This window comes from Dreissena polymorpha, chromosome 11 (assembly GCF_020536995.1).
Source record: "Dreissena polymorpha isolate Duluth1 chromosome 11, UMN_Dpol_1.0, whole genome shotgun sequence".
In the NCBI taxonomy this organism is placed as follows: Eukaryota; Metazoa; Mollusca; class Bivalvia; order Myida; family Dreissenidae; genus Dreissena; species Dreissena polymorpha.
In genome coordinates this window covers 21290118-21347068 of record NC_068365.1, presented here as the reverse complement: position 1 = coordinate 21347068, position 56951 = coordinate 21290118, and the positions used below count along the sequence as shown (strand labels likewise).

Genomic DNA, 56951 nt, shown 5'->3' with positions numbered 1-56951 from the left:
ATGGCAAATTTTCCAAATTGTTTTTAAGTTGCCTTTTTCTTTTTACGCCATTTGAAACTCGAGTTCAGTTACATTGCAGCAACAGCTTAATAATTCATGATATTGATACGAGGGTTGTAAATGGGTATAAGGCTAAGGAAGTTTGTCTTGCACAAGAACACTATTCTATGACCAGCTAAGTTGCAAATAAAACTCTGGTCTCTCAAATGAAAGTCTAACGCCTAGACCATGTGGCCAGACGGAGTGACGTTTAAACAGAGATAGAATTTATGATTCCATGATAAGACTTAGCTAATAAATATATCCCATACTGATCAATCATTCTGATCACATAGCATTATTACATGGAAAGTAGTTCTCACGCTAAATTTAATCAAACTGAGATGATACCTTTTCGTAGAGCCGAGATTGTTGGGACAAAGAGTTCCCGGGATGACATCTTTGGTGTGCTCTTAGCATCCACCTCGCTTGTAACTAAAACAAAATAAAATTTTACTATTATACTTATCTTAATAATGTTGATATGAAGAATAAAATAAATGGTCATAGGCTAAAGATCCTGGCACAATGTCTAATACTGACATTACACAGAGGTCATATAACTCTGGTGTGGCTCTTTACAAGAAAATAAGGAAATAGCTACCTTGATATCTCTACTAATTCTCACAATGTTAGCAGGGGCAACAACTTAAACATATAATATTACTTAATGGTTTAACGCCATTGTAAACACTATTACTGGGCAAAGAACTAGCACTATGCTAAGGAAAAATGTCTTGTTTTTGTTTTCAAAGCAGAATCCTCAAGAAAGCGTGAAGTACATGGGTATGGACACCTAGGAGGTCTCCTAAGGGAGATAATTCATCCTTTCATTAGTGCCAAAGCAACTTAACATTATCTGACGTTAAACAAACAAATGTTGTATTTATTTTTTCAAGATATAGTTACTAACTTAAGTTTTACAATTTGAAGCTTTATTTCAACAAAATGCCATCAACAGGCTAAATTTAAGATGTTGATTATAGGTATGAGATAAAAGGATATATTGCACTTATATTTGTTAACAATCGCTTCCTAGCATATAATAATTATCGTTACCATATCCTCCAGCAGATTTGTAAGAGGTCAGTTAAAATAATAAGGTTTACAAATAATAATATTCATATCTAAAACAAGTTGAGGTTACATTCCTACTATTACTAAACAGAAAAGCACCACAAAACAACAGATGTGAGTTGGTAATTATATAAACTTTGAGAAAACAGAGGCACCACAAACCACGAGAAAGTGGATTGCTTGATTGTATACATAGAAAATAAAAGCACCACAAACCAACAGAAAGAACAAAAGCACATTTAGTTATCTGCTTACCAGAAAAAGAAAACATAAGCTAGGCAGAGAATATCCAGATACCAGTAATAAGTGTTTTATATTCTAAGAAAAGGAATATTTTAACTTTCACGGTTCCTGACATTAAAAATGTGTCACCCGATTTGAGTAGACAACTACTATTTTCTTGATTTCGATGGAACAAACACTTTAACACAAGGCATGAAATGTCCCTCTCAATGCAGTCCTCTGAAGTTGCTTTCAGAGCACATGCACAAATGACAATATATCAAGAATGCAGAGATGCTTATTTCAAACAACGTAACATTTGGACTGGTAACAAAGTTATTGCTTTGATAAGTATCAATTACTTCGCTTGATCCGTATTCTATTATAACAAGAACCCTGACAATAATGTTGTAATATTCCTTTTCAAAAATATAAATGATTTACAGATGAGAACCTAGGTTAGAACACTGCACACATAGTGCTAGGTTAGAACACTGCACACATAGTGCTAGGTTAGAACCTTGCACACATAGTGCACAAACATATTTACAGAGCAAATAACGTAAAACATTCTTAACTAGTTGAATACATTAATTCTTTCCCTCGTGCATAAAATATATTCTAAGTGTACATTAAAAAATATATCATTCAGATAGGCCATCTTGCCTTTTTTATTTAAGATATCCCGTAAATAACAGGTGCACAAAAGATTTATGAAAGATGTATTAATGCCACAATCAAGAACTTTTTGTCACAGCATTTGCTTACTGCACAAGCTGATCCATACCTCTTTATAAAGTATTGGTCATTCAATGTACTAGGGAAAGGATTACTGATAACTAATGCTCTATGGAATAGTAGGAGTAAGTTATGTGTCATATAAGTAATCACCTTGATAAGCCGTCTTCCACATACAATGTCATACTTACGATCTCCTCAGTCCGCCGCAAGTGTGTAAAAACAAGTATATAGAAAAGAATGGTAAATTATGTTTTTAAATAGCAGTTTGTTGTGAAGAGTGTACCTTATGTGCATTCAAGTCACTTTGCAACAACTTAATGCTTAAAATACATGTACGAACAAATATATAAATATCAGGCATAATGTACATCTATTGAAGTGCACAATATTTACAGTTCATGATCTTATATACTATGAAAAAGAAAAATATATAGTTAACATCATGAAAAATAATACATGTCTGTCTGAAATACCAGTCTCAATCTGGTTTTTTATAATTAAAAGCAACATTAATTTTAGCTGGTTTACTTCTTGGTCACTGCAGTTATTTTTACTTTTTTAATATCCATACTTGTTTCACAAATATTTTCTTTTAATCTCTACAGATGTGTTTGGCAACGTTCATGTTTATCCATTTTAACTTTATACATGTTAAAGTAATGAAATTACATTTGTACCTGAAACCATCTTCTTTTGAACTTTCTGTGTAAGAAGAAGCAACTCATCATCGGACATATCTGGAGGAGAAGCCTGCAGTGCGGTTGACACACCTGCTAAAAATCAAAACTGAGATATCAACAAACATCTTAAATACCAGTCTCAATCTGGTTTGTTATTGAGGGCAACATTAAAGTTTTAGCTGTTTCACTTAAAGGTCACTGCATTTATTAATACTTTTTTAATATCAATAGTTGTTTTGCATGTTTTTTTAATCTCTATAGTAGTGTTTGGCAACATGCCTCTTTATCCTTTTTACTTAATACATAATAAGTAAAGAAAATACATTTATACCTGAAATCATCTTCTGTTCTGTTTACTGTGTAAGAAGAAGCAACTGTTCATCAGACATATCTGGAGGAGAAGCCTGCACTGCAGTTGACACACCTGCTAAAAATCAAAGCTGAGATATCAACAAACAGAAAGAGTATAAATCTTAAACTCTTAATCTTTCGCCTTAATCATATCAATGTATATATGTATGTATTATTGAAGCCGAATAAGTTCTAACCTAGTAAAAAAACATGGAGAAATGAGAATATACTTAACATTATAATTTGCATAGATCTTTTACTGTGGCTGAAACAATTTAGAGTGACAATTGGAAAGAAGGCATGGCTTACACCAGACTCATATTTCACTATTCTACTCTGTTTTTATACGGTTAATGAAAGAAGGGCAACTGATACTTTTTAAAAATATTTGTCAATATAATAAATAATTTGAGTTATGAACCCTTGACATACCTTTACTCTTTTTCTTTCGTATGACGAGTTCTCGACCTTCTTCAAAGAACTCAACATACTTTTTGAAGGCCATTTTGTTTACCCATCTGTTGTCGAATGGACAGGATTCTTTTGGATTAGCTAGGTCTCTCTCCATTCCTGCTACTATGTATCCAGCGTAGCCGGGAGAATTCTCCAAAATCCATTTGAATGTCATTCCCCTATAAAAGATGAAGAACTAAATATTGGCTAGGACAAGTGAGGATTATTCTTAATGGGGTTATTTTTCTAAATAGGACCCCCGAGTCCTCATTGATATAAAGACACAGAGCTCCAGATAAGGTTTTGTGAAATTCTTAACGTTATTACCAGAGTTTCAAAAATAATTCTTAACTCTGAAATTTTATTCTAAACGTTACTACTAAGTTTTGGAAAATAATTCTTAACTTTTCTAAATGACCTAAAAATAAATAATAATGGTTGTTTTCATGCAAAAATCAAAATAAACATACTAGCAACTTTATTTAAACGAGTTCAACAGTGTCTATTCAGTATTATAAAATTTTATTTTTCAAATACTGTCATATGCCCAAACTGTGCTTAGATTGCATGCCTTCGATGAATTTTTACATATTTCACAATTAAAACGGGCCTCCCCATCAATCTTTTCAACGATTAGCCACGGGCATTGTCCCTTCCACTCGTTTAATAATGTTTGTTTTTTTAAGTTTGGACCCGTCGTGTCACGTTTTTTTTAGCTTTTCCGACTGTGTCGGCAACTGAACATACAACATCGTATAAGATCTTTTCTATAATATCTTTCAACATAATAACATTCAACTTCGGCTCACATTTTGTATGTAATATGTTAAAAGTGTGTTTTTGCATGCTTTACTGTTTTATAGGAAGCTCTCCGGGCGCCGCCATCGTTTTTTGACAGATAGACTGTACACGCCGCTTTTATTGGAAAAAATGCACTTTGTTAGGCAAACCCGATAGCCATTCTATATAAGCAACGAAAAGATATGCGAAAAGAACTCATTAAAAATCGATACGAACCGATGTAAAAATAATATTCGTAACTTGATTTTGTAATTCTTTATGGTACGACAAGATTTTAAAATAAATACGTAACGGACTTGAAAATTATTCGTAATTACGAAAATACGACCCTTATCTGGAGCTCTGAGACACTTTGCAAGTTTGATAATAATCTGATCACAACTGTGATTTTTTTAAGTTTCCTATTTATACATATATGTAAAATAAGCCATATCCCTGTGAGACACTTTTACATATCAATTCAACATGATTTGAAAAAATTATACAGAGGATCACCTAAAGATTCCTCCTGGAAAATTGTGTACACTGGTGGTTTCAAAGAAGTTTTTAACAGAAAGTGAAAGGGTTAAGCATTTACTTCTATCAAAATATTTTGATGTATGTAATTCAAACCTGAATTGGCCGAATTGAATTTCAAAGCAGCCAAGAAGATGCTTCGAATTTGTAATGTCGCCCCCAGCATTCTTGACTACAGTCTCTGCCTGTAGTCAGACGGCAGCAGCTGACAGGGGTTCATCGCGGTCGTTCTCACGATGCTGACTCTTGATGATTTTCACCTCAGCAGAGTCATTCATTGAGAGGGACCCATTAGGACATCTTCGAAATGAAGGCTCCCAAGATGTCATGATCTGTAATAAATATCTTTTGTTAATGAATGCCTCTATTTAAGAACCCGTCTCTATCAGCAGATAATATAATTGCTCGAATCCAATCAAGTTTTTCAAATGGAAAAACAGAATTTCACACCTGTAGCTTATTGACATGTGTATACTATAACCCAAGTTTATTGCGGGTAGGCTTTTCTTGTGGTATTGCATTACAGCCACCCATGGCTATTGTAAACAATGAAATCTGTGTGACCCAATATTCAATACAAATTCTCTCAACGCCAGTATCACTCCATTCTTAATGTTGAAAAATTATGTAGTGCATAGTAGAACGGTAAATATCGGGGGGAAATCTTCGTAATTAATATTACCCATGACAGAATGATACACACGCTCATATTATCATGCATACAAATGACGTCGTCACTGACAATTCCAAGCGTCAAAATGGTTTCATTTTCAAGCGGCAAAACCCGATTTGCACAATAAACATAATAAAAGGTTTTTAACTTCGTGCAAAGACAAAGTAGGTCAAAATTGAAAAGTAAAACAAAGCAACGGGCGTTGGTAAAATAACGTCAAAAACGTCACACTTACCACGTGTCAAAAATCCGAATAAACAAGAATCTGAATACACAACAAATTAACAGTTAACAATAAAAACACTTCAGCATTAACTTTAAACTATCGATCAACACATCGATATCGTCCATCCGCCATTTTTATTTACAGCCAATTGTGGTAGATCCCTGCAATCCCATTGGTCAGAACCTTTCGAATTGTGGTAGCGTTACGTTCAACGATTGGTCAGCATAACCACAATTCAACCACAATTGATATGAGCTGATTTGCTATGGGGAGCGCCACTCTGCTGTTGTTACTATATTTACTTAAGGATTTCCGCTTTACTGCCATGGAACAAAAAACTTAAGTGTATCCATCTACGTTTGAATTTGAGACATAAACAGTGAGCAAAGGTAATGCTAGAATTATATATTGAGGGGAATTAGCTCAAGTGGTAGAGCGCTCGCATAGCATTTGAGAGGTACAGAGATCGATACCCTGATTCTCCATTCTTTTCATCAGCAATCGGACCACGTCTCTGTTTCTTCACTAAACACTTACACATCTGCTTACCAAAGATAACATTGTCATGCTTTGAATATGGCCGGGTTTGATGTGAACACTTTGTCAGGTTTTCCTTTTTTTCACTTCAATAAATACAAACTAGCTTAACGTACTACCTTGTTCATGGTTGTACTTACAAATTAGCGCCTAGACTCTCAGTCCTAGACTCTAGGTTTCCTATAACAAGGTTAGAATTTATAATTATATGTTTCTTATTTGATAACAATTTAACAAGCGCCTGTTCTGAAAAGCTCAACGTTGAACTTACAAAAAATGTAAACATGTATTGCATGCCATGTCGAACAACCAGTCACGAATTCGATCGTTTATATGACAACGGCTTTCAATATTTGTAACAAGCAAGCACCTCCGATCTGCATAGCTATGATAAAACGGCCACTTGTCCAATCATGTTTAGCCATTTCGATGTTTCAGACTTTAATAGGCCGGTAGCCTTTCAAAGATTACACTATTATACGCGTGAAGACAGAACTTACGCGACTCACGGTTCACTGTCATTCGTCCTTCATTATCAAGGCTACCCTCCAGTTCACAGTATACCGCCAATTGTCAATGTCTCATAATAAAGTCGCTTACCGAGTTAAACTGTGACTTTGGGCCAGTGTCCATACACACAATTGGTTTGTTCAAATACATTGTCGTTTTGTTTAGAGATTGATTGTTATGGAAGCAGCGGTTGAAGGTCATAATCTGAGTTATTGGCCCAGCTTGCTTCCACGGTGCCACTCTGATGTTGTTACGATGTATACTGAAGAATTTGCTATTTACTGCCATGGAAAAAAAAACAGTTAAATGTTATTCAGCTACGTTTGCATTTAAGTCATAAACAGTGTCCAAAAGCAGCACTATAATTATCTCATTAGGGGAATTAGCTCAAGTGGTAGAGCGCTCGCTTAGCATGTGAGAGGTACAGGGATCGATACCCTGATTCTCCATTCATTTAAACCGCTAGTCAAACACCATGTTTTATGTAACACTTTCGTGCAGAATTATATTCGAATCATGATTTTGCTGGTTCTATCTATAAACAGTCAAAATTAGAACTAGTTGGAACGGAGTCTTGTACTTTTAAGACTTTGAAAAACTTCAAAACAAAATATCTAGCAGAGCGAGGTTTCGATCCTCGGAGCTCTGGGTTATGGGCCATAATAATCGACATGGCAGTAACGGTCGCGAAGATTCCCAAAATAGATCATCGCAATCTACGTCTTCTAAAAATAACAACATATCCATGAGTGGGTCAGGGCACTGTGTAAATGTAGGCGGCATATGTGCTGACCAAGGTCAACCGAACAGTGGTATAAAGTAGGACATCGCCGAGAAGGCCAATCTACGCTGTGCGTTACTGAATATTCAGGGTCTGTCTACGCGTAGATCAAACAAACTCCACTCTCAAGAACTTAATGACATTTTTCGCTGTCATGATATTGTTTTATTAACTGAAACATGGGCAAATGAGTTTTCGGAACTTGATTTCGTTGGATTTGAGTATTTTAAACTTAACAGAACCGAAAATTTGAAAACAAGTAAACGTGCGTCAGGTGGTATTTTTGTATACATTAGAAATGGCTATGTAAACAAAAATACTTTAGTTTTTCAATCTCATGATGATATTATTTGTATAAAAATTGAGTCATCGAAAGTCAATCTAACTAATGATTTGTATATATGTCTGTGCTATGTGGTACCCGAGAGTAGCTCCCGCGAAGCCTTACTTGAATCGCATACATTAGATCGATTATTAGAGTTCATTATAGATCTTGATTCCAAAAATGTCAATGCTTTTAATTTAAGTGTTTGTGGTGACATGAATGCACATACGTCTAATCTACAAGATTTTGTCCAGCACGAAGATTGTAAACACATCGATTTTTTACCTGATGATTATATACCTGATGATTGTAAATTGCGCTGTTCTAAAGATATTGGGCGTTTAAATAGTAACGGAATGTGTCTATTGGATTTGTGTAAACAAACCGGTCTTCGTCTTTTAAACGGTAGAGTCGGCAGCGATGTAGAGGGTCATTATACGTATGTTGGCAAATCAGGCTCCAGCGTAGTTGATTATGTTTTAGCAACACCAATGTTATTTGAATATATTAGTACATTTAGTGTCCATAAACCGGATATTTTATCCGACCATTGTTTGTTAGATTTTTCTTTGACGTTTAATGCAAATAGTCGAACTGATATAAATTGCAGCAATAAAACGGATCATACATGTTCTTCTGTTTGGAAATATGAACATAAAGATACATATAATGAACTTTTATCGTCTGAAGCATTTACTGGCAAATTGAATGCATGGGTTAATGATTTAAATACATGTAGTACAGCAAATGACATTGATACATGCATAGGGCAATTCAGTGATTCTTTTGACGCATTAATCTCTCCTCTATTTAAACGGAAAATGAAAGTACAGAGTCAGTTAACTAATGTGTATACTAACAAAGATTGGTTTAACGCGAAACGTGCAGAAAAGAGAAACAACTTTTACAGATTTTTAAACATGTTTAGGAATGATAAAACCGATGAAAATAAACGTAACTTTATAGATACCAGAACGCAATTTAAAAAGTGTCTAAGAAAATCGAAACTTGATCATGATCGTGGGCAAACTTAAAAGCTATTAGAGGCTAAATTTAAAAATGCTAAATTATACTGGAAATTGTTAAAACAATCTACAGTGTCAGATAAATCCAATATAACAATAAAATAGATGCATTTAAACAATACTTTCAGAGCATTAACAACCCAGACAACACATTTTTTACTCCAGATGAAGATGTTATACATTTAAAAAAAAATGAAAATGATGAATTTAAAATAATGTTTGAAGAATTAAATGTTCCTATATCTACCCATGAAATTAATACGGCTCTTCAACACACTTCTTCTGGCAAGAGTGCTTGACCCGATATGTTTCTAAACGAATTTTTTATTCATGGTAAAGACGTTCTTATGCCGTTTCTTTATTCCCTTTTCAATAAGATTTTTTCATTAGGGTGCTTTCCGGCATCATGGACTGAGGGTAACGTAATACCGCTACATAAAAAGGGTAGTTTAAATGATGTTAATAACTTCAGAGGTGTCACATTGTTAAGTACTCTCGGTAAACTTTTCACAAAAATTTTTAATAACAGATTGTCCGATTGGGCCAAAGATTATTATGTATATGTTGAAGCGCAGGCGGGTTTTCAATCGCATATGAGTACAGTCGATAATATATTTGTTTTACACGGTTTATTAACGCATGTTTTAAATCAAGGCAAACAGTTATATTGTGCTTTTATAGATTTCACCAAAGCATTTGATTATGTTGTAAGAGACAATTTATGGTACAAGCTAATTAAACTAGGCATACGTGGTAATATTCTCGATGTAATGAAATCAATGTATAACTCCATCAAATCAAAAGTTAAATATAGTAACACCTTAAGTGATAGCTTTGAATGCATGCTAGGGGTCAGGCAAGGTGAGTGTTTGTCGCCATTTTTATTTTCCATGTATCTAAACGACATAGAACAGGAATTTCACATGAATGGGTTAAATGGAATAGATAATAACTGTTTTAAAATGTTTCTACTGCTTTACGCGGATGATATAATTATTTTTGCTAATAATGCAGATGAACTCCAAAGGGGTCTATATTTATTACATGAATATTGCAACACATGGAAGCTAGTAGTAAATACAGATAAGTCTAAAATAATGATATTTCGCAAAGGCGGTCGCAATTCAAACATTTCTTTTCGTTATAACAACAAAACTATAGACATCGTCAACCGTTTTAATTATCTCGGTGTTGTTTTTACGTCTGGCGGGTCATTTTACGACGCCACAAACACACTAGCTGGACAAGCACTTAAAGCAATGTTTAAACTGAAAAAGTATTTATACAAATTTACGGAAATTCCAGTAGATAACAAACTTGAGCTTTTCGATAAACTTATAACCCCAATATTGAATTACGGTAGCTAGGTATGGGGCTTTTTTAAGGCTTTACCAATTGAAAGGGTTCATATGCAATTTTGTAAACAATTATTGGGTGTAAAAAAATGCACACAAAATGATTTTGTATATGGTGAGGTTCGACGTATTAATTATCAATCCAGAAGATAATTAAATATTATTAAATACTGGGTAAAACTTTTAAGAACTCCAGACAACAAATTTATTAAGAAAATATATTTAACTCTTTTAAATGATAGCATCGTCTATCCTTCAAAGAAAAATTGTTGTACACTATTAAAAGATTTGTTAAGTAATTTGGGATTTTATGACGCTTGGCTTCTCCAAGATGTTGGTAATGTAAACATTTTTATATCTGCCTTAAGACAACGGCTGAGCGAAACATTTATCCAAAACTGAAATAATAGGCTTGAAAACTCCAACAGATCTAACTTATATAAACACATTGCAATATTTCGTTTTCAACCGTACCTAAATTATTGTCAAATAAGTAAATTTCGAATAAGTTTTTCTAAATTACGGCTGGCATCACATAGGCTGCACATTGAAAGCGGCAGATGGGCACGACCCACTCCTATTCCACTAGAACAAAGAAAATGTACCGTATGTAATAAAATTGAAGATGAGTTTCATTTTGTACTTGAGTGCATTTTATACTCAGAACTAAGAAAACAATACATTCCATCATATTTTCGTCACAGACCAAATATGCATAAATTTGTAGCACTTATTACTTCAGAAAAAATAAATTGGTAATTAAAAAATTGTGCATTTACATTTTTAACGCTTTTCAAGTTCGTACAAACAACACATATGTAATGTCAAACTAGTTCATTATAAGATTACAAATATTGTGTTTTATTTTATGAAAGTGTCAATTAAGCAACGAATATTCATGTGTACTTTCCCCTATGTTTTTAATATTTATAATTATGTAAAATTCATATAACTTTTTGTTACGATTTATCATTTTCAAAATATTATCGGTTATGATCCATTTGTGTTAAGTGCGATATCACACTCATACGCAATGTATATCAAACTCTCACAATAAACTGTTTATTTTGTTTTATTTTTCTTTGACGCTCATAATTGTTTGATTTCAAGACAGCTGCCCTTTGTATAAGAAAGGAATATTTAATGTTCTTTTCGATCATTATTATAATTTTGTTATCATTTATTTAAACATTTTCAAGCCTTATGGCTCTCTATTTTTCGATCTCGAATAGGTAGCCAAGACAAGGCGTAAGAAAAAATTATAGTTTCAGTTACGTCAATATGAAAGTTATATTCATTATTGTTTAGGTTTCATAACTACTTATTGTTTTCCTTTTTCGAATAAGTAGTCGAGTCTATGCTAGTATTTAATAGTAACTTTTTGTACATTGTTTAATAGAGCTTTTGTAACAATAGATATGTATAATACATAAAATGATATATCATGCTTGTATTACTCTAATGTGTAATTAGAAAGAATCATAGTTATTTGTATTTTGTTTTCACAAATTACATTGCATTATTATCATTATTATAATTATTACGTTTGCTTTTTGTAGTTTGAGGTATGTTTTAATCAACAATTTTGAGTTGCATGTTATGTAAATTTACATGATATACCTTGCACCATTTTAGTAGAAAATATGTGTTATTATTATTATTATTATTATTATTATTATTATTATTATTATTATTATTATTATTATTATTATCATTACTATTATTATTATTTTTATTGTTATTTTTATCATTACTATTATTATTATAATTATTATTTGTATTAGTATTAGTATTGGTATTATTAATATTATTATTATTATTATTATTATTATTAATGTTTTTAGTATTATTAGTATTAATATAACTCGTAGTAGTATTTATATTTGAACTGTCATACATTTATTTCCTTACATATTGCACATTTGTAAACACTGTATGCATAATCATTGTCCACTTGGGCTGTTATTGGCCTTCTGGATCCGATACGAAATAAACAAACAAAATAAAGTCGCTTACCTCCGAGTTAAACTGTGACTGTGGGCCAGTGTCCATACATACATTTTGTTTGTTCAAATACATCGTCGTTTTATTTAGAGGTTATAGCATTGCACACCATTAATATAAAGTATAATGTAACCTATGGAAAAAACGTAAAAACGCCGATAATATATTATTTGCAAATATTTTCGTTATTGTGATACGCTTCTTCAATATTAATAGATAGTTAACTTCATTAAACTCTATAAGCTATATATATACAGAGCTAACTTGTGCGTTTGTATTTTTATTTTAGTTGAAAGACTAAACTCTGTACATTACGAAAATTGATTCCAAAATTGCGCATATTTTGATATCAGCGAAAACAACTATTTGTTGATAAAATCTCAAAACATCAATTGTTGACCAAGAATACAGGTTTTGCAATTTGCTAATTAAAAAATAAAGTATAACTATGTTATACTGCCATTATAAACTGTCTAAAATATGCTAGGTAATTATTTAAAAAAGACACTTAAACAGCAATATTTCTAACACAAACGTTATTGATCTGTTTGTTAAATTATTGACATTTAACCCTAAATGTCAGGTGATTCAGTAGAATATTTAAAATAATAATATACTTTTGGTTGCACTTATATATGTGTATATTAAGTAATTCGTATTTATTTAAAAATTAGCTTGTTCTGTCGCTTGAATGAGTCCTCAATAGCATGAACTATATGTTAAATATTACACTAAATATACCTTAAATAAATATTATCTGACTATATTATCAGTTGTTATAGAACTGTTAAGTATCTAGGTATGGTCAACTTAAATACCAACGACAGAGTAACATTACCTTATGCTGGAAGCAATGAGTATTATTTATATTTCATGTGTATATATTATTAATATGTATGTATTACATGCGCACACAAAAGCTTTTAGATGCGCTCGCGATATTTATCATATGCGCACGAATGGCTTTTACGAACGCAAGCGATAAGTGTTTCTTGTGCTAGCAAAAGCTTGATTGATACCTATTTTATGCCCATTACCTATTCCATGAACACGCGATATATATTACGTGCACACGTCACGCCGACATTTTACTTGCGCGCGCGATACTACGTTACTATGCAATACGATATTACGTTATAGATATCGCGTGCACGCGTATAATCTTTCGAGAGCGCACGCTACGCAATATGGTGCACACAAATAAATAACAACTATCGTCTATACAGCCAACTATCATGCTTCGGATAATTATAACTTATGTACAGGATTAAAAGTCTAATATTGAAACGCACTCTTATCAACCTCACACTGACAATGTGTTTAATGAACTCCAATGTCAAAGCCTATGTATAGTATTCAATCAAATGAGCGATGCATTTTACGGCAGATTATTTTTTATCATACTGATACCATTGTTATATCAGGTCGATAGTTTCTATTGACGCTTCACGCATATGAATGTGTTGAAATTAAATTGTAGTCTGGAGAAGTTCAAACAATAAATACTGGAGTTGCACATTCCACTTGCGGATCTTATAGGGGCTACACATTCCACCAGCGGATCTTATAGGGGCCAACGTGGCACACAAATACATAAATATGATAAAATATAAATATGCTGTTCTCTTTGCCCGATCCGTTCGCTAGGCTGCGTAAAATCTTTATTTACGTTAATTAAATAAATCCGTCCTCGCGGTTCTAGTGTCTACATCTGGAGTATAAAGAACACATGTGCTACTTGTAACGATCTTAGATTACGCTAATAAAGAATAAACCAGCCTTGCTTTTTCTTATTTAAGATCGAATTAAGATATAAAAGCAAAGTCACAAAAATGGCTTTAAATTAGGCCCTAAAATTGAGCTAGCGAGCGAAATTAAAAAGATATTGTGTGTGGTTTCCATTTTCAGTATGATCAAACGCAAAGAGACCTGGCCCGTAGCCAGAGCTTTGTAAAGGGGGTGCGAATTTTCCCATCAACGAATGTTATTGAGCAACAAAGTTGCGAAGCGGGTCGTGGGGGAGGGGGTGTCCCCCTCCTGCAATCGGGGGGTTTGGAGGTCCTCCCCCTAGACAATTTTGAAAATGAAAAGTAAAATCCTGCATTCTAGTGGCTTTTTATCTGTATTAAGAGACTTAAGTTATAGAGCATTTTTATATGAAAATTCAATTTCATTGACTATACTCAGTGACTGATCGACATGAATATGATATAACATACATGTATTCCCCACTGCCGTTTTCCAATAACCACCTTTTTCGATCAGGCACGGAAACACATTATTTTATACCCGAAGCTAGTATGCGCGCACACACTTTGTTTACATATGCAACAAAACATTGATATAGTATTAAATCAACAATAAGAACGGTATACAATATAATTATTTATTCGAATCTTGAAAAAAGAATGTGTATATTACCATTCCAAAATTCTACCATTCCTAAATCAAGCAAATTAAAAGGAAATATTTGACTTTTTTTTCAAAACAACTGTTTGTCTGCTGCTATGGATAGTACCGGTGGCCTAGCATTGCTCTAAACGTGCTAATAGTATATTGTACATCAAACACTGATTAACAAAACTGATTCTTCTGTATTATCCAAAATCAAACCAGCAATGCGTTTAATATTAAGAAATATGCAATACTGTCAATTAGTGTTAAAGATAACGGTTTCGTCGGCATTTTGATGCTGGTGGCATTAAGAATTCATCTGCATCGGCCCCTAGCTCCCAAACGATCTGATACCATAATTTGCCTTACAGCAAAGCATGCTCACAAGTTCTGCACGGAACTTCGAGCCACTGAACACGTAGATGGCAAAATTGAAGATGGAATTGAAGAAGCTGACCAGATATGCAACAGAGTAAAAGAACTTAAAGTACTGGGCATCGTACAAGGCCGTGTCTGGATCAACTGACGCGAGCGCAAAGTTCTTCTCCCTCTGGTAGGGGAGGTACACCATACCGACTGACACCGGTGTAACCGTGACGAGGAAAAGAACGCACAGGGCAATCATTAAAATGGACAATGAACGCGTATCGCGCACCTGACCGGAAATATTCATCCGCTGATGTCTTGAACGGGAGCGCGCGAGCTGCACTACGACGATGACGTTGCCAATTAGTAGCAGCGGGAACGGCGCGCCGAAAAGTAAAGTCTTTCCATATGTAAACAGATATGTCAAATAGATCTTGGTATCCCTCCGAGGACGGTTGGCAATTCGCGCCCTCGTATCCATTCACATCAAATATAACCAGAATTATTATATTAATTCCGAACACGACTAAAACAATGGTGACGATGATCAAACTAGCGTTTCGTGGGGAACAGCCCAGTTTCACTTTATGCGGGAACAGCACGCAAGCTGTTCTCTCAAGTGTGGCAGTGTATAATGCTCCCACTCTGGCAGAAGTGCGCAAAACAACACGAGCGTATCTGAAAGCGCCAGAGCAAACAGGAACACCGCCGTTGACTTCATCTTCTTCTGACGAAGCAGCACGAAAATAGTCATAACGTTTCCGATCGTTCCAATAGAAATAAGAATCGGTGGGATCACCCTCCAGAACAGCATCCTCGTGTTTTTATAGTAACCGACCGGCGGAAACTTCCATTCGAAAAAGTTTGATGACGTCGCGTTGAACGTTTCCTGTTCTGTAACGTTTATCAATGTCAGATTACTTGACAACTTTGTAGTTGCATCCATAGTCTCTTAAGTTTCGATTTTTTCGTTAAAACTCCTTTACTTGAACAAGTATTATAAATATGGGCGTTCATCAACAGTAACTACTTCCAGAACGTACGGGACTTTGAAAAACAAACATGTAACATGCATTAATCATTTGTTACCACACTTGAAACTACGTACTACATCTCGTACTGGTTATACGTCATCATTTGTAATCATTTATGGAACGTACATAACTCTACACTATATGTCGCGGTGAAGCATTCGTTAAACACTAAACATTTACAAACCTATGTAAACTAAAAGCTTTTTGTTAGCGTCTCTCCCTTTACAAAATGTTAATTAATAAATCGTTCCTGCATGATTCAGTTCGAAGTCATACATTCGTTATGTTACGTTATAAATCGTTGTGTCTTTAATTCCATCAGAATTAAAAAAATTGTACATGTATCAGATCGATCCCATTTAAATTAATCCCTGTTCTGTAACGTTTATCAATGTCAGATTACTAGCAAACTTTTTAGTTGCATCCAAAGTTTCCCAAGTTTCGATTTTTTTGTTAAAACACCTTTACTTGAACAAGTATTATAAATCTATTTTTATTGCGCCATTTTTCCTTTTCGGTCTGTCACCTACGTTATTTAATCTCTGATCTGAGGGGACTCCTCTGAACAAGTACTGTTGATTTTTCATAAATTCTCAGCAGATATCGGATCTGGTTCTGTCTAGATAATTCTTTTAGGTGTAATTTGCCTGATTGCTGTGTCATCTATGTTTAGGTTATTAATCTAGTCGGGGAAGAATTAATCATCTCATACTGTTTTGTTTGTGTTCAAAAGTTTAAAAGGGCCTTTTCACATTTTGGTAAATTGACAAAATTAAAAAAAAACAACGTGTTTCAGATTCGCAAATTTACGTTGTAGTCATGATTTTTGTGAGGAAACGGTAGTACTGAACATTTACCATATTCTAAAAAAGCCATTATATGCATCTTTTGACGATTTAAAACCCCGAAAATTATGAAGTGTTGCAACGCGAAACGACTGAATAATTTAGAGAGTTCTGTTGCTGTCGTTACTTTTTGTAATACTACGAGGATTGCTTATATAAAGTATCAAATACATCACGCATCGCATGAGCACGGATGGCACAGTGGTCTAAGCGATAGACTTTTATTCCAGGGGTCAGTGTTTCGAGCCCAGTTCAGGGTTGTTGTTTTTTTTCTCTTTGTTTCATTTTATTCTTGTTTTTTTACTGGATCTTTTTAGATCCAATTTTAGCAGTTATCAATATAAAGCATTTAATGACAAACTTCAATACATGCCAAAATCTGTGGAAAGGCCCTTTTAAAACAAAACATACTACAGGACCTTTTTTATATTGTTAAATAAATTCGGCTTGGAATGCTCTTTAAGAAAAGGTATGGTTATGAGGGTATCTACGCGCAAAAGTTTTACTTCACTTTATGTTAAAGCTATTGCTTTTACATTGAATTTTATAAGGAAATATTTTAGTACATTGTGATCTACAAGAGTCGAAATGCTAATTGCCATATGATGATGGCATCGGTTCCGGTTCCGATTTATATAAAACCCGTTTTTGTAAGAGCGTCAGTGTTGTTGTTCTTCTTCTTCTTGTTGTTCTTGTGTATGTGGTTGACATCTGTTAAGACTGCCGATTCTTTATATTTTTTGTTTCGATGTTGCTAAACCTGCTGTCTGACAGCAGATTCTTGAAGCTGTTATTGGGTTGTTTTTGTTGCTGTGATGATGATGGCGGTCGCTTGGTTGTTGTGTGTTCTTTTTCTTCTGGGATTTATAAACTACCAGTAATGCCCATTCTTGGTCTCAGGGGACCCAGAATAAGAATCAGATAGTAAGTCGGCCCTTTTTCGTTAAGGGGTGTTGCGAAGTGTCGGTGATTTTTTCCCAATGATATATATTTTTGACAATGTGTCTGCGAATAATACATACACATACAATATGAACAAGAAACCGTCGGAGACGGGTGATGCTCCCCAAAGGTTTTTTTGTCACACTATTGCACTATATATTCAGATAAAAGGAAACGCCTTGAGGTGCATAACTTTGGACAAAATATGTAACACGATTGATGGTTTAGCAACTTAAAAATTTCAAAGGGCCATAACTCTCTAAATAAATCATCTAACTAGAACCCACTAATAACATGCGCATCTCCTCAAGGTAGTTAAGCTTCCCATAAAGCTTCATTGTATTCCAGTCAGTAGTTTGGGAGAAATAGCCCGGACAAGAATTGCACTATATGTACAGTTTATAGAAAAATTCAAAGGGCCATAACTCTGTGAAAAATCATCCGACCATAACCGGCTTATAATGTGCACAACTCCTGTTGGTAGTGAAGATTCCCATAAAGTTTCATTGAATATCCGTAAAAAGTTGCTGAGAAATAGCTCGAACAAGAATTTCACTATATGTTCAATGGAAATTTTCAAAGGGCCATAACTCTGTGAAAAATCATCCGACGAAAACCGGCTGATAATATGCACATCTCCTCTTGGTAGTGAAGCTTCTCATAAAGTTTCATTGAATTCCAGTCATTAGTTGCTGAGAAATAGCCCGGACAAGAATTGCACTATATGTACAGTAAATGGAAAATTTCAAAGGACCATAACTCTGTGAAAAATCATCCGACCAAAACTGGCTGATAATATGCACATCTCCTTTTGGTAGTGAAACTTCCCATACAGTTTCATTTAATTCCGGCCATTAGTTGCTGAGAAAAAGCCCGGACAAAAATTGCACTATATGTACAGTTAATGGAGAATTTCAAAGGGCCATAACTCTGGTAGTGAAGCTTCCCATAAAGTTTCATTGAATTCCAGTCATTAGTTGCTGAGAAATAGCCCGGACAAGAATTGTGCACGGACGGACTCACGGACGGACGAAGCGGCGACTATATGCTCCACCCAAAAATTTCGGAGGAGCATAAACATGAAATAGAAACATAGGATCACCGGCGTTGTTTGGATTTTATTTCCAATATTGCAACAGACACTTTTGCTTTATAACTGCTAAATTTCTTCTTATTAAAAAAACTGAACATAATCACGAAAACTGACACATGTTGGTAGATTTTAAGCTTTAGTACACTAATGTATCTTAAATGAGAAATACACATTACACACACGGCGATGTAATTTTAATTGTTTAGTTTTGTTGTTGTTGTTTTGTAAAATATAATACCGTCAAAAACTATGATATATATTCAAAATGTGTGTTAATTGGTTCCCGAAAATTTGCATATGAGTAGGCGGAATTGTAATATTTTGTAAAGTACGACTTGAGGATAGTGCTTATTCTTTAATTATTATGCCTAAAAGGAATAAAACACGTAGATGTGTTGATAAAGAGTATTTTGTCATCAAAGCGATATTTGTTACATGAATGTCGATCTTGTGTATTTATTGCTTTTGTCCTTGCAGCGTTATTTTATCAACTTAATTGGTCATTAATGAACTTCAATCCATTATCTCGGTCTATTTTGTCAGAGATCTATTAATTGTTGTTGATACATCTTCGGTCTTCTTTTCTAACATAGACTGACGAATTGTTTATTACAGTGTTTTTTTATCTAAGGGAATAAATTAAAGAACTAATCCAACATTTCACTTGCGGTTAATGAACTTTACCGATGAGCTAAGATTGTTCGGTTTTGCTAATATTATATTAAAGAGACTTTTACACAGATCGTCGAAATGCCACTTTTTCAACATTTCATCACAGATTCAAAAAAATAAAATAACAGAACATTAAAATATCAGGGAGTTAAATAGCACTAATGACGTAGACTATAACTGAAAATACTGTTTCGTTTATGAGTTATCATCATTTGACATTATGAAAATTATAAAGCGTTACAAACGCGAAATTATTTAGTGATATGGAGTGCTTCTGTTTATTTTTTCGTTATATTTTGTGAAAATACATGGATCGCCTACATACAAACAGTATCAAAGTTAACGTATTATTTAAAGGGGCATTTTAACGTTTATGTAAATTGACAAAATTTAAAACAATTGTTTCATTTGGCAAATTTTCGTTGTAGTTATGATATTTGTAAGGAAATAGTAAAACGTAACATTTACCATGCTCTAAAATATCCATGATATGCATCTTTTGACGATCACAAAACCTGAAAATTATCAAGCGTTGCAACGCGAAACGATTGTGAAATATGGAGAGTTCTGTTGTTTTCGTTTTATTTTGTGATACTACGAGCATTGCTTATATTAAGTACAAATACACCACTCAGTGTATGAGCACGGAGGGCCGAGTGGTCTAAGCGATATAATTTTACTCCAGGGGTCAGTAGTTCTAGCCCAGTTGATGGTTACTTTTATTCTTTTTTAATTTTATTCTAGTTTGTCAACGCGAGATTTTTAGATCGAATGTTTACATTTATCAATATAAAGCATTTAATGACAAACTTCAGTCCATGCCAAAAGCTCTGAAAAGGCCCCTTTCAGCGTCCGGATATTTAAGTTGTAGGCGATAGCTTTTAATACCTCGTACACAGCTGGCATACTCACATTGGACCAATCTCCACGCAGAGTTGTCGTCCCATGCTCTCACATACAATCTCTGTCATCACAAGAAAATCCTTCCAGATCTGGATGGTTTTTTAAGTATTATTTAATGAAAAGTAGTATAATTTTCTTTTATATTATTAAAATAGTTTATAAATTTAGATTCATAATTAAAAATAAATTACATTAATTAAAAAAAAGTAAAAATAACAACGGGAAAATTATTGTACCACTTGGCTAGGATATCATTACGTAGTTGGTTAACAAGGAATGAATTTGATCGAGCTATGCTGGTTCCAGTCAAATCTCTTCCCGGAGGTTGACATTGGACTCACCTGTAAATTTTTACGACATAATTAAAATATAGCACACCGTTCCGTGGCGCAGTCTGACAATTTCAAGTTACTTCTTTCAAATTAATGACGGGGCTGTATAGAACACAAATACAAAGAGAAAAAAAGCTGAAGATCAGTAGTAAGTTAGAACAGTCTTTTCAAGAAAAAGGTCAATTTGAAGCATTCCATACCTGAAAATATATGAGAATTAGTAACATTATTTGGTATGTTATTGTCAACAAGCAAGAGTGACTTTGTCTACGTAAATAGGCCCACACACATGTTGAACAATCTATTGATTAAATATTGTATTCTCCGTTTTAGTTCAAATGATGGTAAGGGTGGTAAGTGTGAACGGATCTTTTTCGACGTCTTTGTACTTTTAATTTCGCTATGCACATCTATAATAAACAAATCATTACAAAACATATAATCAATGCAAGTGTGTGTGTGTGTACAGTTTAGCTGTTGCGTGTTACATAGGTATACTGTTCTAATGATTCGGTACCAAAGCAGTCGACGCTTACTTATAAAATCTTGGTTCCGTAAGATAAATAATTCGCTGTTAACACTATTAAACTGCTTTGAACACTACAAAACTACTGTGAACACTACGAAACTCATTTGAACAATATGAAACTGCTGTAAACAATAGGAAACTGCTGTGAACACTACGTAACTACTTTGAACAAAACGAAACTGCTTTGAACAATATGAAACTGCAATAAACAATACAAAACTGCTGTGAACACCACAAAACTGCTGTGAACACTACGAAACTGCTGTAAACACTACTTAACTGCTGTGAACAATACGAAACTGTTGTGAACAACACAAAACTGTTGTGAACAATACGGAACTGCTGTGAACAATACAAAAATGGTGTGAACACTACAAAACTGCAATGAAACCTACGAAACTGCTGTGAAAACTACGAAACTGCTGTGAAAACTACGAAACTGCCGTGTTCACCACGCAATTACTGTGAACACTACGGAACTGCTGTGAAACACTACGAAACTGCTGTGAACACTACGAAACTGCTGTGAACACTACGAAACTGATGTGAACACTATGAAACAACCGATGTGAACACTACAAAACTGCAATACACGGCGACGATATGCGACATTGCGAAATCTGGAGTGTAATCATGTGCAGATGTCGCGAATTCTCAACAACAATATAAACTAACCTAGCTTTGAGAAATATCGATATTTATTAAAACAGTAAAATAATATTTATTTATATGTATTGTTGCAATTGAGCGTATTATTACGTTGTATAATCATGACTATTTACTGTGTAAACACTGTTCGCCTAATTTATCCACTTGGGCTTTTGGCCTTCTGGATATTATGTTCAAATAAACTTGTAAAACTTGTATGTTATATACACTTAGATATACAAAACGAAAAAGCATCATATAGATTCAAATAATCAAATGTTTGTAATACTTTTCTACAAACACAACTATTCAATTCACATATATAGATGCTAGATAATCTTTGATAAACCTTTTATAAGATTAAATATGTCAACAACAAAAGCATTCAGTATCAGATTACGTAAAATATACATTGATGCACTATCTATTGGGGCAGCAAACCGGTTGTTTGAAATTTGGGAATTAATGACCAAATATTACAAAAAACAAAAACATTAAGATCAATATGAAGCCTCAACAAAGATAACGTCTGACGTTATGTGTTGCCTCATCCACCAGTAACCGTAATCATACGTTGGAGGGACACTATTATATTGGGATACTTTGATTCTCGACTTATCATGATTTATTACGAGTATCAATCGAAGGCTATTTTCATAAAGTGTGTCTGTATTTATAACAAAAATTATAAGCATCTGTTTAAAGCTCTGTTTCGTTCCAAATAGATAACACGACAATCGTTAGGATGTTTGTTTTTTTACACCAAGGACGAACCTGGTCCCTGAGCTAGTTCCCGTATCAGTTTTAGTTTGATCCGTTTTTGTTGTTTCGGTTTCATTTGTAGTAGGAAACCCTACAAGAAATAAGTATAATGATACAGGATATGCATTGAGTGTAATATAATTTTATTTCTTCATGTTGTCGTAGCCCTTCGAACAGATGCCATTCTTTGTGACAAAATTGAGTATCTGCACAATGACTAATACTTGCAGAGTAAGATATACATAACTGTTGGGCTTTTAAATGTAAGATGATATTTTCTGATTGCGATGAAAATATATTCTTCGGTAATTGTTTGCATTGGAATTGCGCAAATTTGTGTTTTTGCACAAAAGTAATAATTTGTGTTTTTGCGCAAATTTCATAATTTGTGTTACAGAACACCATTTGGATAAGTTTGTTGGAAGGAATCATCTGTGTGTATGTGCATTCACACATAACATCGCGTGAGCATTTGGCTTCGTCGCAGCCTGTAGTCACTTCGTTTGGTTGTGTTAGCATCGAGACGGATGGAAATATAAATTCCCTTGTATTGACGGAGACCGGAGTGTTGCCATTTCAGGAAAGCCGAAATTTCTACCCTATTTCCAAGAATCTTTTCTGGTTCATGTATTGAATCGTTATTTTTTATATCATTGAATATAATGCATTTCGTGAGAGATATAGGTGATTCATATTGGTAGGGAAAGTTCAACATAGTATAATTTATATCGGTACAGTTGACATCACTTGCTCTGAGTGGAAATAACTCTGTCGCAGCATTGTAATCAACAATTTCTAGAATGACTTCTGCGGCGTGGTATTTTTCGTGGCTGGCTCGAGTTTCAATAGTTTCTGCAACAAACATATACTGCCTTTTGCTAGGTTTATTGGGGCTCATCTACATAATATCATATCTTTCACCAGGGTGGATGATAAGCGATTGAAATTCTCGTCGTTATATGTCGTAGGCGTCTGATCCACGAAAAATAAATGTCTGTCCTTCGATGAATACTTGCATTGGATATATGGTCATGGCAACTATAATCCGGAAGCAATAAGTCACCCGGACGTTGTTTGAAAACGAGCAAACGGGCTGTCATTGTGATTATATGCCGTTTACCAGTAACGACATTTTCCATTATAAGACCTGATTGAAACTCAAACCTAGAAAATCCAGCTCTATTCACGGTATATTTTGTATTTATAACTTGCCTTGTTGTAAAATCAAATAGTGCTGTCAGCATTCTTTATAGGCCGTTTCAGGATCCATCAAATGGTTCCAGTCCTGTAACAGTACAACGATTTGGTGTAAGACAATTATCACAGGATTCATTCTTGGATAGACTATGAATGCAGCGTAAAGGCCCATGCTTCATTGATCCTCAATATAAGCGTGGTACATGCTAGTTCCTGGTGGATAAGCTTTAAAAACATGGTCAAACGATTGACCGGGTAAAATTGGGCATTGTGATATGAAAGCTTCTCCGTCCATCCACGTTGTACCTTTCTGATGAACTCCATGTAAATGAACCGTAACGCTGTCGGTGTGTAGCTTAATAACGATTTTAACTTGTTCAGCGTGTTTGGTCGACATATTTTTCAATTCTGGGCCCTGGAAACTGTCCATTAATCGTTATCGTTATTACTAATTTGGAACTTGCACCATCAGCGGTGTCAACCTCTCTTGTTTCCACGGAGCCCAATTTACGGCTTGTTGTGAACTCTATAGCTCACCGTTTTACAGACAGCGGCAGCAGAGGTGGCATGTGGCTGCACATCAAACTTGGCCCCAAAAGACCATGCACACAACACCGAATGTAACCTTGTAAAGCTAAATTAACCTGAAAATGCATTTATGACTTGCAGACGATATAACTTTTTACAATGAATTTACATACTTAATCATTTGGTCTTAAACTTCAATACGTACATGTAAATTTCAAATAAATCTTACATGTACAATTAATTACATATATTTAAAAAAAGAGTAAAAATAACAACGGGAAAATTATCGTACCACTTCGCTTAGATATCATCACGTAGTTGGTTAAGATTGCATGGATTTGATCGAGCTATGCTGGTTCCAGTCAAATCTCTTCCCGGAGGTTGACATTTGACTCACATGTAAACTTCTACAACATAATTAAAATAGAGCACACCGTTCCGTGACGCAGTCTGACAATTTCAAGTTACTACTTTTCGAATTGATGACGGGTCCTTAAGAGAACACTAATACAAAGAGAAAAAAGCTGAAGAGAAGTTGTAAGTGGGAACAGTCTTTTCAAGAAAAAGGTCATTTTGAACATGGATATGATCAATTCTTTCCACCGCGTATAAATACTTCATCATCAGAATCCTATGCTGCGCACTCGGGCAGGAACGGATTATTCGAGCGCCCGCAGATGATCATGCCCTCGATAACGCGTGTTATCCCTATAATGCTTTGTCTTTTATGGATTGACAAATTATCCTGAAAATTATGTGACACTTTCCATGTATGATATCCACAGCTATATAAAACGAAAAACACCACATACTAAGTCAGTTTTAAAAGATCATATCAATAAAAAGTTACCCACTTATAAATGTAGTAAAATATCCTATTTTGTTCTCTTTTGATGTTGACGAAATGATCTTAACACTGGTTTCACGTCCGAAAAGCAAACATATCTCAGCCTACACGCAAACTATTTTTGCTTCATTCATTTCGGATATCGCTCTGTAAGTTTCATGTTTACAATATGTACTGGACTGCAATGTGTTACTATCATGTCGGATCAAAATGCAATGCTGGGTGTTTACGGTCACCAGCCCGATACATTTAGTGGCCGCGGTTTTGCACATATGTGCATGATTTCTTGTAATACTTTTATGCAGCTGGAACATTTTCTTCCAATATAGTTCCATGTATGTAATTGTTTACGTCATGCAAACAATAAGGTAATGTATTGGTGAACGGTTTCAATGATAGCAGGTTATAATCAGAATAATGTTTTCATTCACAGGAACAAGTAATTATTTTATTTAGCCTACACAAAGGCATTGTCATTGTAAGTTAAATGGATCGACGAGAAAGCATAGTGTTTGTTAATACAGCTGTGACAATTTTAACCGCAACAATGTTTTACTGGCCTAACTTTGGTTTATTTTTGTTAGGGTTTATTGTTTCTTTTATGTTATAGATTAAGTGTCCTTATTACAAGAAACTGTCCGAGTAACACCAATTTATTAGGCAGTATGTAAGCGAGCGCTTTTTATCAGAATAGTCAGATCTTCTCCCGACCTGGTCGAGTTAACATCTCAGTTCGCATTAAAAGGTAATTACAAAAATTATGTGACTAACAAAACATTTGGGACATTTTGCACACATACACCGGCAATCTCCTTCTAGCGACGTAAGAGCATTTTTTTAGTATTCCTATCCATCAGTGGCTCGGGTCGCTAATTAAGAAATAGAAAACCTCACTGAGGGCCCTACGGCAGAATAGTGACCAGCCAGGCAGCCCCAAAAAGTATATGGACCGAAGCCGAAGGCCCAGTTTTGTCAGAACGCGACTCAATGTTACACTCGAAAGCAGAGACTTCTGCAGCTGATAAAGTTAGTTCAAATGTAAGAAAAGACCATTTCACCTCAACGTAATAGAGTACTATTGAGATTTTCTCCCTTGATTGTTAACTCCGAGACACATGATTTTAAAATAATTTATAGCCATTCTATTTTACTCCTAAAGTGTGTTTTGTAAAGACAAAGTCACCAAGCAGACGCGGCTGCTGTCTATGAACAAAATGTCTCTAATTAATATGATCATCAATGAACATAAGTATAATTATATGAGCCGCGTTCCGAGAAAACTGGGCTTAATGCACGTGCGTAAAGTGTCGTCCCAGATTAGCCTGTGCAGTCACCACAGGCTTTTCAGCGACGACACTTTCCGCTTTATTACTTTTTTCGTTTAACTGAAGTCTCTTTTTAGCAAAAATCCAATTAATGCGTAAAGTGTCGTCCCTGATTAGCATGTGCGGACTGCACAGGCTAATCTGGGACGACACTTTTCGCACAAGCAGTATGCCCAGTTTTCTCAGAATGTGACTCATAGTATTACTGCTTGAACACAGTCAATCTAATTTGACGACGCTTTGCATAATGGAACTAAGTACCAGCTTTACGAATGCCATACAAACATTGCATGGAGAACTAACGTATGTAAACATTAGAATGTGTTTAAATCATGAACTACCGGTAATATATATTGGAGAGAAACATATAAAGGGTAAACCTTGATCAGTTAAATGTCTCCGATGCTATATATACTTCTACTTTATCAATAAATTAGGAATAAATTAGGAAATTGATCCGAATCTTCAATTTAATGCAAATCAAAAAATACAGTAATGCACAGTGAAACATTAATGGTCGTGTAATTCTTCTAAATACAAATAACTCTTGATTATATCCGGAACAGGTAGAATTTGCAGGTGGTGGTAAAACTGTCGCCCAAGATGATGTCGAATCCACTTACGACATAGTTGTTTCAAAGTCTGCGCACCAGTTCCAAAATCGGACCAATGGTAAAACTCTTCCACTGACAACAGCCAATCTGAATACGCGTTACTTTGTAAAATTTCTCTTACGTGAGAATGATCATATCCAGTTAAAATAAAGAATTTTATGACATCAAACATATTATTGTGAAACGCTAAACGAGCTGGGCAGTCGTCTGATGTAGAAGTGGCACCGCATTGGAAAGTGTCGACGTGACTGTAGGCTTTTAATAGCAACCTTACTACGTTCACTTTATTATTGTGTATGGCATACCACAGCGGTGTTCTTTTATAGACATCGCACGCGTTTATGTCCGCGCCTCCAAACACCAGCGCATTAATACATTCGGTGTGACCTTTAAAAGACAGGATATGTAACGCAGTCTTTTTAACAGAGTTATTCGGAATATTCACATCACATTTAGCTTCTACCAAGGCCTTCACAACGACATCGAATCCTTCAGATGCCGCCATTAATATAGGTGTTATATTGTCATTATCCCTTACATCCGGGTCCGCCCCAGCGTCCAAGAGCACTTGGAACCCACGAGCTTTGTGGCAGGCGTAATGCAACGCTGTCAAGCCATGTTTGTTTGCGGCATTTATATTACAACCGGCTTGAAGCAGACTTCTCATTGCCCCGTAATGACCGTAAATAGCACTTAGCACTATTGGTGTATTACCTTCAGCATCCTTGACATTTACTGAGGCATCGTATTCCAGTAGCAAGTTTACGCACTTTTCAAAGCCTTGTTGTACCGCGATATGAAGCGGATAGCTGTTTAGTCCGCCTTTGTTTTCCGCAGAACACCCGGATGAGAGAAGCAGCCGCACAACTTCCGGTTTGTTGTGTTTGATGGCGGTTGTAAGAGGTGTGTAGTTGGCGTTGCTGACGAAGTTGATTTCCGCTCCAGCGCCTATCAGGCACTGACAACATTCTGTGGTACCTGAAATCAATATTGTTTCTGAAGTTATTAATGCATTGGGCTGTCACGATTAACCGGTAAACCGGTATATCGCGGTGCATGTCGTTAAAAAAAATCGCACCTCGGTACGGCGTTGCCGCACCGGTTTTTTTAATCTAATTATTATTTTATGAACACAGAGGTTTAATACATTTTTTAATAAAAGTATCAGTTTGGAACTGTAGAAAGAGTGTTTTCGATCGAGATTATGACTACTTCTATCAAGTTTATTAGGTTGTGTTGATTCCCTTTTGACAGGTTATAGTCAGACAATGATTGATTTTATTCATAATAGATTCTAGTCATACCATAATATCAGTGTTGTCAGATTATGAGTTTAACGAAGTTGTGAAACATGTTATTTTGCTGTTTTCTTCACAGATACATTCAGTAAAATATCGCCGTTGTCGTATCACTATATATAGCGGTACGCTCACGGCGTATCGTGACAGCCCTATGCATACATATTACACTTTGCGCTAACGACTACAGTACACAGTAAATAATATCCACTGTATGTACAATTATCCTAAATTTAAACAAGGTAGTTTTGGCTATAGATATATTAGCGAAGTGCATCAATGCGAAAAGTCATGTAACGCAACACATAAGCGTCCCATAATAATCATGACATAAACATGATTCGAAACGCTAGATATTAAAACAATAACACGAGTAAAGAAATGAAATGTATGGCAGCATAAAGTCCTCCATGAATGACAAGTTACCTGTCGTCCATAGCATACGATGATACAAACGTAGAGCAATTGATACTACACAGGCACTCAACGAAAACACAATGTTAGCATAACTGCGGGAAAACTGGGTTTATTGCATGTGCGTAAAGTAGCCTGTGCAGTCTTCACGGGCTTATGAGGGACGAAACTTTCCATCAAGACTAAATTTTCGTATAGAGGAGACTTCCTTTAAACAAATGTCATTCATGCGGGAAATTATTTAGTCCCTACTAGTCTGTTCGGACTGCAATTAACGACACTTGATGCACATGCAGTAGTTCCTGTTTTCCCCCAAACAAGGCATATTTCTCTGGATACCTAGTTTAGCTGCCTGTATAAGCCCCAGATTGAGGTGTTTCGTGCCGAGCGTTGGAATGAGCTGCTTTAGCTTCCAGACGTTGCCTTCTGTGATGCAATCTATAGCACTGAAATAGTACATAAATAGAAGTGCAATCATGATACATCGACTTTATCCGGAATCCTCCGTAAGATAGATTAATCTACAATGTAGGTACATCGACTATCTTCGGAATCCACCGTAAGATAGATAGTGATTCATGCAATAATCGGCTGCAGATCTAGAGTGAAAGAAATGATGTAACTCGCAATTGATAAGTACACATATACAACATAGCAGAATATTTTTTTCGAATTATGCCTATACAACTTATCTTAAAGCAATTATACACATGTCACGAATATGTAAATGCGAATGCATATAATAACAAATAAATATTTTTTTCTCGTGGAATAAAATATGGGCATATAATAAGCAGATAATAGTAAAAATGTGGGATAGTCATTCTTTATTTGCTTTCATTTAACTGGAGCGTCTTTCAGCCATTGATAACTTATGTTAACATAATAAATGTAATTTGAGTATGAAATGAAGATAAAGGAAGTGTATCGCACAACACAACAAACACGAACATATGAGTCGCGTTCTGAGAAAACTGGGCCTAATGCATGTGCGTAAAGTGGCAGTCCGCACAGGCTAATCAGGTACGACACTTTGCGCCTAAACTTGATTTTCGTTAAGAAGGGACTTCCTTGAAACTAAAAAAAACGTAAAAGCGGAAAGTGTCGTCCCAGATTAGCCTGTGCGTACCGCACAGTCTAATCTGGGACGACACTTGACGCACATGCATTAAGCCCAGTTTTCTCAGAACACGACTCATATTATATGGGTGTGGGGACAGTACAGCCTAGGTCGCTATTGGCAAAGTCACTGACGACCCGACACGAAGCGAATTCATACGTCATTGTAATTATCAAAGCCGTATCATTATTTATTTTCAAAATTCGATAAATGAATACTACATTTTCTGAGAGAGAAAAATCAGAATGTTTCATTAACATTTACAGAACTTTACGGAGAAAAAATGCATTTAACTATTAACGCAGGATGTTGCACTGCCACTTTATCTTGTAGATTAAATACATCCACATATTTGTATTCTTATTAAAGCTAACTACGTTATGTGTCGGTATAATAATTAATCGGTTCTATATGATTTCCTAGTGTCAGTTTAGTAAAACATGAACCGCAACTCACTTATGATGAGTATCCTTTTCAAATTTAGCGATGACTCTTCTAAACAACCCTACAAAGCATTAATTAGATAGAGTCCGTATATAATACATTAAATACAGTATACAACACGGTTGTTGCTGCATGATAATCTTCTATATCAAGTGATTCTTAAAACTTCCATCCATAATATCTACTATAATGTTTATTTTACACAAGCATCGAAAAAACATAGCGCATTTCAAAAGAATGCCATATGTATTGCCCCGAATTCATTATGGATCTGATGGGTTAAAAGTTCCTGAAATAATCAAAATTAGCTGTATACACTTTCCACTATAGGCACTCTAGAAAATAAATTACTGCCTTAACTTTAAATTAGAATGTGTACTTCTTCTACAAATCATATAAAGAACTACACAATACACAATAAAGCATCTATAGACACACCTACCTCGACATTGCACAAATATGCCTCTGCCGGGATCACATATAAGCATGTGCTTTCAAGTACGTTGTTGTAGATATAAAGCGAGAAACTCTGCACTGTACAATGAATACCACCGTCAATCTGTTGGCGATTTACAGGTAAGTAGATTATATGTACGAACGTATTGGAAATCATCATGATGAGTTGCCTTCGTTGCGCGTGCACGCAAATGTACGCATAGGTAAAAGTATTGCGTTACTTCGAAAGTCACAACACTAGAAACGGCGTTTACAGTGATCCCTCGGAATAGATGAGATTCTAGCAATCGAATATGTTATGAAATTAATACGCGCTTGCAAAATACTATGAGTGTTTTCTCTTATTAGATTTGATCTTTAAAAGACTGGAAAAAGGTTGCTCTTCTTCAAATTAAGCAAAGATTTTCAGAAAAAAGGTTTTATATTTACATTGTGTACATGCTTTTCAGTAATTATCCGGCTGTCATGACACAACAAACCTGAATTGAACATGATAATACACTTTTACAAATATATTTGAGCCTTGTTCTGAGAAAACTGGGCTCAATGCATGTGCGTTAATGTCGTCCCAGATTAGTCGGTGCAGTCCGCACAGGTTAATCAGGGACGACCCTTTCCGCTTTTATTGTATTTTTCGTTTCACGGAAGTCCCTCCTTACCGAAAATCAAGTTTAGGCGGAAAGTGTCGTCCCTGATTAGCCTGTGCGGACTGCACAGGCTAATGTGGGACGACACTTTACGCACATGCATTATGCACAGTTTTATCAGGACACGACTCATTTGAAAAGAAACTGCTCTTAGTTTTAAAGGTAAGATAGCTAACACGACACTCGGACACGAAACGTATACAGCGAGAGTTTCATGTCAGATAAACAAAAATGTATAGGCTCCAAGACAACGACACGCTTAGTATTAACATAGCTATAATTTTTTAATGTAATGAATATCAAATAATTAATTCTTTAACTACTGTTTTCAATTAGTGTAATATATAATGCATGTACATTGAGGCTATAAAAGATTACCTTTAAAAGCATATACATGTATTGTGGCTTCTTCACGAGATGCCTTACGAAGTTCATTAGCAAGAGATTTAGCAGATACTTCTATTTACTTCCTTTCCTCGTCCCTCCGAAAGTTTAAAGTATTTAATTATACTTCCAGCTGTTTAATTATAAACCACCTTATAAAGTCCAGTTTGAATATACAGGAACATTTTATTAAATAAGTTAATATTTGAATAAAAGATAGTTGACAAAACAATGTTCAAATCGAGTTTAATACAATCATAAATCTTCTGTTAATAATTGATATGTAATCTAAATGATACATGCTTTATTAAATTTTCTACAATATCCGCTTGTCTAAATCATACAAGATAAAACTGCCTTGCATTAATTTTTAATTGATAAGTTCAATAGAACACTAGGATCGACGTTACGTATTTATATAAAATACGCATAACAGAAAACAAGCAACATAAAAAAATCACTTCATCAAATTAATATTCGTAGCATGGAGTCTACTTGGTTAGTTCGTTGAACTACATATGTTATTAACTAGAAAAATAGACAAGTTTTGATTGAGTTCTCCATCGCTTTGAAAAAAGATATATAAAACGATTCAAACGTTCAAAAAATATTCGTAGAGAGTGACACCATGGAAACAAATGGCACAATATCACACACGTTGAAAATAGTAATGCCATGTAAAACAAACTGATCAAAATGACTGATGATTATCTATAACTTAATTAGTAACTATGCAATTATTTAATAAAACAATAACATATATAACACAATTTTACTTTTAGACAGTAAGTTAATTACTTTTAAGTTACGGAGTACAAGAAATTCCAACACATCTTTACAAGCTATCTAACATTGGTTGAAATGGGTTGTGTTGCATTATCATTTGCAACAAAACAACGTTGAGGAACTCGTTAACCACAATACAATTATTTTTTTAACGTTTTTTGTGAACTTAAGAACAATATTTTAAATGGTTATAGAAAAAAGACAAATACATCGAAACAAAACGCAAACAACAAAGACATAATAAAAAAGAATGACAATGCAATTACGTTTAACAATAACGTGGCGAAAAGGATACCTAACAAATAAGCCCACATATCTAAAATGAATAGTTATATGAATACATGCACAAATTTACATCAGTAATAATTGACGTTAAATATGCAAAAGTCCTGCATTATTATGCTTGTTATCGGTGCATGTTTTAGCTAGATGAATTACAAACAAATTAGCAATTGGATTTAAAGCAGAAATCAGTGCATATAATTGTAGATACGTTAATAAAACTGTCAAAAAGGTAGCGATCAGCTAAGATTAAGCGAATAATTACAATAATTATAATACAGTAAAAAGACCTAAAGCATCGAATTAATGCAGTTGTTGATCAGCAACTAACAATTTATGCAACAACGCACAAGCACGGCTTCGACTCGCGCTTTCAAAAATCGTTGGATTTGGTGGCTCAAGGTGATGTTTTAGTAGCATCTGCAACATAACTTTGTGTCAAATGTTAAGCCCCAATCAAACAAAAACGCAACAAGTAAAAATACAATTTAAAAAAATGCTTATCTGGTGATGGTTCAAGAGTACTTAACGTTCCCACAAAGCGCGCAGTAAGATGGACTCAGTTCAAACCAGGCGCATTCGAAAATTAAAGAAATTAAATGCATTTCTTACAAACATAATAGTTTGAAGTGTTGGTTTCGTTCATCAAAACTGTCTGTCCTTACAAATGCCTCAAATTATTTTCGATGAACTAACAGCTTTAAAGAATTTTTAAGAACTATAAAATTCATGATAAAACAAATTATGTCTTCTGGAATTGAAACACGATTTGTAATAAACTCTTTGCATGTTTTTTATTCGATTGACAATAATCGCCTTGTCTAAAAAGACATTTGATATGAATAATTCATTTAACCTAATGAATGCATCCTTTCATTGCATTATGTATTCTGAATCGATATCGATAAATCATCATAGATTGTATTCTATTATTTTCAGTAACAATTGATATTTTTGTGGTCTCAGAATTGTATTTTGACAATGAAAATTTATAAAATGTTTGAATTTTATTTCAGATATGACATATATAACCTATGTATATTGTTCCCTTAATCACACAACTTTATTTCATCTATGACAATAAGTACTTATGTGTAGTGTGCTAGAATATCATTCCAGTTTCATAACCATTTGATAGCATGTCCTTGTTCTCAACACATCACTTTGGTATTCTGTAAATATCAGATCTTCATGTCGGCTATCAAAATGAAAACCTTTTTGAATTTGTTTTTACAAAACGTCTAGTCAGAAATTCCATAACAACTTTTGAATTGTGTATCTGACTGCATTCTCTTATAATATACCAAGTGAAACATTTGTATCGTGTCGTTTGTCTTCATTATAATAATACAATCAGTTTTGCATTGTGAACTTTTCAGTTATACAACAATAAGCCCGTCGCTGAATCATATGTGAGTCTACTGCAGATAGTCGTGTGTTATCTTAGTACGAAGGCTATTTTAACATAAAAATACGTTAAATGGAAACACGATTTAAAAGCGTCTCTGCAAATATGCTTTTGCGACCTTTGCTTTGCCAGCAAAAAAAAACACATGCACATAGAAACAAATATTAGTATGCGTGTTAAGCATATAATATTTAGAAGAAATTGCAGTATATGTGACCAAAGTAATAACTCTTTCTTTTTAAATGTCACCGTCAACAGTGCCTGTTAAACTACTCATATTTTTCTAACTCCTTATTCAGTGGTATGCTAAAAAGAAGACCTGGCATTTGTCCAACAAATACATCTAATTCGCCTGAGTCTACGAACTTGAAAACCACTCCCGTCTTAGATTCGACAAATCGGCTGCCATTTATGCCAAAGAATGTGCCCGGCCCTTCGATTGAAACACAGATCGTATATGTTTGTTTTGCGAGAATAATCACGGGCGTGCGAAAATAAATATCGTACAATTTCGGTTTCTTGCATTCAGATTCAAACGCGAATTTCTCACGAAGAATGTTCGCCTGTTGAGATAAAGAAACTTCGACTGTGCCATTGTATGATCCTATGGCTCTGTACGTACCAAAGAGCTGTATACCATTCAGGATAACGCACTCAGAACACGTAAAACTTACTTCCTCTGCATACTTCAACTCGAGCGGCCCAGTGATATATTTAAATCTTTGGATACTATGCAAACCGACATATTTACTTCCTTGAAAGTGGTGCGTCTGTCGCAGCTGACGAAACTCTGATTCTGAAATTACAGGAATTGTTTCATATGAACATGTCGAAACAATGGGCAAACACGCCTTGGGGATATTTTGAACCGATGCAGATCTTTTGTTGATCTTTCTTGGCAAATACGTCGGGTCAATGCTATGAACAGGCGCAGAGGTAGATTTATGACAGGTAAGAACTGAAGTATCTGTTGTTGGGAGTGCTTCTGATCGCTTTTTGCTGCTAAACTTCTTCGGCACCCGATGTAGTAATCCGTTGGACATGTCGTTTAAACCTTCAAGTTCTATCTTTGTGAGCATGGTATATGGGAGATTATTTCTATTTAAAACTTTGATGTCTATTAAGGGAAATCTCACTTGATAAAAAACAGGACCGAGTAGGGCTCGCAGATTTCGTGCAGTCTTTTCGATTCCTTTCCTGCGTGCTTCGCATTCTGACCAGAAATATACAGCTTTTAAAATGTCAAGTTCCTCCACGGGTAGTGCATCAGATTTTATGATTGCTTCAACGGTCTCTTGGCTAAGAAGACCAAACTCGACATCATTTAAGGCCTCGGGTCTTTGAAAAATAGTTCGAACCAAGATATCAAACGAATCTTTGTTTGCGTATTTGCAAATTATATCCAGCTGGGCGATTGTAAGTTTGCAATTTAAGTTATCGATTGTGCTGGCATATTGATACCCTATTTGTTCTTCAAGTTGGAACCGTCTTGCTGTTGAAAGTACTCTAGCAACATCGTCAAACGCGAAAGATCGCACTTTACCGGTGTACATATACCTGTAATAGTCCGACGTAATGAACGTATTATTGAGCATTTTATGTAACTAATTAAGTATTGCGAGTACTAAATAATGAAATGATTATCATGTTTAGAGAATTCCAGTAAGTAGCAAGTTTGTACTTATAATACATGTAACATTATTATATATTGAGTTTTATATACCATTTTTATGATACAAATTTGTATAAGGTTAAATATACAGTATAGCGGAACAATTAAACGCTACCTTAGAACTTCCAGCAGTGCTGGCGAGTCAATTCGCTCTAACCGCACGATCTTAACACGATTCTGGTGTTGTGAATCGAGCATTTTTGCGAATAGTGGAGACTTTTCTACAAGAACTGACGAGTGTGCAACCAACATCTCTTCTGGTGAATTAAAGGTAATAATTGTATCTACCCCATCCGCCTGTGTCAAATTTTTTAAGCAAAATGACCCATCGGTCATCAATCTCTGAAAAAAAAACAAAAAAACATGTATATTCATTTACAGTATTTAATCTGAATTGTGCTATTTGGCTTAATGAACGACGGTGTTTGTGGTATGGTATTACTGTTGTTATTGTTGTTGTGGTGGTGGTTACCGTGATGGTGGTTGTTCTGGCGGTGATAGTTGCTGTTAGTCAGTTAGTATTTAAGCTGTAATATTGTATTTTATTCCAATATTTGCAGATACAAATGGATATTGAGATTATTACACATTCGTATTTCTTTGCCTAAAGTTTTTCTTCATAATGTAAGTGTATTATTTTCTAAAATTGCGCGGTAATTGTAACGTTAGGAATATGTCATTTCACCCGTTTACAGTGAATTTTATTTAGTGCATAAATTCTGGAAAATTAACAAAACAACAACCGACATTACATATAAAGTAGAGATATTTGTCTGTACATTTTTACACATCAGACAATTAAAATATCGTGATTTGTATCGTCATGAATATATATCAAAATGAATTACTAGTAGTGTATATTAAGGTTTTGAATCCGGTATATTTGAAAGCAATTTCATAGTCATATAAAAATTGGAAATATAACTGCAGCAAAACATAATAAATGTGAATCACTGATATTTTTCCCTAGATCACTTCACCAAGAAACCAAGAAAAGTCAATTAATAGACACGCAGCCAACTCACCTGCCCGAATGGTCCGTCGGTTTCTTCCGTCATATAAGCGAGTCTCTCTTCCTCCGTGTCATACTCCCAGGCACTGGCGTCCCCTGCACTAGACGGTGTAGCCGGGCGACTCGGCTCACTCGGGTCATCGTTCCGGGGTTCCACTCTTCTTCTGCGTTGCAGGTTCAAATACCATATTCTCTGCTTTTTGATCTCTGATATTGGGGTTGGGGCGAAATGCCATCTACGTGTTGGTTTATTTGACCCCCCTAGCAATGATCCCCATACCTCTCGGCGACCTTGTTTGCGTCTCTCTTCGTCTTGATAGTGTACATCTTCCTCAGGATAAATATTGTGCTCATCAGCATCAGTAGCTGATGCCGACCGGCTACTTGTTTTGACGACTCCTTTTTTGTTGTGTGGACTATATAAGGCACAGTCCTGTAGCAGTCTTCTTATTAATTCAACATCGTATATTTTTGAAACTGGTTTTGGTAGCCTGTCTGAATTTATCTTGCTAATAAGAGTCCTTTTTTGTTGTATGTTATTTTCCACATTATCAACCGTTTCCATTTTTTGACAGAATCGATTTTCAAATAGTCGAAAATAATATAGTATGTATAGCATTGATTTCAACAGCCGAATGTATTTCTTTTACCACATATTATTTAGCGATTATTCTAATTCACATCGACAACACCTGTGATCAACTGAGCAGCTAACCGTCCATAGAATGTTTGCTTTCACCAAGCGACGTCTGATGTGATCACACGTAATCAATTGATATGGTTGAATAATTTATGATATAGGCACGCTTCTCTTGCTTTTGTTTTTACGTCCAATCAAAATAAAATGTGAAAATTGTTAAAATTATTAAAAGTAAAAAGCAATAGTTAAGAAAACATTGTTTTATTAATGTATGCGGCAGAATAAAATAATCCATTTCTCGAAATCGCCATGACTCCGTGGTCTAAAGTTACGTTTTAGCAATGCAATACCTCGATATTTTCATCAGAACATGTCAGTTCTGCATTAACATGCAAATGGCCTTTATCGCAGATATCTCTTTGACTAAGGTAATCGTCATCAGACCAGGCGTTTTTTTGTCGACAAACCATATTATAAACTATCCAGGGGAACATTAATTTAAGTGGAATTTTCGCCATTTGATGGTTCATATATACCTTAATCATGCGTGTGAAAGTTAAGTCCCACACTTGAAATTTCACGCGGTATTTACTTTTTCTTATATAGGTTTTATAATGGTCTTAAATGGGTCTAATGTGGGTTCTAAATGATGATGTCAATGTGTTTGTTCGTCTTATGTTTTTAATATCATGCAAATCCTCATGCGGAATTACAGAAGGGGCATATACAACAATAACGTAATCGTGCGTGTGAAAGATACGTTACCTGACTTCAAATTTTAATAGGGATTTACTTTTATCTCATATGGGTTTTATAATGGTCTTAAATGGGTCTTATGTCGGCTCTACTTGATGATTGCCATTGTGTTTATACGTCTTATGTTTTTTTACATTATGCGAGTCCTCATGCAGAATTAAACAACGGGCTAACTACAATAATTATTATACAGAAAAACCATTATTTTGATGCATCAAATTATTTGAAACTAAATATAATACATTGTTCAATTAAACACGAAATGTGTATAAAGCGAATTGGTTACAAAATATGCTTCATACTGGTGCACAACATAATAAAGAGTATTTGAGTCGTGTTTTGAGAAAACTGGGCATAATGAATGTGCGTAAAGTGTCGTCCCAGATTAGCCTGTGCAGTCCGGACAGGCTAATATGGGACGACACTTTACGCCTAAATTGGATTTTTGCTAAGAAGAGACTTCATTTAAACGAAACAGCGTAGACATGATGCATGATGCATGATGTGGCGTCTCATCTGGGTTTACGCTGTTTGCTGAAAGGAATTTATGTAAGAAATATTATAAATATAGAAATAAATATACTAGACATCCCTAATTTTGGAAATAAATTGATCCAATTTAGAAGGATGGAAGAGTCCACTAGGCATAAATGGGTTAAACAGTATGCCTTTCGGGATACCTAGAGCAACACATGATAAACAGTCACCTGTCGTTTCACCTTAAAAATGCTAAATATGACCATGTCTGCTTTAGAACTCGATCGATCAATAGTCTCGATATCATTAATATGACGTGATGTATGAGCTGACATGTGTTTGCCTTTCCCATGACAGACATTACTGGAAAGAATCTTTAAACGGAAATTAAACATGGCAGCGAATACTTTACTTAACTTACCAGACAGATCATTGCAGAAAGTTTTTAACTCTATTCGACATGTTTAAGTTAGTTTTTCTATATTTTACATGAAATATTTATTAGGTTTGGTTGTGGGTTTACCGTGTGGTCAATATGCCATTATATCTTGCCAATCAAATCATGGTAGAAACCATGTTAAATTATATTGCCACTTGCAAGTGAAACAAAACGTTTAAGTTGACCCATTTATGCCTAGCGTATAGAAAAAAGGCCTTGGCAAACAGCGTAGACCCAGATGAGACGCCGCATCATGCGCTGTTTGCTTAAAGGAATTTTTGTACGAAATATTCTAAATATAGAAATAAATATACTAGACATCCCTAATTTTGGAAATAAATTGATCCAATTTAGAAGGATGGGAGAGTCCACTAGGCATAAATGGGTTAAATATAAGACCACAAGTTAGTTTACAGTCCAATCTTCCTTTCGAAATGACATTCGTAAATAGTATGAATAAAGTTAAAACGCCGTTTTAACTTGCTACCAGCCGAGTTTGTTTCATTGAAAGATTTAAACAAAAGTCTAGTGCATCCTTTTACCCTGCTTTTACCATTCATAAAATTATCGATTGGAGAACATTACGTAAGACCAGCATTTGTTCATAAAAAGATTTAATTGCTACGTTGTAAGCCCCGTTGGTTGAATATTGTGCTTCTATTTGTGCAAAACAAATAAATTAACCATGCAGTTTTGCGCTGAAACTTAAAACAGCAATTTCCACATTGATTTTATAAGATTTTAGTTCATTTTAGTATTTTGCAATATCGATTCTCTACATCGCAGATAAAAGCTTATTTTGAAATTAACGGCGGTGCAAATACGTGATAATGCTCAAATATGTGCTATCGAGCAACAGTTTTAACAAATTATTCAAATATCACCGCTTCGGTGTCTTATTATGCACATTTACATTGGAGACGCTGACACAATATTTAAGTGTTCGTATACACCCGACCGATTACACTTATTATATCCGCCAAAATTATAATGTCCCCGATCAATCATACAATTTTTACCCTGCCCACATTTGAGGTTATCAAGTGTGTCTGCATCACTTAGTCATCCGCAAGTAACGCCCACTTCGCACTAATTGTTGTAGGAATTTCATTAAAAAGTAAACAAAAACCAACAGAGCCAAAGGTTAAACAATAATTATTGAATGTGGGATGATTTCAATTGTTCTGTCATTTTCCACACGATCACGTTAAACAATTTTTAAAAAGCAGTCTTAACAGTTAAATATAAAAAAGTATTTGCATGTTGAAATGCGTACTCTTGAGGTTTAACAGCAAATGTACAAAATCTCATGAAATAGGTTGATGAGTAAAATTAGAATCTCTAAGTATATTGAATATTACACACACGAAAAAAATAAAAAATAATATCATTTGAACACATTTAATCTATGAGCAAACGTGATAGAGAGGAAAGTGTTGCTTGTCCCGAGATAAACATAAAATAAATCAAATTACGTCATGTAATCTATTAATCCAAGCAGCAATGTGCACTTTTCATGGGCGGTTGGATATTTACATCATGAGATAAAGTAATGACTTTGAATGATATTGAGCCTTGTTCTGAGAAAACTGGGCTTATCGCATATGCGTTAAGTGTCGTCTCAGATTAGCCTGTGCAGTCCGCACAGGCTAATCAGGGACGACACTTTAACGCATATGTATTATGTCCAGTTTTCTCAGAACGCGACTCTATTGATTGGAAGGCATTTTGAATGCGAACTCTTCCCCGAACGACCGTTGGAACAAAAAGTTTTGTAATATTACTTATTAGTAGTAAGTGTACCATGTGGTTGAATGTGGTTACGATTATTTTATAATTGATATATTCGTGAGTTATAAAAAGAGAATTAAAAGGTTTCGATTTGATTTAAGTCAGTTCGATGTTTATTAAAGCCAGCATTCGATGTAATTACACAACTGATCAAACATTTAACGTGTAATTTCCACGTGATTATGTACGACAAAATTGCATTAGCATAGAAACTGCGTGGCTAAAAAGGAAAACCTCGCTCCAACTCGTCTGCAATGTAAAGTGTCGTTAAAAGCTTTTTATTAATATTCTTTTGAATCCATTCACTAGGTGTAATAATTGTATGCATACATGCATTGATTTGGAAAACATTGCGTGCAGATATGAGTCGCGTTCTGAAAAAAACTTGGCATGATGCATGTGCGTAAAGTGTCGTCCCAGATTAGCCTGTGCAGTCCGCACAGGCTAATCAGGAACGACCCTTTCCGCCTTAATTGAATTTTTGCTAAGAAGAGACTTCATTTAAACGAAAAATGTCATAAAAGCGGAAAGTGTCGTCCCTAGTTAGCCTGTGCGGACTGCACACGCTATCTGGGATGACACTTTACGCACATGCATTAAGCCCAGTTTTCTCAGAACACGACTCAAATAATTAGTTCATAAAAAGAAGCGTTCGGATATTTATAATGAGACAGAGAAAGTTACCATGCCCTCGATTATAAAGTAGTGCTGATCCATTATTAATAACAAACATTCCTGTGACATCACCGCAAACAGTTAAGTTCGGTCAAGTGTTTAATAAGGTTTTGCCTTCATGAACATTATTACTGGAGTCGTTTTGACCAACACTCATAAGTCAATTAAAATAAAACAACAAATGTCTATATAAGTGAAAACGCATAGAGTTTTTCAAATAATGTTTTGATGAGAAAGTGTTGCCTATTTAAGATTATTTTTTAAATACATACTACATTTATCATTTTTATCTTCATGAAATATTAATATTTGGCATATAATACAAGTTGTTGTTTTTTTTTACTAACACAACACTTATTTCATAAAATGACGCCTTTCTAAGCAGACGATGATTACATTGTTGACAAAATTGTATGATATTATATATCCACTGCTAGCATCATAGTATAGCCGAAAGAAAAGCGAAAAGGACTGTGTCATTCAACTTTGTTTTTTTTCGGAAGAGCAAACTAATCAGCTTCAATAAGTATGTCAAATATGTCAAGGCTATGCTGAAACTGTCGTGTGTTTTATAGGGTTTACATTAATATAAAAAGCAAGACATTGTTTTAAATGGCATCCGTGTTGTGGGAGAGTTTGATTTTATTGCTTACGCGACACAATGGATCTGCAAATAGAAGGGCTAATCTGAAAATGACACTTAATACATTGCAATTCGAATCAATCCTTGTACCAAATTAATCGCAATTACCGTAAGTCATTTGCATTTTTAAAACAGCTGTCAAATGGAATATTATATTCTCATGGACAGTCTGAAAAAAAAAATCGAACGCGTTTTACTGTTTTATGTTTTAGATACATGTAATGCCTTGACTTGCGTGTTAAGTTACTGGTACCATGATAGTAACAAAGCAACGGAACACTGTTATATGTACATAGGCATGTGATCTGCCTGCTGTCTTTGTTCGACGTCTCATGGGAGCGGGTAGTCTTTCCTTGGTCGTCTGGAACGGGCGAGTGCTTGAGAAGAGGATCGACCTATCTCACTGAAACCTGCGCTAGGCTTGCCCTTGGTACTCGCGATCCAGTGGGACATATTGTATAGTAGGGTCGTATGTTTGTGTGTGTAAACAGTTGGTATTTATAATACTGTCAGTCTCTGTTCCCCGTGCGTGTGTACATAACTTTGTGTTAAAATATTAATATGATTAGGTATATATTTAAAAAGTTTGATGTATCCATTTAAATACTCTGGTCAATTACTTTTAATAATGATTTTGTTCTTAGCAATCATTTTATATTTCTATAAATTATATGTGATACTCTGCATTTCTTTTTATCTAGGTGTTTGTTTATCTTGTTGTGAAGACTTTGTTTTTGTCGGAAAATAGCTTTGATAGCTAATGTTAACTGTGTGTAAAAGCAGACTTTAAATAAAGTTTCTTGTATCTTGTATCTTGCGCTACTGTTGACACAAATTAGCAGCGAAATTTAAATGCTATGTTATAAATAGAGGTATTTTCAAATTATTAGTTTTAAAAATTGTTCACGGTCAGGAGTATTATCTTGCTTGTAAGAATGAAATATATACATTATTTTTAAATGTACGCAGTTAAAAAAATGTTAACAATGAAAAAGTCCCTTTATGCTCCCACCCATTTTATAAACATGAATCGCGTTCTGAGAAAACTGGGTTTAATGCATGTGCGTAAAGTGTCCACTTTCCGCCTTAACTGGATTTTCGTGTAGACGAGACTTCATTTAAACGAAAAATACTTTAAAAGCGGAAGGTGTCGTCCCTGATTTGCCTGTGCGGACTGCACAGGCTAATCTGGGATGACACTTTACGCACATGCTTTAAGACCAGTTTTTTCAGAACAACGCTCATATATAACCGAGGTTTGGTATTCATAATGCACTATTCAACGTGCGTGCATAGATTGAAGTGTTTGATGAGTCAAAAACTCTCCCATATCCTTCTAAATTGGATCCATTTATTTCCAAAATTAGGTATGTCTAGTGTATTAATTTCTATATTTAGAATATTTCTTACATAAATTCCTTTACGCAAACAGCGCATACCCTGATGAGACGCCGCATCATGCGGCGTCTCATCAGAGTCTACGCTGTTTGCCAAGGCCTTTTTTGTAGACGCTAGGCATTCATGGGTTAACTTTAAATTTGAAAAGTTAGAAACTTATATTTTGAAAGATAAATGTGTGACCTCACTTTGTGTACAAAAAAAAATTCTTAAAATAAAACACTATCCATTTACCATTCCATAAAACAACATGAATTAAATAACCAACGAGCAAAACGCTCGGGAAAATAAACACGAGACCCAGTCATAAATAATTTAAAATCAATTTTCATCCATGAGGAATTACGTTTTCAAATCATTTGTAAATATTACTTAACAACCATAGTCACAACATAAATATTGTTGTCACACCTATGAAGCAGTACAATATTTTGTTTTCTTCGCCGCAGCGACATACATGTTCATCCTGCTTAGCAACGTTGAGCACAACATTATGGAAACTGTAAATGAATAATTTGAGATACTCGTGTTATTTGTCCGTGATATATAGGCAGTGCTCGTTCAATAATTATATTGTATCCTTCTATTTTCTTCTTAATTACAGTGTATGGTAAGTGAATCAATCTGTTCACGAAATATCTACTTCACGTGTTACTTAATATGACACTGATTCTACTTAGCAAACGAGAAAACCGAACTGAAACAAATTCGTTAAAATAAAGCATCTTTCGATAAACATTTCAATTACAAACTTCGTGTTCGATCGTGAGAGATTAAGCTAGCAATATTCCATATTCATAAATATTGTATGAGACATCTTGTTGGTCGTGTGTCATATCCGATTCTGAAGATAAACGCAAATTTCAACAATTTATAATCAATTAGTTGCATGTCGTAGATCCGCGTTTTATTCATTTGCTTTTAGTGATTGTTTAAAGTCATATTTACGGTTTACGAATAAAAGCATTTAAAATGGGAAGATTCATTAAATGTTTTATAAAAGTCATAAGCATACATGTACTATATGGTCATCAACATACATGTGTCATATGGTCATCAACATACATGTGTCCTAATGTCATTTATATACATGTGACAATATGGTCATCCATATATATGTGTCATATGGTCATAAATATACATGTGACAATATGGTCATCCATATATATGTGTCATATGGTCATCAATATACATGTGACATATGGTCATCAATATACATGTGTCACATGGTCATCAATATACATGTGTCATATGGTCATCAATATACATGTGTCATATGGTCATCAACATACATGTGTCATATAGTCATCAATATAAATGTGGCATATGGTCATCAATATACATGTGACATATGGTCATCAATATACATGTGTCATATGGTCATCAATGTACATGTGACATATGGTCATCAATATACATGTGACAAATGGTCATCAATATACATGTGTCATATGGTCATCAATAAACATGTGTCATATGGTCATCAATAAACATGTGTCATATGGTCATCAATATACATGTGATATATGGTCATCAATATACATGTGTCATATGGTCATCAATATACATGTGTCATATGGTCATCAATGTACATGTGACATATGTTCATCAATATACATGTGACTTATGGTAATCAACATACATGTGTCATATGGTCATCAATATACATGTGTCATATGGTCATCACTATACATGTGTCATATGGTCATCAATATACATGTGACATATGGTCATCAATATACATGTGTCATATGGTCATCAGTATACATGTGTCATATGGTCATCAATATACATGTGTCATAGAGTCATCAACATACATTTACATGTGACATATGGTCATCAATATACATGTGTCATAGAGTCATCAATATACATGTGATTGTGACATATGGTCATCAATATACATGTGACAAATGGTCATCAATATACATATGTCATATGGTCATCAATATACATGTGTCATATGGTCATCAATATACATGTGAGATATCGTCATCAATATACATGTGACATATGGTCATAAATATACATGTGTCATATGGTCATCAATAAACATGTGCCATATGGTAATCAATATACATGTGTCAAATGGTCATCAATATACATGTGTCATATGGTTATCAATATACATGTGTCATATAGTCATAAATATACATGTGTCATATGGTCATCAATATACATGTGTCATAGAGTCATCAATATACATATGACATATGGTCATCAACATACATGTGTCATATGGTCATCAATATACATGTGTCATATAGTCATCAATATACATGTGACATAGAGTCATCAATATACATGTGACATATGGTCATCAACATACATGTGTAATATAGTCATCAATATACATGTGACATATGGTCATCAATATACATGTGTCATATGGTCATCAATATACATGTGTCATATGGTCATCAATATACATGTGTCATATAGTCATTAATATACATGTGACATAGAGTCATCAATATACATGTGACATATGGTCATCAACATACAGATGTCATATGGTCATCAATATACATGTGTCATATAGTCATCAATATACATGTGACATAGAGTCATCAATATACATGTGACATATGGTCATCAACATACATGTGTCATATAGTCATCAATATACATGTGTCATATGGTCATCAACATGCATGTGACATATGGCAATCAATATACATGTGTCTTATGGTCATCAATATACATGTGACATATGGTCAACACTATACATGTGGCATATGGTCACCAATATACATGTGTCATATGGTCATTCATATACATGTGTCATATGGTCATCAACATGCATGTGACATATGGCAATCAATATACATGTGTATTATGGTCATCAATATACATGTGACATATGGTCAACAATATACATGTGGCATATGGTCACCAATATACATGTGTCATATGGTCATTCATATACATGTCACATATTGTCACCAATATACATGTGTCATATTGTCATCAATATACATGTGTCATATGGTCATTGATATACATGTGACATATGGTCATCAATATACATGTGTCATATGGTCATTAGTATACAAGTGTCATATAATCATCATTATACATGTGACATATGGTCATCAATATACATGTGACATATGGTCATCAGTATATATGTTTCATATGGTCATAAATATACATGTGTCATATGGTCATCAATATACATATGTCAAATGGTCATCAATATACATGTTTCATATGGTCATCCATATACATGTGACATATGGTCATCCATATACATGTGACATATGGTCATCAATATACATGTGTCATATATTCATAAATGTACATGTGACATATGGTCATCAATATACATTTGACATATGGTCACTAATATACATGTGTCATATGGTCATCAACATACATGTGACATATGGTCAACCATATACATGTGTCATATGGTCATCAATATTCATGTGTCATATGGTCATCAATATGCATGTGTCATATGGTCATCAACATACATGTGACATATGGTCATCAATATACATGTGACATATGGTCATCCATATACATGTGGCATATGGTCATCATTATACATGTGTCATATGGTCATCAATATACATGTGTCATATGGTCATCAATATACATGTGTCATATGGTCATCAACATACATGTGTCATATTGTCAACAATATACATGTGTCATATGGTCATCAATATACATGTGTCATATGGTTATCAATGTACATGTTACATATGGTCATCAACATACATGTGCCATATGGTCATCAACATACATGTGTCATATGGTCATCAACATACATGTGTCATATGGTCATCAATATACATGTGACATATGGTCACTAATATACATTTGTCATATGGTCATAAATATACATGTGTCATATGGTCATAAATATACATGTGTCATATGGTCATTAATATACATGTGTCATATGGTCATCAATATACATGAGGCAGATGGTCATCCATATACATGTGTCATATGGTCATAAATATACATGTGTCATATGGTCATCAATATACATGTGTCATATGGTCATCAACAACCATGTGTCATATGGTCATCCATATACATGTGTCATATGGTCATCAATATACATGTGTCATATGGCCATCAATATACATGTGTCATATGGTCATCAATATACATGTGTCAAATGGTCATCAATATCACTTTAACGTACTATTTGAATAATCATAGGAATGCTGATTTAGAAATCGTTCAGTGTCATATATCAATGGGTCAAATTTGAGAACAATGACCTAACCAATTGTTTACCTACCTTAATTAACTTGGTGTGTGAATGTCAGAGTTTATTTACAGGTCATCGCTGCGTCTTCGTGTAAACTCGGATCTAAATTTTCAAAGATTTACAACAATGAGATAAGGCTGAAATCTAAAATTTCCGTAAATGCACTAGTTGTTAACTCATTGCCGTTTGTTGTAACTTGGTTATCCAACTCTGAACGTATATATCAGATATGAGTTGTTTTACAATGGATATACAAAAATTAACACCTAATACTCCTTGAAAAAACATACCTCGCCGAAACCTATTTAATATATGTCTAACAGATTTTATCTAATAATCGATTTCGAGATAAAGTTCAAGGTCATGTAATGGCATATTATAAACAATTTTAATATATTATACATCATCAGATTGTCATATTTTTAACCGATATTTAAAAAACATACCTAATCCGTTTATGTATAAGGGGTTAACGCACAAGTACCGTAAATAAAACTATTTTGTGTTTAAGATTGGACACACAGCACCTGTTTACAACAACGTTGTATTTTTTAAATTTGGATGCTATTTTTTAATCCTTAAACTTCACAGCCATAACTTAATATTGGTCTAATAAGCTAATCGAATAAATCAAGACTACTGCTCACTGAGATATTTGTAAATTTTCCAAACTTGATTTTAACTTAAAAAGCGCTTTTAGAGCCTGCCCATTTGTTGTTGAAAAGGATTTCCCCCGTTGTGAATACTATTCAAGATTTGTAAACTTAAAACCAGCTTTACATTCCACAAAGAAAACATTGTCGTCAGCATACAACAAAACTAATTTTAATGCAAATAAGTAACATTTTTATATCCAGGTGTTAATTAAACTTCTTGAAATGTTACAATTCGTCACAAAATGTGGATTGTATTTTGTTTAATAACCTTATAGATATATGATAATTCATTAAATCACTTATAATTCTTTATTCAGTAAGTAACAACCACTATCATGAAAGTCCTACTAAAGTTTTCACTTGTTTAATTGTCTCTTCTGCAAGGACACTGGCTCTCTCCTGACCTTGCTTCAGTATTGACCTTAAATGACCTCTGTCACTAAGTATTCGTTGCATCTCACTGCTGATTGGCTGAATTGATTCGTTCACAGTTTCAGTAACAAACTCTTTAAATGTTTTCTTGTCCATTCCTTTGTCCTGCGTTAATTTCACAATGTCTTCTGAACTTTTACCAGTCAGAGCCGAGCAAATGTCAATCAAGTTAGATATCCCAGGTCGAAGTTCAGGGTCAAATGTTATATCCTTAGAAACAGCATCTGTCACTGCTTTGGCAATTTTGTCTCTAACAGTGCTTGATGAATCAGTAAGATCAATTCTTGAGGCAGCGTTATTGTCCGACTTACTCATTTTACTAGATGGATCTTTTAAGGATCTGATCTTTGGTACATATCCTAAAACAAAAATCCAAATATACTTGCAAAAGTTGGAAAACAGTCATAAACAAGGGCTGTTTGTAAAACATGCATGCCCCAATATGGGCTCTCCGTTGTAGTGACAGCCATTGTGTGAATATGTTTTTTGTCACTGTGACCTTGACATTTGACCTAGTGACCTGAAAATCAATAGGAGTCATCTGCCAGTCATGATCAATGTACCTATGCAGTTTCATGATCCTAGCCATAAGCGTTCTTGAGTTATCATCCAGAAACTATTTTACTATTTCGGGTCACCGTGACCTTGACCTTTGACCTAGTGACCTGAAAATCAATAGGGGTTATTTGCGAGTCATGATCAATCTACCTATCAAGTTTCATGATCCTAGGAATAAGCGTTCTTTAGTTATCATCCGGAAACCATTTTACTATTTCGGGTCACCTTGAACTTGACCTTTGACCTAGTAACCTCAAAATCAATAGGGGTCATCTGCGAGTCATGATCAATCTACCTATCAAGTTTCATGATCCTAGGCCTAAGCGTTCTTGAGTTATCATCCGGAAACCATTTTACTAATTCGGGTCACCGTGGCCTATACCTTTGACCTAGTAACCTCAAAATCAATAGGGGTCATCTGCGATTCATGATCAATGTACCTATGAAGTTTCATCATCCTAGGCCCAAGCGTTCTTGAGTTATCATCCGGAAACCACCTGGTGGACGGACCGACAGGCATAATAATATCAATGTATCAAAAGGTTTGCGTACCTTTAGGCAAGATTATGATGGCTTTTACAATCCTCAACCCATAAATTTATTGTGTAAATATATTACAAATCTGGACTCATTAAAAACCCCAGTGAATTTTACAATTGCCTGATTGGGAGATTAGAAGACGAAATAAAAACAATTGTCAACAAGATATGTGTTTGTCAGAGACACTATGTCCCCTTTTGCGCCGCTTTGAAGCTATATATTTGACCTTTGACCTTGAAGGATGACCTTGACCTTTCACCACTCAAAATGTGCAGATCTATTAGATACACATGCATGCCAAATATGAAGTTGCTATCTTCAATATTGCAAAAGTTATTCCAAAATGTTAAAGTTGGAGCAAACACACAAACAAACAAACAAAGAAACCAACAGACAGGGCAAAAACAATATGTCCCCCACTATAGTGGTGGGGGACATAAAAATAGTTCACAATGTCAAACTAGAGATTTGTTAAATAAAACATGACTACTATCTAAGTACTGCTGTGTCACAGGAAATGCAGCTGAGCCATGACTAAATTCAAGGGCACACAACTGAGAATTAGGTGGATTATTGCTCATGAATATAGTGTCTTTCACATCTACACTTCATATTGTTGACATATTACAAGTTTCAAGTCAATTGCTTAAGAAAAGTGTACCGGTATTAGTTTGCTCCACAAACTTATAACTTTTTAAATGGTAGCTATACATAAGACAACGTTCAAGTGCTGTGACGAAACATGAAACTCAAATTTACCCATAATTTCTTGAAAACTGTAAAAGAAGTTTGCTCCACAAATTTTAATCCATTTATGCCTAGCGTCTTGGAAAAAGGACTTGGCAAACAGCGTAGACTCAGATGTGATGCAGCGTCTCATCTGGGTCTGCGCTGTTTGCTTATAGGAATTTCTGTTAAAATTGATATTGCAGCCATGCCCATGGATGAAATGTATTTGAAACATGACTAAGAAATAAGTGGAGAATTGAAAAATATGTCTTGAACATCTAAACTTCATAGAGGTGGTATATGACTAGTTTCAGGGAAATAGCTGAAGAAATGTAGAAGTAGTTTACTACACAAACTCATTAGATTTTAAGCAGACAGACCAACAAAACATCAACCAATAAAGTGTTGTAATACACATTTTTTTTAAACTTCTTTGCAGGATGTACAAAAGTTGGCTTTCAGGGGTCAACATCATCAATGAACTACAGAGGCTTTCTATTCTCATTGTAAGAGCCTATTGATTTTGGGAAGAATTATCAGTAAAATAGCTGATTAGGGAAATCAAAAGAAGCTGTACATTTTTATTAAGGCAAAACTGTATGATATTGATGACAATTTTAATTGCAAATAGGCTTTTAATAAGCCTCTGTTATATAACCCCTATGCATAAATTTGACTCAAAATGTTTGACTATTAAAAGAAGAAGTGGCTATTAGCAATGTCATGCACAAATGGGTCTTATGCAGTAGTCAGCAAGCATAGCTCCATACCATCTTGCACATTCTTGCACATTCTCAATGTTGGGTCAGGAGCTACGCTGTCTGCTATTAAGTCACACAATGATTGGTGGCCTCATTAGCTTAAAGGGTAACTTCTGACTTGACTGCATGGATACGCTGGCTAGACTCGTCTGGATCTATCTTGGCCACAAATATCCTAAGAAACATTTTTGAATGACCCGAGTCATATGTCCATAAATCAGTGTAAGAATATGCAACAAAAAAACTATTAACATCCTTGTTAACGTCCTTTAGTCCTTACTTAAGTGATCAATGGCCTTTACAATACAGAACATCACATACAATACAGCAAGAGGTCACTGACTCTAGATACCTATGTAAGAGTTGAAGGCAGGGAACAGTGTCCCATATTGGCGGTTGAACGCCCTGGCAAGGTCACGAGCTAGCTCCAGATGTGTCAGTTGATCCTCTCCCACTGGCACCACGGTAGACCTGAGATATGGATATAAGCCTCGTTCTAGGAAAGTGGGGCTTTATGCATTTGCATAACGTGTTGTCACAGATTAGCCTGTGCAGTCCACAAAGGCTAGTCAGGACTGACACTTTCTTCCTCAGTTGGCAAACTCGTATTTCCAAGAGACTTTCTTTAAAGGAAAAATACCATAAAAGCGGAATACATAGTCCTTGAATGCTCATATGGGACAATATTTTACTCACATATGTAAATTGTAAACATGATTTCATTGATTTTTTTCAAATAACATTATGCATAACTCAAGCAGATAATTTTGTGTGCAGCCCTTCTATTTTTTTAGAGAAGGACCAGTTAAAGACCATTTTCTTGAATTTTCATCTTAGTCATAACAATACTTTTCAGTGAAGAGGTAACTTTCAGAAATGTGTACATAGGAGACACACATACCAATAAAACCAACACCAACAAAGCTCACCGGCATTCTGTCACTGGAGAGTGGAGAGAACATTAAGTATCAATAAAATATAGATGACAGAAGGATAATGAATGGTGCAAAAAGAATTAAAGTGAAATTAATGGAGCCAGTGTGGACAATTATAATTTAAGAGGCAAAAACTCCCTAAAAGCTTTCTGGAGCTGAACTACATAACAGTATGCCTCTGTTTACCCTGTAGGGATACTGCATCTAACATATCAACTCTATTATTAGACACAGAAATGTAATTTATTTCCTATAATAGTTGATAAGAAAATGTAATATCAATCAAAGGGCCATAACTGCCAGAAAATCATTAGGGTATATACAGTGTTTAAGATCAAACTCCAAAAAGAATTATAAACTTATAAAACTTACCGAACAAAATGCATATGTCCTTACTAAAAGGAAAATGCACATAAATTTGAATTAAATACAGATCATTAGATCATGAGATTTTGCATGGAAACACAAAGATATATTTAACAATTTATACAGTGATTATTTTTGCCCTTTTGGATAAAGTATCTGATTTGTTCACATTGGGAAAATTTAGCACAAAACCCCTAAAATTGTGAAAATTTGTGTTGTGAAATCTTCAGAATTGGAATAGTAGGTCTTTTTAAATGCTTGGTATAAATTGCACAAATCAATTCAAATATTTTCTTACCGATACATGCATTTTGGCTTGAAATGTTCAGTTTCTGTGCTCATTTTATTGTTTAACTTGTAGATAATGCACTTTTGGTACAAAACAAAATTTCCCTTCTGTTTTTGAATTCTGCAGGCGGTTATTTTGAATTTTGTAGTTTTTACTCAATTGGGAAAGTGCCTTTAATTGGGACTTATAACTCATAGAAGAGCAATAACTCCCTGCAAAAATCATTTGATTGTATGGACCCAACAATGATGCAACCGTCCACCATACAGAAATACTGCATATCAAGTTCCATCAATCACAATCCTAGTAAAAAGCTGGTGAAATCTATAGTTTGGTCAGTGACTGTATATAAAGACCGTGAACACCCATGAACAGTTTTAATTCAATATCTAGAGTAGACATAGAGATATAGAGCTGTTGCACACACACATTAAATTTAATTGTTTGTACAACAATAGCTGTCAGAAGACAGCACGCTTGACTTTTTAAGTGCTTGACAGTGTAACGTAAGCCATCATGGGAAAAGTGTTCATATTCAATAATGTCATGTTAATATAGTCATATTTTAACTGGAAGAGGACCATAATTGAAACATATTGATCGCTTATGTTTTAAAGAAGCGGTACATTATAGACGGATCTGAGTTCAGGTATACATGTATTTTCCACAATCTATTGAACATTTGTAAAGACATAAAACAAACTAATAAGATTATATTTCAAGTTTGATAGCATAAGCTTGGGTGGGATGGTTGGACGGTCTTTCAAAAATAAAATAATAAAAATAAATATTTTAGTTTTTTTACCATGTTTAAAAAAATATTCGTTTGTGTGTGTGGTGTGGGGGTGGAGAGGGGGAATAATGTGGGGGTGTGGTCATTTATTAGATGATATTTCATAAAAAGGAAAAAAAAGGGAAAAAAGGAAAAAAAATATTTGGGGGTGGGGATTCTGGGGTGGGGCGTGGGGGATGGTTTGGGTGGAGTCCATTGTGGTATGTCAGGAAAGTGTTGTTTTGTCAAAGTATGAATCAAATCTAATCATAAGTAAAGAAGTTATGGCAATAAACACACAATTTATTTATTTGACCTTGAGATTCAAGGTCATTCAAATGTCACGATCAAATTCAACTTGCCAGGTACAGTACCCTCATGATAGCAAGAAAGTAATTGAAGTTTGAAAGCAATATCCTTGATACTTTAGAAGTAAAGTTCATCTAAACACAAAATTGTACAAAATATTTTAAGTTACTAAGTCAAAAAAGGGCCATAATTCCATCTAAATGCCAACCAGATTTATCAACCAGTCCCCTTATGATAGTTAGCGAGTGTTCCAAGTCTGAAAGCAATAGCTGTGATACTTTAGGAGTAAAATGGACCAAAGCACAAAACTTAACCAAATTTTCAATTTTCTAAGTATAACAGGGGCCATAATTCTTTCGAACTGCCAGTCAGAGTAACATAACTTTGCCTGCACAGTCCCCTTATAATAGTAAGTAAGCTTTGCAAGTACGAAAGCAATAGCTTTGATACTTTAGGAATAAAGTGGACATTAACACAAAACTTAACAAAAAAATAATTTTCTAAGTATAAAAAGGGGCATAACTCTAAAACTAATGCTGACAGAGTTATGCACTTTGACCAACACAATCGTCTTGTTGTCATAAAGAAGTATTCCAAGTTTGAGTTAATTATCTTTGATAGATAGTGTTAAAGTTATTTGACTTTATAAAAAACTTTAACAAACAGAGCGTAATCCTGCTCTAAAGCTGGAAACATGTATAGGGTCTTTGTCAGTGAAACGTTCATAAAAACGTTCATTTGTTTTTTCAATATCTGCAGTAATTATAGATATATTGAGTAGTGTCAAAAAGGGACATAATTCTGCTTTATAACAGGTCAGAGTTTAGGAACTTGGTCAGTTACCTAAATCAATAACCCCAAGCACATGTGTGAATCATCAATCAAATACCTGTAGTCGAGACAGTTATATGGAAATGTTGCATGCTTACCTTAACCAAATTCCTAAAAAATGGTCTAACTACTCAAGGTCAAGAGTTAAGGATTTTCGTCTGTAACCTCAAACCAGGACCCCAAGCACATGTGCAAAGTTTAAATTAAATACCTGTACTTAAAACATTGATATCATATACTCTTTTTAAAGTAAACATATGGAGACGTTACATGTTTACTTTAACAAGAGTATAATACAGATACAGATGCTGTCATTTGGGAGTGTAGAATAGCTGACAATGTGGTCAAAAGATGACCTACCAATGCATGGCAGGTACCATTCAAGGCAAGCAAGATAACTAACATCGACTACCCAATGTGTACCTACTTGTACAGCATAATGTCTGCCGACTGCAGGATGGGGTAAGTGTAGAGTCGGACACCTTCTTTGACTTGTCCTGAAAACAAGTTAGGATGACACTTGGAATAGAGCAACAACAAGAGATGTGTTTGTCAGAAACACAATGCCCCCTTCTGCGACGCTTTGATTTATATTTTTTATCATTTGCCAGGTAGAGATAATAATCTCCCTTTGAAGCTTATTAGTTCCCTTGGATCTGTTTTTTTTACCTTTGTCCTTGAAGGATGACCTTGACCTTTCGCCACTCAAAATGTGCAGCCTTATTGAGATACACACGCATGCCAAATATCAAGTTGCGTTCTGAAGCGACATAGAAGTTATAAGCATTTTTCGAAACCTGAACGCAAAGTGTGACGGAAAGACAGACAGACAGACGGACGGACAGTCCGATCACTATATGCCCTCCTTCGAGGGCATAAAAATATGAATTGTGTTGTGCTTAAGTGGGTATGGGCCTTGGGACATATGCAGTCCGTGTAGCTTCAGACCAGCCTGCACATGCGCGCAGTCTAATGAGGAACTTTTCTGTCCATTATAAAGTCTAGCAAGGTTTTTCGTTCTTATTAGTTGACCTTTTGACTCCTCTTCAGACTTCGGGTGCTTCACTGCTTGGATATGTTCTTAGAACCCTTTAAGCACAAAGCCGCTGAATAATAGCTTACTCTTTAATAACTGTTTTGCCTATGAAACTTTGCATGTAAAATTTCAAAACATCACAATTAGTGGCAACCTAAACAATTGAACACATCTTCTGCGGCCATGAGAAAGTAAACATAACTGAGGTATAAATTAACCCAAAATGCTAGTCACCATGTAAGTCTAGTCAATACCAAGTCCTAACTCGCCCTTAGGAATCTGTACTCCCCCTACAAAAACACGTGATGATTACAAAACCAAGATAACAATATGGTCTTTGAGTGAAATTAATCATGTTTTTATATGATATTCATTATTATCTGTACATTTTTCTTAGCAATATCAGTACATGAT

The 56951-nt window shown here is 34.7% G+C and overlaps 3 protein-coding genes and 1 non-coding gene across 4 annotated transcripts in view; 1 reads left to right on the top strand and 3 right to left on the bottom strand.

Annotated features, from left to right (window-relative positions):
• The first annotated feature begins 7202 nt into the window (after positions 1-7202).
• Positions 7203-7275, top strand: Trnaa-agc (transfer RNA alanine (anticodon AGC)). Its single transcript has one exon. It is a non-coding gene; the product is annotated as a tRNA-Ala (tRNA).
• A 19968-nt stretch (positions 7276-27243) lies between these two features.
• LOC127849677 (E3 ubiquitin-protein ligase MIB2-like) lies at positions 27244-31170 on the bottom strand. Its single transcript, XM_052382424.1, has 3 exons — positions 31066-31170; positions 29399-29505; positions 27244-28325 (listed from the first exon to the last, which is right to left on the bottom strand). Exons 1-3 carry the CDS (start codon positions 31071-31073, stop codon positions 27244-27246), a joined length of 1197 nt encoding a protein of 398 aa, XP_052238384.1. The 5' UTR covers positions 31074-31170.
• Positions 31171-31524: 354 nt separating this feature from the next.
• LOC127849676 (uncharacterized) lies at positions 31525-37974 on the bottom strand. The gene is made up of 4 exons (XM_052382422.1): positions 37284-37974; positions 36374-36600; positions 35261-36143; positions 31525-31539 (listed from the first exon to the last, which is right to left on the bottom strand). Exons 1-4 carry the CDS (start codon positions 37887-37889, stop codon positions 31525-31527), a joined length of 1731 nt encoding a protein of 576 aa, XP_052238382.1. The 5' UTR covers positions 37890-37974.
• Positions 37975-49312: 11338 nt separating this feature from the next.
• Positions 49313-56951, bottom strand: part of LOC127849675 (tryptophan--tRNA ligase, mitochondrial-like) — a 15726-nt gene continuing 8087 nt past the window's right edge. Inside the window, exons 4-6 of the mRNA XM_052382421.1 lie at positions 55929-55998; positions 52352-52470; positions 49313-49770 (exon numbers count right to left, since the gene is read on the bottom strand). Of these exons, the coding sequence (XP_052238381.1) occupies positions 49313-49770; positions 52352-52470; positions 55929-55998 (647 nt within the window). The remainder of the gene's footprint in view (positions 49771-52351; positions 52471-55928; positions 55999-56951) is intronic.

Excerpts from the sequence above, each read along its gene's own strand:
- LOC127849677 (XM_052382424.1), bottom strand. Across the intron at positions 28,326-29,398 it reads TATACAGGCAGCTAAACTAG|GTACCACAGAATGTTGTCAG; the intron begins GTATCCAGAGAA and ends TATTGATTTCAG.
- LOC127849676 (XM_052382422.1), bottom strand. The coding sequence starts at position 37,889 with ATGCTATACATACTATATTATTTTCGACTATTTGAAAATCGATTCTGT. Across the intron at positions 36,601-37,283 it reads CCGACGGACCATTCGGGCAG|AGATTGATGACCGATGGGTC; the intron begins GTGAGTTGGCTG and ends TTTTTTTTTCAG. Across the intron at positions 36,144-36,373 it reads GCACTGCTGGAAGTTCTAAG|GTATATGTACACCGGTAAAG; the intron begins GTAGCGTTTAAT and ends GGACTATTACAG.